The following is a 71,766-nucleotide window of genomic DNA, read 5'->3' as shown; positions in this document are numbered from 1 at the left end:
AATTCCAAAGAATTATTGAGATCAAAATGACAGCCAGCCTCTATTTTCTTGTGATAGGCGACTTTAATACCATCTCCGCCTATCATGAGAAAGAGGGAGGAAGAATGAAGTCGGCCTCATCAATAGAGGCTTTCAATAAATTCATTAGTGATGGTGAGCTGGTGGACTTGGGTTACGAAGGGAGAAAATTCACTTGGAGCAATAGACGATACGATGACAACCTAATTATGGAACGACTGGATAGACGCCTCTATACACATCATTTCAGAGCAAATTATTCGCAAGCAACAATACTACATTTAGATGATACAGGCTCTGACCATTGCCCTTTGATGCTACTGGCGGACAGGGAGGAGCACAAGGCAAAAAGAAGATTTCGATTTCAGGAAAGATGGTGTGACAATGAGGAAGTTCTTAATATGGTGAAAGAAACATGGAGGACTGAATTTAATGGCTCTCCAATGTTCAAGCTGTTTTCTAAACTGAAAAAATGCAGGCATGTATTGGTAGAATGGCAGAAATCTGGCTCTAGCAATTCGCAACACCTAATTTCTGATTTGGAAAATCAATTGAAGCTGGAAAAATTAAAGGGGACAGAAGCAACAAGATCAACTATTTTACAGCTGGAGGAAGAATTAGCTAAAGCCTACTTACAGGAGGAGAGATATTGGAAGGAAAAAGCTAGAATTCAATGGCTGAAATGGGGTGACCAAAACACAAAATTCTTTCATGCTAAATTCCAAAGTAGAAATCGAAAAAACAAGATTTTCAGACTACAAGACAGCTCGGGTAATTTCAGCACAGATCCTGGAGGTATTGCTCGAATTGCCACTGAATACTTTAAGGAGTTGTTCACTTCCTATAACCCCTGTACTGCCTTGGCAGAACTGCAATCTTTGGAGAGGAAAATTGATGATGCTACTAATAGAAAACTTACTAGAAGCGTTTTCGAGGAAGAGATCAAGAAAGCTACATTTTCCATTAATCCGTTCTCAGCCCCAGGAGATGATGGATTCACTGGAAAGTTTTATCAACATTATTGGGAGATTATTAAAGGTGATCTATATAGTGCTATTAAAAGCTTTTTCTCTGGAGGTCGGATGTTAAGGGCATTCAATCATACCCATATTTGCCTAATTCCGAAGACGCAAGGCACAAAAACCATGAGCCAGGTTCGCCCCATTAGCCTCAGCACGGTCCTCTATAAGATTATATCTAAGATTCTTGTCCACAGAATACAGGATATTTTGGATAAAATCATAAGTGCTAATCAGAGTGCATTTATTAAAGGTCGCCTGATCAGTGATAATATACTAATAGCTCATGAACTTATGCATTTTTTGAAAAACAAGAACCATGGGGATCATGAGATGGCAGTGAAGCTTGACATGAGTAAGGCTTATGATCAGGTTGAATGGTGCTTTATTTGGGAAGTCATGGAGAAGTTGGGCTTTTGTTCTAAATGGATTGACTGGATCAAGGAATGTGTTACCACTGTGTCATACTCTATTACTGTGGATGGTCAAGCTCATGGTTACTTTAAACCATGCAGGGGATTGAGGCAAGGCGATCCCCTTTCCCCCTATCTTTTCATTCTTTGTGCAGAAGGGCTTTCCCATCTGCTCCACAGAGGAGAACAGAGGAGAGAGATCTCAGGTCTACGACTCAACGGTAGATGTCCTACGATTAGTCATTTATTCTTTGCAGATGATTCAATCCTATTTTGCAAAGCTAATAAGCAGGAATGCCAGAGACTACTAAAGATTTTGGAAGATTATAAGAACGCTAGTGGAAAACTTATTAACTTCTTTAAGTCTTCAGTATTCTTTAGCAAAATACCCCAATACAGATTAGAGATGCCCTAGATGAATCTCTACAAATTCCACATATGGGCAGACAGAATAACTACTTGGGACTCCCAGCAGTAGTACATAGATCTAAGAGGCAGACGTTCAATTCATTAAGGAAAAGGTGAAAAGGAAGCTGCAAACATGGAAGAGATCTCTCCTATCCGTTAGTGGTAGAGAAGTTTTGGTGAAGGCGGTAGCTACAGCTGTACCTATGTATACATTGAGCTGCTTCAAGTTCCCTGATTCATTGCTTGAGGAAATACAAAAGAAGATTCTGAGTTTCTACTGGGGTCAGAGAGGCTCTGAAAGGAGGCTACAGTGGGTGGGATGGGATATAATTTGTAGGGAGAAGAAGTATAGAGGGCTAGGTTTTAAGGATCTTAAAGCGTTCAATTTAGCTATGCTAGCCAAGCAAAGTTGGAGGATTCTTACTAAGCCTGAGTCCCTAATAAGAAAAATTTACAAAAGCAGATATTTCAAATATTCTTCCTTTTTACAAGCCCCAACAGGTCAGCAGCCATCATGGGCCTGGAAAAGTCTACTAGACGGAAGGAGAATTCTGGAGGAAGGGATCGAATGGAGGGTAGGAAGAGGCAATCGGATTAGGATATTTGAAGACCCATGGCTAAGGAAGTTTAATCCTATTTCAGACTACCAGCAAAACAATCACAATCCAGACATGGTATGGGTAAACCAACTCATCAACAATTCCAGATAGTGGCAAGAAGAACTAGTTAAAATCATATTCAGAGCCGATATTGCTACTGAGATTCTACAAACAACTATCTCAGAAGATGGGGAAGATAGCATTACCTGGAAGTGGGAACAAAACGGATACTACTCGGTGGCTTATGGGTACCGTATTGCTTTTAGACTTTCTCACCCTCCAATTCAACAGCTCCCGGAAGTGTGCAGAGAAAATTAATTAAAAGAATTAGAATTGATTAAAGGACTAATTTATTTTTCTTTTTTATCATCTTTATTTTTTTCTTATTTTTCTCTTGCACCCTCTCTATGTTTTTGTTCTTGGTTAAAATTTTCTGGACATTTTAAAAAATATATTAAATTATTTAAAAATTATTAATTATTAATTTTACATAAAAATATTTAGTGCAACAGATTATTATTCAATATTATGGCAATCCTTTTGCTTAGTGCATATCACACCTTATTTGATGAATGTTATAATACTTCTCTATTATTTAGAATTTTAAAACTCTTTTTTATTATCAATATTGTAATCTATGTTAGCATAGTATTTTAAGAAGCATTCTATTAATGGAATTTTTATTATATATTGATAATATTATTAAATAATTAATGTCAAAAAATTATATTTTTTTAAAAAGTTAGTATTTAAAAAATTAATACTAATTTAAAATTGTACATTTAAATAAAAAATATAAAATAATCATAAAATATTAATCTCTCATCTTTATTTATTTATTAAGCAATGTTTTTTTAAATTTTAGTGTTTTATTCGTGTTAATTTTTTTATTGAAATAAAATAAAAAATTATTGTTTTCCATAACAATTTTTTTATTTTTATCTTTTAAAATTTATTTTGTTTTAAAATTTCATAAATTCATTACAGTACGATCTAAATCGTACTGGTATATTTTTATTTTTAATTAATCTAATTTTATTAACATAATTTAAAATTTTAAATTATAAAATTTTTAAACTAAAATTAAAATAAATATAATTTAATTAGTAACTTAATTTAGTTTGATAAAAATAAACGTATTCGTATTATTATACTTATACTTATATGATTAATTATATTTATTCAGTTTAAAAAAAAGTAACTATTTAAAACTGTTAATTATAAATTAAAAAATTAATATACTTATATTATTTTTAATATGACTACGTTTACAATACTCCCTGTTAATAATTTTGTGAATCGACCATCTATAAAGTCTTTAATTATTTAATGAATCGATATTCCATATATTTCTATTTTAAAGTATTTTTAAATTAGTGTTTTACTGTTAAAATTTTTATTGTTTTCTTTATATTTATTTTACCGTTTTAAATTAAAAAATCCTTTATATTTATTTTACCTCATAGTTCTCTTTCTTAAATCTCACTTCTAACCAAATCTATCACCGTTATTCATCACTGTCACTGCGTCTCGTTCATCCTTGCATCTCCTTCATTGTTTCTATTATCGCGTCGCCACTGTCTCGGAGGGACTTCGCTTCACTGGCTTAGTGTCCCGCAGGCCGTTACCGTACTCGCATCATAGCTGTCTTTTCTTCACCGTGATTACTTGTCGCATACTTCTCCCATGTGATGTGAGTGGCCAATGATGCTGTTGTGCTCCTCTGTTCTCGACACTTTCGACATCCTCCATTTTTGTGCTGTCGTGCTTTTCTATTACTTTCCTGCTTCTATTTTTCTGTCGTCATTCCATTCACCTGAGTCATGTTCCCTTCTTGCTTGAGTCATGTTCCCTTTTTTTGATTGCTTTGTTTAGTCTATCTTAAATTTATTTCTGTATTCTAGATCTGTTCTTTTATTTTGAATATGTTTTTTTATGCTATTCTTCAAATTTTTATTTCAAATAGAATGGTTTTAGGATATTTTAAAATTTTACCCCTTATTTTAATTTTTTTGTTTTTCTATTTTAGATATGTTCCTAAACCGTTCTCCAATTTTTGTCTCTATTTTAATTATTTTGATCTTCTATTTTTGTTTTTTATTTTAGTGTTTTAAATTAAAATTTTACTTTCTAATCATTTAAGTAGACTAACCCTAAAATAATATCTTAATATTTAAATTTAATACTAAATAATATATTTGGTTCTATTCATTAAATTTAAATTTACATTTCTGTGTTGTTTCTTTTAGTTATTAAAAAAAATTCAAATTTAAATTTTTATTTTTTAATTTAATAAAATAAATTTAATTATTTAAAGAGTATTTTTATCATTTAAAATTATATAAAAAGTGCATTTTAGTCTTTTAAAATTAAATTTAAATTTTAACATTATAAATTTATTACATGATATCAATCCAAATTAGACTTAAATTTTTAAATAAAAGAAAAAAGAAAAAAATTGCAACAAAAAAATATGAATAAAAAAAAGTGAATGATAATTGAAGTGAAATTAGAATTAGGTAAAAGTTATATAATTTATTGTTGAATTAGTTGTTCGAGCTTATAAGTCTGTCCTTAATTTTTATAAGGGTATTTTTGTCTTTATAAAATTATCTATAAGAGTATTTGATAAATTAAAATTTAAAATTATGTTTTCTAATTCATTTAAACAAATTTAATTCTAAAATAATTTTTATTGTTTAAATTTTTAGTTTTTTTATGCATTTAAATAACATCAATACCAAAAAGATGATTTTGCCTTTTTATTAATATTTAAATAAATATTTTATAATTTTAAAATTAATCTTTAATTAAATTTAAATATAATTTTTTAGTTTTGCTCTTTTTAAAATTAAATTGAATTTTTAATTCAAATTAAATAAATTTAATCTTAAAAAATATTTTAATCTTTTAAAATTAATACAAAAAAATATGTTTGACTTTTCAGTTTTTAAAACCTTTTATAATAATATTATAATATATTATTATAATATTATTATAATAATTTAATATGAGTAATATTAACCCAAAAATATAACAGATTTAAAATGGTCCAAATTAAAATAATAATCTTAGTCTAAACAAATTTTAAATAAAAAAAGACAAAAAAATAAATATAAACGTTAACTTTTATTTAACTCTTTAAAAGGAGATTTAATACTCTAAAGCTTCAAAGAGCATTAAATCAGGCGCCAACAAACTTGCGTCAATTTTGTTAGTCCCAATTTAGATATTTAGAATATGTATCATCTTCGCAAAAGAAAAAATAGAGAACCAAGAAGCAGTCAAATGAGATGCAGAACAATGTTTTTTTTTTTTATCCAACGTGTATAATTAGAATATGCTTACATGATTGAATGTTCATCTTTATGATGATTGTGGTGTTGTTGTTGATAGGTTTGTAAATTGTTGTATATACGTTACTTCCCAGTTCCTTGGGTGCAAAATATTGTCATATGTTACTAGGTACTAACAATTAATTTACTCTTAGTTAATATTTATTCTGATTAAGTTTATCTCTATCCTACATTTAATTGTTTTTGGAAGGAATTTGCTGATTACTTTTTCGGTGTTACACCAATTATCTATTTAGGAGTATTTTGCCTTAATATAATGCTTTTTGATGAATTAAGGATAAGATTCATAAAATTCGTTAGTTTTTATGTTAGAGGCTGAACATTATATACTTAAGAATCTGATTAATGGAGTGCAAAAACAAATTATGTCACCTCAAGCTAAAAAATGCAACGCATGTTCAAATTTTAGCAATTGCAGTTTGCGGAGGGATTTGGCCAGGTGAAGCTATCAAGTCTTATCAAGTCGTTGATGTTAAGGTCTCTTGACTAATAAGGTTTAAAGTGTATCAATCGTGTCTCTTATTCTTTAAATTTCGACTATGAAATTTGCGCAAGGTCTTAGATGCCCCAAAAAAACAGAAACTTGTTTCAATAAATACTAATATAGTTGAAACCTTTTTTTCGTATATTATTTTATCAAGTCCTTCTAAAAAAACAGAAACTCGGTAAGTCATACACTAAGATAATTTAATAGTCACCAAAAATAGTATAAATTTAAGAGTAATACTAGTGGCAGCAATTTTTGTGAATGTTAGCCATCAATTAGCCATCAATAATGATTTGATGGTGTATGATTGGTATGAAATTTCATCCAATGGCTCACTTTCTTCTGCTGGTTACATGCTGGCCAACATTCAATAAAACTGCTGGCCCCCTAGACTTTTCCTAAATTTAAAGTGGAGTGCTAGATAAATAATGATTATCTTGAACAATATGAATAATCACCAATCAAATAAAAATATATTACACCTCCAAATTAATCATCTAAATTTTAATGTTAAAATAATTATTCATACACCTAGTAAAATAAACATCTAATATATTTATTGTTCACATTATTTAGTATTTTTATTGTCTAACTTACTTTTTCAAATTGAAATCATGGTCTAAGCCATTATGATAGATCAGAATCCAAATTTAAACTATTAGATTACCTTAACATATCCTTTCTTTCTCCCCCACATAGCTTCCCCTCAACTGCACACACACACTAGTTGAATTGAAGCTCTTTCAAACACATCCTCCACCAAATACAACCACAATCCTTCTATCTAATTCTCTCCACTTAGAGAACCAGCCCGCACTACCACCGAAGCCAAGTTCTCTATCGCCGCCGGTGTTCAGTTTGGATGGGCTTACAGCGCATCTTGCTGACACGCTACGTCCAGCTGCTTGGTATCCCACACACTTGGGCTGCTTACATCTTGTTCTGTTCTGTGGACCAATAAGTGGAATGCTCTGTGCTCGTCCAGCCTATCGTAGGGTACCATAGTGACCGCTGCACGTCGCGGTTTGGACACCGACTGCCTTTCAAAAGCTTTTTTTTTATTTAATTTTAATGAAATTTGATTTTAAATTTTAAATTTAATTTATTGGTTGTATTATTTGACTCCCACACCATTCATTTTGTTTCACATTATTTTAGTTTTTCTTTCCAATCCATAAACATCATTATTAAATGTGGGTAAACATCACTCTATTGTTAATGTGTTTCTTTTACCACGTAAGAAAAAATAAATAAAGACTAAAGAGAGGAACATGCAACATCATCTTCATGCTATGCGATCGATCTAATAAAGCATGAAATTGATCTAATTAATAGCTGTATTTTCCAACATATCAGATGGAGACAGACATTGAAATGAAGGCTACCTATATTACCACCTATATCTAATCAAAGGCCGTTTTTATGATAGAAATACATTACTAAATGTATATTATTCATTTATCGGAAGACTGAGTTGTAATTATTAAGCACTTCGGTGGATGAAATTTGAAGTTGTTGTAGAACACACTATGTATGCCATGTTTCAACTTTAAAGTTGGTCCAATCTCTTTTGATTGGGTATGATTTAAGAATATAAAAGGTTAAGCTTTGCCAGCAACAGTCTCGATTCAACAATTGAAATTGCATCACGATTGATTAAAAAAATTAAATACGCATTACCTCAAGCCCTCAACTTATAGAAAATTAAAAGTAGTCTACGAATGCTTATAAATTCATAAATAAGATGCATAGACAATGTACATAAAACGTGTATGGTCCAATGCCACAACAAAAATTACCAAAAAATATACGAATCTGTTTTGGATGCTAATGACAATACTGGCAACTGCTACAACAAAAGCAAATCTAGGTGGTTCAAATCTCAATTCAATAATGGTGCTTGAGCTGTCAATTTTTTACCACATATATAATATCCTAACTTTAAAATATTAAACACGTGTCTCTCATTTTATACATTCAATAGAAGGTAATGCCATAGCAGAGTCCTTGATGTTCTTAATTTCATTATCAGTGAGCCTACCTTAAAAGATATACAATACCCAACATATAACAAGGTTAGCTTATATGAATTTCAATTATATCATAAACTTACTCACCTTTTAAATAATTTTTTTTTTATTTCAGCAAAAAATCCCGAGTTCACCCGTTCACGTGGAAAAAAGAAGGAGACAGATATTGAAATGAAGAGTACCTATATTGCTACTATACCTAGCTACATCTAATCAAAGAACGTGGAAGCATGTGGTGATGGGCCTAAGGGTGATGCAGAAGAACCACCTTCATTTAATCATTTCACGCTTTCTGACTGCAATCAGAAAACAAAACATACAATTTTATCAATTATCCAATTCCTTCTTCAACATTTTTGAGCTAATAAATAGAAGAAAAACAAAAATTGACACTAATCATATTACTTAATCAAATTAAAATTAGTAGACACTAATTAAATCACAAAATTCAATAAAAATAAATATTCAAAACCTAAAAAGAGATAACTAAAATTATTTAAAAAAAATCAAAATCTAACAAATCGGGATATCTAAAATTATTTAAAAGAAAATATCTAAACACTGAAAAAAACCAGAAATTATTTTTAATATGGAAATGGAGATGGTGTTTTAGTTGAATATTGATATTTGAAGTGTATTACAGTATTGTGGAACTCATTCAACACGCCCCCCACGTGTTGCACAATACGCTGCCACGTGTCCAACACGCCCCCCACGTGTTGGCCAGGATGCTGCCACGTGTCCACCACGCCCCCTACGTGTTGACTTTTTACCTATAAAATCCACCCATCTGTAATTACACCAAATAATCCCATTTTCCAAAAAAACACCAATATCTCTTCCATATAAAAAAAAATCAGCCGAAAAAAACAATCTAACACTATCTAACACTAAAATATAAATATACATTATTAAAAATAAATTAAACCACACATGTATTTACATATAAATACATTGGTCACTAATTTTAAAAACTAATTTTAGTTCACAAATAGCATTTTTGATAAATAATATACATTTAATTAGTAATGTATTTCTATCATGATAAATACATACTATGTATTTTATTTAAGTACATTCAACTTACAGGTTACTGTTGAGCGTTGAGGTAAGTGATCCAAAAGACACAAGTTGAGATTTCAATTATCAGTTTATCACTACTTTTTATTTTTGTTGTGGAAATAATATTTTTTGAAACACATAATAATTAAAAAAATTTCTAAGCACAACATACATGTTGGATAAAAAAACACTGTTCTCTGCATCTTATTTGACTGCTGTTTTGTTCTCTATTTTTTCTTTTACGAAGATGATACATAAAACTAAAAATATCCACCAACTACTTAGAACAATATAATATTATTGTAATGTTTATATTTATCTTTTTTATACTATAGATGAAATATGTATTACGATTTAAAGATCTAAATACTCTCTAAAATACACATGTCCGTAAATAAAATTTTTAGTTAATTAATTTATTAATAAAACCCATGATTTTTATCATTTTATGATAAAATATGATCAGTATCTCCCTTTTTCTTTTAGCTGGAAAGTAAACATTATCCTCGGCCAGGTAAGTTCCAACAAATGATCCTGTTTTTTGTTGCTGTAAATTATCTTTTCACCTTGAATTTGTTGCTAATTATCGGTGATAGTTGAATTTGTTGTTGTCTTACTAAAATAATAATTTAGTTAAATTTTTTATTATTGTAAATCATACTTGGAGCTAAAGATTTTATTGCTGAAAATTATCATAGTGAATTTAAAAAGAGAATTTAAGAGGAGACTTAAATTTTACTTTTCATAATCTTTCATAATTCTTCTAACTACTATTTAAATTATTTTTACTTATAACTAATTACTCTACTAATTATGTTAGGACCAAATTATACATGTTACATACATAAATTTTAATAATAAATGATAATTTATAAGGGTTCAAATGTCTTTATTCTCAAGATAAAAAGACTGAACTTATTAAATTAAAAACATACAATAAAAGATATTAATATTTAATTTTTGTATTCTTCTGTGTTCCTTTCAACTAATTTATAATATATAGTAAGAAGAAAAGAAGAAGTTAGTTTGATATATACTAAAAGTGGTGAGAAAAAAATTTGCCTAAAATTCACCTAATTCTTATTCAATGCAGTAAAGAATCTTGTGATTTAATTGTCCATTATTTTTAATTTAATTAAGTAATATGATTAGTGTCCATTTTGTTTTTTTTTTTTTTTCTTCTGTCTATTAGCTTAAAAATGTTGAACAAGTGATAAAAATGGTATGTTTTGTTTTCTGATTAACCATCAGAAGCGTGAAATGAAGGTGGTTCTTCTGCATCACCCACTACCATAATTATTTTCTCCAAATCCCACTCTACCTATATTGGTACAAAACCGTCCTTTGATTAGATATAGATAGCAATATAGGTAGTAGCCTTCATTTCAATGTTTGTGGAAAATATATATGGGATCGATGTACTTGATCTAAGAGCCATGTGAATGTCATATATATAAATAATATTTGAAAAAGAACATTCAACACTAAAAAAAGAAATATTTAACACAATTAAAAAATATATCCAAAACTTAAAAAAAAAATTCCAAAATATATAAGAGTAAGGAGAAAGTAGTTGTAGCAGTAGCAGTGATGAAAGAAATAATGAATTTGTGTGTTAACTAAAGATGAAATACATGTGAATATATATGTGTAATTTAGAAGAAAAAAAATTTTGAAAAGAGAATTTAAGAGAGAGACTTAAATTTTATTTCTCATAATCTATTATAATTATTTTAACTATTATTTAAATTATTTCTAATTATAGTTAATTATTCTATTAATTATGGACCAAATTATACATGTTTCTATTAATTATTCTTGTAAAAGTTTATTTGTAGAATCATAAATTTGATCAATTTTAAATTTAACCTTATAATCTCAAAAGTTGTTATAACTTCTGTATGAGATTATTTCTATTGAAAAATTTTATATATATAATAAAAGATAGTTATTTGTATAATTTTTAAAGTTATCTTTATTAATTTATGTTACAAAAGTTAAAATCTTTTATATTTATATTATCAACTATTTTAATAAATATAAATAAATTGTATTTTTTATTGAATAGGATTAAAACATAAATATTAAAACAAAATAACATTGAATAACTAACTACCTTAGCTTGAATCAATTTAAAAGTAAACGTTACAAAGACCAAACACAAGTTATAATTTTATCTAACATTATTATAGTTATTTGTGTATTTTATAGTACTATTAAAGTAAATACAAAAATGTATTGAATGATAAGGCATAAAGTTAATTGCAGTCGTCTAAAATTAAGAATGAGCAATAGTATTTCTTTTTATGTAAAACAAACTATATAAAAGTAAGAGAAAAGAACAAATTAGTCCCTGACCTTTTAATCCGAGGACATTTTCGTCCCTGAGCATTGGAAAATACATTTAAATCCCTGACGTTCCTAAAAACCAGACCGATCAGTCTCTTCGTCCGTGAGCCACCGTCAGACCAGACGGAAAATGCTGACTTGGCTCCCCATAAGCTTACGTGGCTCAACGGCGTTCCAGCGTGGCACGTTAGTGGGTTGGAGGATTTGAAAACAGGACACATAAGTCCCTCTAACTCAAAACGACGTCGTTTTGAGTGCTGCCCCTTATATACAGTCTCGTCCCTTTCCTTGTGTACAATCTCTATTACACCCACAATCCTTTGACAGAATTACATAAAACCCTAAAGAAGACCAAAGATCAAAGACAGGAATTGCTCTGTTTCTCCCTCCAAAAAAAACCACCATCCAGACTGAGAAGGTTCCGACGTGCATTAGGTGTGAATCCAGTCTGATTTGCCGTCTTCGTCACTGAAGGTAAGAATCAGTTCCATTGCTTATTGAGTCGATTGTGTAGTTCAATAGTAAAGAAAGAATGAACTGTTGTACATGCATGGTGATAGCAATGGTAAAAACTGTATGTGCGTTGTAACAGTGAATTTGATTCAATGTTAGGGCAAAGGAAAGTTCTTGGTTGTTTTCTGTTTCTATTTTTTGTAGGAGATTGATGTATGAGTGTAGAGGTAGTTGATCGTTGATTTCTGTTCTTATTTTTTTCTCCAGATGGTAGATGTGTTTGTGGTGCCAGTGTTCCACCATGGAGGTAGTTTTGTTAGAAACAGTAATGGTTCCCTTGTTTATCAGAATGGAAAGGTAGAGAAATTCCCTGAAATGGACCTGGATTTTGTGAATTTTGGGGATTTGATCACACTTTTTAAAGGCTTGGGGTACCAGTCGTATAAGGCAGTTTATTGGTATGATCCATTGAGTGAAGATGTTGAGTCGGGGCTGCACAGTTTGACAGGGGATGCAGGGATCAATGCCATGCGAGAGAACAAAATGAAGAATACAAAGACGAATGAGTTTTACGTGTACTTTGACCACCCAGTTGATGAGCCTGAGATTGTGGAGGATGGTGGAAACAAAGGCAAGAGTCCTGTGTTAGAAGAGATTCAGAGTTCATCTTCAGATGATGGATATGAGAGCACCGAGGATGAGCCATATAAACCGCCACCACCCGGATATGAAAGTGAAAGTGATGATGATGATAATAGTCCTGAGGACAGAGCACGCAAGAGGAAGAGAGTAAGTAAGGGAAAGGAAAAAATTGTGTCTCCAAGAAAGCCATCTGCAAAGAAGCCATGTGCCAAGAAGCCAGCTGCAAAGAAGACAGGTGTGAATAGGAATAGGAGAAGTTGGTTAAAGAAGGGACAAAGCAGTAGAATGGGGACATCTGAGGTGAATAGAAGGCAGCAGGCCAGTATGGAACCCAATATGCAGGAGCAGGCCAATTCTGGGCCCAATGATTAACAGCCCAACAGAGGTCCAACTGTGAGGTTCTATGTCAGTGCAGTCCCAGAGGATGATGATGATGACCCCATATATGATTACCATTCTGAGGATTTACACACTCCTAACTCCACTGATGATGAGTCCAGCAAGCACACATTTCCTGAATTTGATGATCATTATGCTTTTGGAGAGGGCAGGTTTGAGTTGGGGACAAGGTTTGCAACTATAGAGAGATTTAAAAAAGTTGTAAAAGACTCTTTCATTTCTGAGGGTAGAGAGCTTAGGTGGATTAAAAATGATAGGGAGAGAGTTAGGGTGGGATGCATGGATGATGACTGCCCGTGGTTAGTTCATTTATCATACAATAAATCACTGCAATGCTACCAAGTGAAGACTTACAAAAACGATCACACTTGTGCAAGGGACCTAGGAAGTAACGCTGTTGATCAACATTGGATTAGTAAGAAGGTGGAGAAGAGAATGAGTTCACAACCTCACATGAGAACAAATGAAGCAATTGACTTTCTGAGAGAGGAGTTCTCACTCACTGCACATCCAAAAATGGTCTATAGAGCAGTTAAGGAAGCAAGGGAGAAGATAATGGGAAATGAGAGGGAGCAGTACAATAATGTGAGGGATTACTTGTTTGAAATTCTAAGAAGCAACCCTGGCTCCAGGGCAGAGGTGTGTGTAACTCCAATTCCTCAAGCCCCTCCAGTATTTGATAAGCTGTATATAGGGTTAGAGGCATGCAAACAGGGGTTTAAGAGTGGATGTAGGCCTCTAATCCACCTTGATGGTTGCTTCCTGAAAACATACTATGGTGGACAACTCCTAACTGCAGTGGCACAGGATGCGAATAATCAATTTTATGTTGTTGCTTACGGAGTTGCAAGGTCTGAAACCAAAGAGTCTTGAAAATGGTTTCTTACCCTACTTCAGGAGGAGCTGGGGATGTGCAGACTCATGGTTGGAATTTCATGTCCGACCAACAAAAGGTAACACTAACAACTACTTATAATATTGATAATTGTTCAATTATTTCAATATGAATTCTACTGCAGTTAGACATTTATTCACTGAGGTGCCTAGTTTAATAATGCAATTGTTCAGAATTTACTAGTTATGTTTAATTGTGAAAACCTTTGTGTACTGTGTTAGGGATTACTGCCAGCTTTGAAGGAAGTGATGCCAAATGCACATCACCGAAACTGTGTGATGCACATTTGGAAAAACTTCATAAACCGATTTAAGGATTTGTACATTCGGGAGGTGGTTTGGGATTGTGCTAGGTGCACCACCATACCCGAGTTCAAAGAACAAATGGAGAAGCTCAAAGGTATTAATCAGGGGGCATGGGAATATCTTTCCAGGTTTGAGCCAGCAACTTGGGTGAAGGCGTATTTCTCCCATGGGCCAAAAGTGGACAACCTCACAAATAACATGTGTGAGGTGTTCAACTCGAAGATAGTCAACTACAGAAGCAAGCCTATCCTCACAATGTGTGAGGAAATTAGGTGCTACCTAATGCGGAGAATGGTTAAGCATAAGGAGCTACTTAGTGATTACACAGGAAAGCTTGCACCAGTTCAGCAAAAGAGGATGGAGCGTCTAATAAGGCCTAGCAACAAATGGCGTGCTGACTGGACAGGTGATGATGCACGCAAGCGTTTCGAAGTAACTCGTAAAGCTACAAAGGTGGATGTTGATCTAATGAGGCAGACCTGCTCCTGCAACAAATGGCAGCTGACTGGTTAGTTCTAATAAATGGCATTCAATATTTTAATTTGTTGGCTGTATATGTTAACTTGCTGGCTGAATTTACTTTAATATATCGTTTTTCTTGCTGTTAAGTTGTTGGCTGAATGATGGACTTATATATGGTTTTCATGCTGTCAAGTTGTTGGCTGAATGATGAATTTAGTGTTATATATGGTTTTCATGCTTGCTGAATGAATGCTTGGGTCAAGTCTAGTTCATGCTATTATATTTTGTGTTAGGCATGCCATGTATCCATGCCATAGCAGCCATAAGGAAGAGGCATGATAATCCAGAGGATTATGTGCATCCATGGTTATGCATGGAGTCAATACACAAGACATATGCTCATTGTATTCAGCCAGTGCCAAGTGAGGAGTTCTGGACAAGGACTGAATATTCTAGGCCGGATCCTCCTATCATAAAGAGACCAATTGGCAGGCCAAAAGTACATAATAGACAGAAGGATCCGGCTGAGCCAATGATGGAACAGGGAGATAAGTTGAAGAGGTCATTCAAAGTCACTTGTAGTAAGTGTGGTTCAACGGGACATAACTACAAGACATGCAAGGACGCTCCATCTGATCCCAATTGGAAACCTAAGACAAAGAAGCCCAAGAAAGGGTCCACATCTCAGTCAATGGCAGTCATCCCACTGTCACAATCAGCTCCAAATGATAGTGTAAGTAATTTGCTTTAGGAGTTATATGGTTTGATTTCTTAACTATGATAGGAGTTTATGTGCTTACTTGAATATGTATTTACTAGTTCTGTTTTATATGTTTAGGAGTAATCTACTTGATTTGTTGTCTATTTTGGTCAGGATGCTCCACCTAGTCAGGATACTCCATCTGTTCAGGATCATAACATAACTACTCAGCAATCCACACCTGATGTAAGTTACAATCTGTTCAATGTGCATGATTGATTATTGGGTGACTACCTTGTATAATTTGTATGACTAATTACAATGCTTGTCAACCCAGCTCTCAACACAGGTTTCAAGTGGTGTCATCCCAGGTCCTTCCAACCCTGTGGCAGCAACACCATCAGTACCCCAAGTCAGGCCCGCACCAGTGACCAGAAGGACACCTTTTCGGCCTCCACTCCAAGTTCCATCTACAACGGCCCAAAAAACTCAAGCAGCTCCAGCGAGGATGAGGCCCAAGCAGAAGATATTCAGGCCACCAGCTCCACTGTGCCCCACTCCACAACCCCCTCAAAGTCAGCCAAACTCCACTGGCCCACAACCACCTCAAGTCGTACCAGGAACAAGTGGATCAGCTACCCAGGAGACATTAGCGGCAGCAAGCCCGGCCACAACCAGATTGTTCAAATTCATCCCTAATCCACCTACCATTGTGCCTAAGAAGTGAAGATCTGTGTAGCTTTTAGTTATGTTTTTTTGTAGTTTGGCTTATGCCTTGTATTTTGTGTTTCAGGCTTACTTTTGACATGTTAAGCTTCATCAAACTGTTCAGTTTAGGAGACTATTTCATTTTGGGAATATTTAGTAAACAGTGGCTATGAAAAACTTGAAATCTTGTTTAGCAATATAACATCTTCTTTCTAAATTATGTATGCAACTACTGCCACTAATTCCTCAATGTTTCCAAGTTTATTTACATATTCAAAATATAAGTTTAACACACTAATATTATAACTAGAGTTCCATTTAGATTACAGGACCCATGACTTACCAAAATGGCATGTTTCAATACACAACATAAACCTACAAAATGCCATTCTCTATCATGATTGCTATAGTTCATCTCTCAAGCACTAACTACATAAAAGGCAACAACAACAGCAAATATAATTACAGAAAACCACAAGGCTAATGGATTTTTCTTCTTCTCCAAAGCAATAATTTTCTCCTCCAAAACAGCCATTCTTGCATCCAGTTCATCTTCGTTTTCCTCTTCCTCTTCTACAACTTCAACATGTTTCTCAACCAAATCTCTGCTGTCACAGATGCAACAATTGCTTCCTATTCTGGCAAGATGCTCATCGACCCAAACAAAAAATTTGCAATGAGGTTCCTTTCTCTGTCAAAATCACCAACATCATCTACTGCCCGCATCCATCTCAGATCAAACCAAAGCAAGAATTTTTAAACTAACCTTGTAGAATGGACAACCCAAGAAGATTCTGTTAGGGTTGCTTCTGGTCCTCGACTTATACATTATTGCATAAACTCCACAAAAACACCTAGGGGCGACGGCGTCGTCTGGATGGTCAGCATGAACACCACCTGCTACTGAGTTTGAAACAGAATTTTCTTCTCTTACTCCACTAACGCTTCTTCTTGAGGTTGATGATGCCCCCTTCGTAGCCATTACTGAACTCTGAACAACTCTTCTCCTCAACACCAGCCACCACCATGAAGGAACGACCCAGACGAATTTTAGTATTAGGGCAGCACTCAAAACGACGTCGTTTTGAGTTAGAGGGACTTATGTGTCCTGTTTTCAAATCCTCCAACCCACTAACGTGCCACGCTGGAACGCCGTTGAGCCACGTAAGCTTATGGGGAGCTAAGTCAGCATTTTCCGTCTGGTCTGACGGTGGCTCACGGACGAAGGGACTGATCGGTCTGGTTTTTAGGAACGTCAGGGATTTAAATGTATTTTCCAATGCTCAGGGACGAAAATGTCCTCGGGTTAAAAGGTCAGGGACTAATTTGTCCTTTTCTCTAAAAGTAATTTTATCTCTTTAAACTATAGTATAAACTTTTCATTGATTTTAATTTTTGAAACAATCTAGCATACCCATCTTTCATAAATTATTTTTAAAAGATGCAATTGTAAAAACAAATGAATAACCAACTTATTTTATGTGCCTCTAAAAAAAATAAAAATACTTTAATCTACAATTTAAGATCCAACACATGTGATGCTTATAATAAAGAAAAATATCTTATAAATTTTAGTCTTTTCATCTTGAGAGTAAAAGGCATTTGAATCCTTATAAAAGATTAGGATACTAAATTATAGGTCTTATCGATTATGATAAAAAAATATTTTCTAAAAATAAAGATTACCTTTTTTATAATAGAAAATAAAAACATTATGAGTGATACGTACTCTTAAAAAAATTAGCTAAAATCTTCATTTTCTTTTATTTATTTTTTTAAAGGAGGAAGCTGAAAGCTTTCAGAGAAATTTACAAACTATATATCAAAAGGTGTTTCCCTTGCACTTTCACAGAGATAACTTACTGTCTTTTGACATGTTTATGTTGCATAGAATGGAGTCCTTTTATATAGTAAGCGGATCATGATGCATGTGTTTAGTGCTTTCAAAACTTTTAGCTAAATCCAAATAAAACTAATTAGAGTAATTATCCAAATCAGTTTCGAGGATTTTAGAATCGGACATTTTAGTCCCCAAGAAAAATTAATATACAAATTAATCTCCAAAGTTTTATTTTATCAGACAAATCAGTCTTCAGTTCATTTTCTGACAGTGTAATTACCCAGATCAATTCCCAAAAATTTTTAAAAAAATATGTTGTATTAAAAAAAATATGTATTTAATATAAATCTAAATTAAAATATTTTCTTTTAGTACATATTTTTTAATACAAACATATATTTTTTTTATATAAGACATCTTTTAATTATATTAAATACAAAAATATCAAATGATTTTAATCTTAAATTTTTTATAAAATAATCTCTAATAATTTTATTATTATTATTATTATTGAGTGACTATATATATATATATATATATATATATATATATATATATATAAGAATTTAATGAATAAATTTATCATTATTTTTGTCCAAAAAATATAAAAAATGTAGTATAATATTATTGTGCAAATAATAATAATATATTATTTTATTTTATTTTTGGATGGAGGACTATTATGTCTAATAAAGAGAAATGTTGGGGATTGATTTGTACATTAGTTTTTCTTGGGGACTAAAATGTCCGTTTTTAAAATCTTTGGTGACTGATCTGGGTAATTACACTGCCGAAAAATGAACTGAGGACTAATTTGTTTGTCAGAGTAAAATCTTAAGAATTAATCTGTGTATTAATTTTTTTTAGGGACTAAAATGTCTGATTCTAAAATCATCATGTACTGATTTGAGTAAGTACTCAACTAATTATTTATGCTTAATGTACGGTAATTTAATTTATTGTTAAAAAGTCGTTTATACATGGAGTTTCCATTTTGATTAAGCTGGATTTTGTTGTCACCATTTCAAATGCTTAAGTTATAAACAAAGTCTTACGTGCAGCCCTGCCTACTTAATAGATCTAGAAGTTACACCCTTTTGCATGATGATAAACTTGTGATGCATAATATAAAATTTTTTGTTGAAATTAATTTATTAGATTTTTTTTTTCATTTTATTATTAAAGCATTGAACTTGTATTAGATAGTGATATATCAGTATCACACAAACACACCTATATGGCCTTGCCTATTTTACTAGGATTTGTGTTGTAACGGGGAACAAATTATTTGTCAAGATGTGATAATCTATTTTAAATTAAAAAAAATAAAAATAAAAATAAATTTAATACGTATTCGATCATCATATGAAATTGAGTTTAAGATGAATTTTTTTAATATCTATATAATATATTTATAGGATAATAGACTCTATTAAATATAAAAATAAAATAACATTTTACTAATTTCTAACTAATTATTCTATAAAAGTGTTGATATTTTTCAAATAATTTAAACTTGTTTATGCTATTTATAATCTTAAATTATTTGTTAAGTAGCTAAAAGCTCTTAAATTAATTTATTAACATACCCTTTCTCTCTCCCTCTTCTGTTATAAAAACCTCCAACATAGCCTCTCCTCAACTCTACTAAAAAGTACTACTATTTTTTAATTAGATATCTCTCTCCAACATAGCCTCTCCTCAACTCTACTAAAAAGTACTACTATTTTTTAATTAGATATCTCTAAAAGTGTGTGTGGTTGAAGGAATTATAAATAATTTTTAAGAATTTAAAATAGGAATATCATATTTTTATGTTTGGTTTAAAGTTTAAAAAATTATTTATAAACAAATTTAATTTTCGAAAATCAAAATATCATCATTTTAATTCCCATCTTCTTTTTGAATATCTTTAATTTTCATGAGAATAAAATATTTATAATAAAATAATATTTAAACTACACACACCCTAAAATTCAAGCATCTATCAATATGTGTTAATTTTGATGTGGTCTATTCCTTTATGAGAATATTGAAAAGGAGCATCCTACAATTCAAAAAAGTATTTTTTTTTCAAGTAGCTAAATTTGTTACTTAATTTTAGTTTTACAAAAGTATTCCGTTTTTAAGGTGAGTATAATTATTTGAGATCTAACATCTCTTGGCAGATTTTTTACCTTTTTTCTATCAATTTTAAAGATGCTAAATTCATATTTTTATAATATTCATAATTTTAATTAAGAATAATTTTTTTATTCATCTGAACTTTTGAATTTGATGTACATTCTGACAACTTAAATTCTTGATATTTTTATCCAAATATGCAACAGTATTGATTTTACTTAGCTGAATATAGCAATAATTCTTTATTCACTTGCTGGATGATAAATTTATTACAGAAAAATACATATTGATCACTACAAGAAAATTTTAAAATAGCAACCAATTTTAGCGACTAACAAAATCGATCACTATTAGTGATGGATTTTGCGACCAATCAAATTTTTTTTAGATTTAAAAAAAAAAATCAGTTGCTAAATCGGTTGCTAAATTTCAATTAGAGATCGATTTAGTGACCACCCACTATTGGTTGCTAAAACAAAAATTAGTAACCGACAAAGCCAATCTAGTCGGTAGCTAAAATTAGTCGCTACTTTTTAAACGTAGCGACTGAATTAGCAACAAAAAAAAAAGCTTTTAGGGTATGTTGGTGGCGCTACTTTTAATTTAGCGACTAATTTTGCAACCAATATAAAAACAAGCTTAATGGTAGTTACTCGCTAAATCGGTTGCTAAGTGTAAAGATAGCGACCGATTTAACAACCAACTATAAAATGCTGATTTTAAAGCATTTTGTCGCTAAATTAGTTGCTATTTTATAATTTAGCGACCGACTTAAAAATATGTTGATAAAATAATTGGTCGCTAATTCGGTTGCTAAAGTAGCAGTCATTAAATCAGTTGTTAAGAGTTAATATAGTGACCAAATTTAGCCACCAACTCTGAAAACTTAATATTAGAGCAGTTGGTCATTAAATCAGTCGTTATTAAGGACCGAATTTACGACCCAAAAAAATATAAAAAGTTACAAATTAAAAAATTATCTAATTTTGTTTTTAAAAATAAAAAATTAAATATTTAAAATTTATTAAATATTATTTATTTATAGTTTTTTAAATAAATTAAACACAATATTAAAGAGACCATCACATTCACCATAATGAAAATGAAAACCTTGCCTATTTTACTAGGATTTGTGTTCTAATCTCGGAAACAAATTATTTGTCAAGGTGTGATAATCTACTTTAACTTTAAAAGGAAAGAAAAAAGAGAATTTAACTCTAAAATATTATTAATAATATTTATTTATCTTTATTTGTTTTCCTTTTTCACTTTTTGGTAATTGTCACTTTACCATATTGTTACATGAAATGTGACAATAACGGACTAAAAAATATTCGACACCCAATCCTTTCTTTTCTTTTTCCTGGTCCAACCCCTCTTGTAGTTTCTTTTGATGGTGGGCTACGCAGAGCCCAAAAGTTCAACATTTGAAGCCCAATAACCCTCTCCAACAGCTATAGGTGCAAATAGGGGTGTCAGGCGGGGAAGCCCGCCCCGCCGGAAGCCCGCTCTCTGGCGGGCTGACCCGCCCCGCCCCGCCTATTCAGGCGGTCCCAAAATCCTAGCCCGCCCCGCCTAATGGCGGACTGGCGGGCTGGCGGGCTTAGCCCGCCTAATTAGTTTTTTTTTTTTTTTGAAATAAGAAAAAGTATCTTCTATTTAAATCAATATAAATCGGACTAAGCCCGCCTAATTAATTGTTTTTTTTAGAAGAACATATCTAATATCTTCTATTTAAATCAATATAAATACAAATATTAAATATAAATAGTCTTCAAAGGATATAAATAGTCTTCAAAGTAAATAAACATAATCCAATATTCCAATTATCCAAAATACTCAAGTCATAGTTATAAATAGTCCCATAGACAATAAATATATAATCCAAAGTCCAAAAACATAATTATAAATAGTCTTCAAAGCAAATTAAACTTAATTCAATACACTTAATTTTCATCTTCATCTTCATATAAGTCAATAACATCATTGGAACCAACTCCTGAAGAATAGCCTTCTCCTTTTGCAATATCTTCCTGATCTTTATCTTCCTCTAGAAAAAAGTAAATAAATATATTAGCAAAATAGTACATAATAATGTTCAAAATCACTCAAGTATGTATGTCATAAATATAATATACCAAAATCATCATATCCACGAATCCAATTTCTAGTGCAAATCACCGCTTCAACATTATCTGACAACAAACGACTTCTATACTTATTCAAAACATGAGAACCCATGCTAAATGCAGATTCTGAAGCCACAGTAGTAATAGGAATGCTCAACAAATCTCGTGCCATTAGTGATAGGGTTGGAAAACGATGATGGTTGTCTTTCCACCATTGCAAAACATCAATGATTGCATCGTTGCAAAATAATGTTGCCTCACTCAAATAAATATCCAGTTGGTTCTTTCCACTTTTCACTTCAGCTTCTTGATTACGGGACATCAAATCCTTTGCATTACAAACAATATATGAATCAAAAAGCATGAAAAATAAAAAACACATATAATCAAGTAGATAAAAATACTTACACCAACAACTTTAATAAGTTGAGTTCCAATTGCAGAAGATGTTGCTTGAGAAAAATGACTTGAAAGTTGGGAAGAACTCTCTACAGTTGTAGAGGAATTTTGATCATAAACTTCAAACAGCTTGTATAACTTACTCTTCACAAGCTCCACTTTGTCTTTAGCACTAATAGGATCAATCTCATTATAGCAATGAACCAAAGTGTTGAGTTTAAATCTAGGATCAAGAACTGTCCCAAATGCAAGAACAACACTGTATTCTTCCCAATATTTATTGAACTTAATCATCATTTTTTCTCCCATGTTCCTTATAAGCACTTCATCATTCTTCAAACTATTCATTAAAATCAGCTGGATTTGCCAAACTTGTAAAAAATACAAGTTGGATGTTGGGTAAGAAGTTCCAGACATCAACTTGGTAGTTTCATAAAATAGTAACAAGAAATCACATATCTTTTCAGTTCTTCTCCACTCATCTGATGAAGGACAATACTCCCTAAACCCAGCTTCTTTTACTTTATACATTTCAAAAGCTTTCTTATAAGGAATAGCACTTGCAAGCATTGCATAAAGTGAATTCCACCTAGTAGGAACATCTAAACATAATGCAGTCGTATACTCAAGTCCCTCAATATCCTCAAAACATTCTTTAAACTTAACCATTCGACTTTCAGATTTTCTCAGAAACTTTATACCCTCTCTAATCTTAGACACTGCATCACCACATATTTTCATTCCATCTTGGACAATAAGATTTAAAATATGAGCAGAGCAACGAACATGAAAGAATTCACCACCACACAACAATGAACCATGCACATCCAAAGTACTTTTCAAGTGTTCAACACAAGTATCATTAGAAGAAGCATTATCCAAAGTAATGGAAAAAATCTTTTTATCAACTTTCCACTCAGTCAAAAGCGTAAAGATTTTAGAAGACAATTCAAATCCTGTGTGAGGAGGAGGCATATGACAAAAATTGAGAATTTTACTCTGTAATTTCCAGTTCTCATCAACAAAATGTGCAGTCAAACATATAAACCCCTCATTGGTACTGGAAGTCCAAAGATCAGATGTTAAGCAAATTCTATTTGGAATGGAAACTAAATTTTTTTTAAGTTTCGCAGCTTCTCTCTTGTAAACTTTCACTATGTCAGCTTTAACCGTATTCCTAGAAGGAAGTTTCAAAGTTGGACTAATATATTTCACCCAATTTCTAAATCTCCTATCATCAACCATATTAAAAGGCTTATCCCCAGCAACTACATACCCAGCAAACATATCTCTAGCCACTCCTGAATCAATCTTAAGTGAACCCATTTTAAGTTGCAATTCTGCTATAGTCTGACCAATATCTTCATGCTTAATTTGAGTACAACTATCAAGATACCGTTTTATAGTAAAAGTGTCATATCGCTTACCTCCAGCTTTAAACACTTTCTTGCATCCTTTACACTCAGCACGTTCTACTCCATCCTTATCTGGACCGAGCTTTTTGAAAAAATTCCAAACATCAGAGGTTGCTGGTCTCAGCCTTTTCGAACTAGGTTCATCAACCTCGACCGGAGCATTCTCAGAACCAACTCCAGTGGTAACAAGGTTACTCACTGTTTCAGAATTCATCTTTCCTGAAATAAAAGTAAAATTTAAATTGTTTAAATGAACTAGGTTTTTCAACCATTAGCAAATCATACAAAAAACAGCAAGTATTCAGTCATAATCAAAACTCAACTAGGATCAAATTCAAGCATTTAACCAACATAAGACCCGGTAGATCAAACAAAGTTTTAATAAACCTTTTCTCTCTTAACAGTTAACACTATGATCCAAAATCAGCAAGCCCAGCAAACTTATTTGAAAATATTGCCCTGTTAACTTTATAATACATTAAAGTGTCACTAATTAAAGCCATTATATTATTCTTATTTTAACTTCTTTTTTCTTAATAAAACATCATATTACTCATTTTTCCAGGTCAAAAAGCATAGTAATCTATCTCTGTTTCTTCCTCTCCTCCTCAACCACCTCATCCCCACAAAAACAAAAGAAAACAGAGAAGCTCAACAACTGTTGAAAGCATGATGATGATACATTAAATATCACATTTTCCAAACACCCCCAACAATAACAAAAAGAAAAAGCCAAACCTTTTCTAACTAGGTAACCTCTGCTACATGGATAACACTGAAATTAAATCCATCCTATAACAAAATCTGTAGAATTCTAATACATCCGTCAATTGGTACCGATTCTTAAAACTATAACATTCAAAAATCGAAACCCTAAACCCTAATAAACCTTTTCTCTGTTAACAGTTAACACTATGATCCAAAATCAGCAAGACCAGCAAAAAATTATAAAAAGCTAAATTTATCAAATCAAAGCTATAATAATAAATATTATATCCAATCAAAGCTAAATTTATTGGGAACTAAATTTCAAAGACTCTATATTCTAACAACAATCATAAAGGATTAAGTACCTTGGAGCCAAGTTTGGATCTGCAAGTGTTGAATAGCAAGTGTTGAACCCAGAGAAGTGACCTATTCAACAAGAATATGCAAGTGTTGAGTAGCCGTGACCGAGACCAGGACCGAGACCAGCAGGCAGCAGCGACGAAGGCCAGACAGAGGTGAGGACGTAACTCTGAAGTTCGCTGGACGATGGAATTGAGAGACTGAGAGTGACGGTGAGGAGCTTATGATGACCGAGTGAGAGACTGAGAGTGGCGGTGAGGAACTGAGGAACTGAGACTGAGGAACCGAGTGAGAGGCTGAGATGAGTGAGATCCGTCGAGGAGACTGGAGAGTGGAGACGAGACGATTGAGATCCTGGGTGGCGCTGCCGTCTGCCGAGGAACTGAGAGAGTGAGAGGAGAGGACCGAGGAGTGAGACTGTGACTGTGAGAGTGATGTAGCCATTTAGGTGGGTGACCGAGGAACTGAGAGGAGAGTGACCGAGGAGAGGGGATTAGGGATTGGGGAATGGCCGTTTAGGGTTTCAGGCTTTCAGCCATTTAGGTGGGTCATGGGTGGGGAATGGGGATTGGGTCGGGTCAGGTCGGTTGGGGTGGGTTCATGGGTTCTGGGTTTGGGTTCATGGGAATGGGGTGATGGCAGCCCAAAAAAAAAAAAAAACCTTCAGCCCGCCGGGCCAGCCCGCCCCGCCCCGCCAAAGCCCACGGTTTAAACGGTTTGGGTTAGGCGGGCTTTTGTCTTACGGCGGTCCAAAATTTCCAGCCCAGCCCGCCTTTTTTGGCGGGTTACGCGGGCCGGCCCGGCGGATTAAGGCCCGTTTGTCACCCCTAGGTGCAATGATCACATATATTGACTACATGCATTATTAAATATTAATCCGTTATTAAATATTTAATATTATCATCTAGTAAGTATTGGATCCTCATCTGAAATTGGGTTCAAGATTAAATTTTTTAGATATCTAAAAAATATATTTATAGGATAACAATATCTATTAAATATAAAAATAAAATGACATTTTGCTAATTTCTAACTAATTATTCTATAAAAATGTTTATCATTTTTCAAATAATCTAAACATGTTTATATTATTTATATTATAATCTTAAATTTAATTTGTTAAGTAGCTAAAGGCTCTTAAATTAATTTAATATACTCTTTTTTTTTTGAAGTGAGGTGTAATAATCTACTTCAAATTTAAAAAAAAAAAAACAAAAATGAATTTAATATCATCACTTAAAATTAGGCAAGATAAACCTTTTTTAAATACTTAAAGAATACATTTATAGGATAGTAGGCTTTATTAAATATAGAAATAAAATGACATGTTGCTAATTTTTAACTAATTATTTTATAAAAGTGTTCAAATGATCTAACCTTGTTTATACTATTTATAAACTCAAATTAATTTGTCTAAAAGCTCTTAAATTAATTTGACATATTTTTTTTTAGAAGTGAGGTGTAATAATCTACTTCAAATAAAAAAAAAACAAAAATAAATTTAATATCATCACCTAAAATTAGGTAAGATTAGCTTTTTTTAAATACTTAAAGAATACATCTATAGGATAGTAGGTTTTATTAAATATAGAAATAAGAATGACATTTTACTAATTTTTAACTAATTATTCTATAAAAATATAAATCATTTTTCAAATTATCTAACATTGTTTATACTATTTATAATCTCAAATTAATTTGTGTAATTAAATTAATTTAACATACCCTTTCTCACTCCCTCTGCTATTATAAAACCCCATCACACACACTACTTTTGGTTCCAGATACTTTTCCTTTAATTAAACACACAATGTAATCCCTTTCAGTTTCCTCCACCAAACACAACCACAATTCTCTCCACTTAAGAACCAAGTCCTCTACGTAAGATCATCGTCGTCGCCGGTGTTCAATTTGGATGAGGTTTACAACTCTCCTTGCTAACACCCTACATCCAGCTGCTTGGTATCCTACACTTGGGCCACTTACATCTTGTTCTGTGGACCAATAAGTGGGATGCTCTCCTGCTGGGTACCATAGTGACCGTTGCACATCGTGGTTTGGACGCCGACGGCCTTTCATTGCTGTCGCCATCGCAGTGTTCCTTATAGGCTACGCTGCTGACATGGGACACATGTTTGGTGACTCACTCGAGAAGAAGGCCCGCCTGCACGCCATAGCCACCTTCGTGGTCGGGTTCTGGATCCTCAGCGTTGCCAACAACATGCTTCAAGGTCTATGCTGGGCACTCCTCGTCAGGCTGTTGGCGTCCAAACAGCGACGGGTAGCGGTCACTATGGTACCCAACTATAGGCTGGACGAGCATCCCACTTATTGGTCCACAGAACAAGATGTAAGTGGTCCAAGTGTGTGGGATACCTAGCAGTTGGATGTAAGGTATGAGCAAGGAGAGCTGTAAAGCCCATCCAAACCAAACACCGGCGGCGACCATGATCTGACTTAGAAGATTTGGTTCTCTAAATGGAGAGAATTGTGGTTGTGTTTGGTGGAGGAAACTGAAAGGGACTCCATTGTGTGTTTAAAACAGCTTCAATTCTGTGTTTGTGAACTTTGTGTGTTACGGTGTGGTGTGGAGTTGAGGGGAAGCTGTGTTGGGGGGAGGGGGTGAGTTCTCTGGTGGCTAATGATGGCTAGTTGTTGACCATCCAATCTAAAATTGACACTTGACATAGGTATTTGAAAGAGAATTTTTTAACCAATTCTGTAATCAATGGTTATGTTACAGCAATGTGAGGTAAGTTTGATCAAGTTACTGTGATCGCGAGATTGAAAGTGCATCAGTTAGAGTTTTGGAGTTTCTCGCCGGCGATTTTCAATCCAAGCAGTGGATCGCAGAAACGCATGGCTTATCGTCACAGTTCGTGAAGCTTCTGAACGAAGGAATGCTAATTGGGAATGCAGGGGATTCAAGAGCGGTTTTAGGAAAAAGAGGCAGAGCCATTGAACTCTCCAAAGACCATAAACCAAATTGCACATTAGAAAGACTAAGAATTGACAAACTTGGTGGTGTGATCTACGACGGATACCTCAACGGCCAACTGTCAGTGGCTCGAGCCCTCGGAGACTGGCACATCAAAGGGTCTAAAGGGTCCAAGAGTCCTCTGAGCGCAGAGCCAGAGCTAGAGGAGATTGTGTTGACCGAAGAAGATGAGCTTATATCTACCATGAAAGTTTAGTTTCACCAAATGATTTTCAAAGCAATTCATCCAAAATGCTGCTGCAAAAACTCAAGTCTATTGTCTCTCAATAGCCTGTATGCACCTTCTGTGAATTTTTTCTAGCATTAGTAGTACACCACCAACTTTGTTATTAATAATGTTATCAAATTTATTTATGTCCAATGTCAACATGCATGGTCACCGTCATGTCCCTCCTGTGGTGATGGCCACCATGACTGTTTGGTATGAGAGGCAACTTGAAAGGAAGAAAGGTGGAAATTTACGTGTAATTGTTTTTATTTAAAGTTGATAGTTTTTAACTGAAAATAAGTGTAGGTACAACTCTAAATCTTCTATGATGGACTCACTCATGTTTCTAGAACTTTATTGAATTCCTCAGTTGGAGGTTCCATGCACATGATTGAGATAGTGGTACTCCTTTGAAAGAGTAATAAAGATAATACCAACTTGATACATTTCTGGCAAAATGTTAAACTGATGAAGAATTGCAACAGAAACGCTAAGTGGATATTGAGATGCAACATTTTCAAGAAGAAAACCATATCTGATACACCATTCCCAAGTCAACAAGAAACGGGTTAGAATCATGCAAAAATCATCCTATGGGTAAGGGGGTGTGGTGTGAGATTTGGGAAGGGGGAAATAATAGTCATTAGAATTTTGATATATTGGCAACTCCTATTCCATATGTAAAACATGCATTTATAAGGTTGCATTTCACATCTCAGATTGTGATGAAAATTAGGTGGCATTGAGGATCTGCTGCCACCAAGGTGTATAGCTAGTGTTTGGGATGGTTATTCTTGGCTAGCTAAGCAGCGTTTTCACTAGAGAGATGATCTGAATTGGAATTGGGTGTGGAAATTTAATATTTTAGAGAAGACCAAATTCTTCATTGGCTTTGTCTCCATGATGCTCTTCCAACTCAAAGCTTTTGACAATTAATGAGATTTGTCCTAGGTGTCATAATGGGGCTTCACGGGGCCATGTTGTGTGATTCAATTGGCAAAACCCGAGCATGTCCATTCGCAAATTGCCAAAGCAGTTTCGAAGACGCTGCAGAGCACCGCCTCCAGCAGTTCCATGGTAGAGAAGTGCCTAAGATTTCTGGCGCTGGCGCTGGCGGCGACATGTGCTGATGGTATAGGACAGCGATGGGCGGAGATATTTCATGCACTGCGAAAGTGGTGGAGAGACTGGCTAAGGCAAGAAAGGCGATGGCGGAGGATGCGGTGGTGGTGCTGTGGAGCATGTGCTGCCTTCGCAAGCGAAACGATGTGGTGATGGTGCTTTTGTTTCATGTGCTTTTGTTTTTACAAATATATGGTTTGATTTTGATGTGTTATAAAAGTGTTATCTTTTTTTTTGAAGTGTGGCTAAACAAATAAAATATACTTTTAACACAAGAATCTTCATAACAAAATATTTTAATTTGAGTAGTTGTCTTTGATTAAGCCTTGTCAAATACTCATTCTTAAGTAACATAAAAAAGAAAAATATGCCGTGTTTATACTGGATTACAAATTAAATCCAATTTATTTTTAGGTATAATATTCATTGAAAATCTATTTGTTCTTCCCAAAATTTTGAATAATCATTTTTTTTTTGCTTTTTGGTGAACCCAATGTCCCAATTACAGCCCACATGATATCATCATAGTAACTGACTAAAACTTACCGCACATTATCATAACCTAACTATTGATTAGAGTTGGTTAAAAGAGAGGGAGGGAGAAAGGGTATGTTATGTAGTTGCACGTAATGGAGAGAAATTTGAGGCTTCTTACCGCAGTTTTTAAATTTCTGTGCATATATTGCACAAAAATAAAGTTTTGAATAATTTTGTTTGTAGAAGAATTTAACACTTTATTTGACTAGAAACTTGTTTTTAAGAGATATACATTTCAAGTCATTATCATGCATTAAGGTAATCTAATAGTTGCATTATATTCAGGCAAAATATTCCTAAATAGATAATTGGTGTAACACCAAAGAAGTAATCAGCAAATTCCTTCCAAAAACAATTAAATGTAGGATAAAGATAAACTTAATCAGAATAAATATTAACAAAAGTAAATTAATTGTTAGTAGCTAGTAACATATGACACAATATTTTGCATCCAAGGAACTGGGAAGTAACGTATATACAACAATTCAACAACACCACATTCATTGTAAAGATGAACATTCAATCATGTTGTGAGCTTCCTTGCAACTTTTTTCCATGAAAGCGTTGCTCCTTAAGCTCATTCAACAATGCCTTATGCAAAATCTTGTCACCTTTGGTCAAACCAGTTACACCAACACCATCAGGGTCCTGAAGAAAAGGATTATGAAGGGGATTCAACCCTTCCAAATTAGACCTAAGCATCTTATCCTTCCTCAAAAAGTCACCCTTTTTATCAAACCAATCACCCCAACCTTCCCTCAAAGGCGAATACTTTCTTCCCAATTTCAAAAGAAGAGTGTCTTCCACACCCTTTTTTGGGTGAGTGACACCGAAGAAGCCCATCAATTCCTTTAATAATCAGTAAATTCCTTCCAAAAACAATTAGTAGGATAAACACAAACCAGAATGCATATTAACAAAATTAAATTCAATTCAATAAAGAAGAACACACTACAATTTTACATGCCTTATATTAGTCCTAATTGTTAGTAATTAGTAACATGACACTATTTTGTATCCAAGGAACTTGGAAGTAATTAAATACAACAATTTACAAACCTATCCACCACTATATGCTATTGCAGCAGCTTGTGAAGAGAAAGCATATTAAAAAAAAAAAACAATCTCCTGCATAATATGTACCTACACAATCCTGCATTGACATAGAGCACCTAATTCAACAACAACACATTCATCATAAAGATGAACATTCAATCATGTTGTGAGCTTCCTGGCAACTTTTCTCCACGAAAGGGTTGCCGCTTAAGTTCATTCAACAATGCCTTATGCAAAATCTTATCACCTTTGGTCAAACCAGTTACACCAACACCATCAGGGTCCTGAAGAAAAGGATTATGAAGGGGATTCAACCCTTCTAAATTTGACCTAAGCATCTTATCCTTCCTCAAAAAGTCACCCTTTTTATCAAACCAATCACCCCAACCTTCCCTCAAAGGCGAATCCTTTCTTCCCAGTTTCAAAAGAAGAGCGTCTTCCACACCCTTTACCTCAACAACCTTCCTCCGAACACGTTCATCAACCGGAATATCATCAGAGCCAAACGTGGCCTTGCTTCGATCTTCATTACCCATTACCGGAGACCCCAAAAAGATTCCAACTTGGCGAGACCCATCTTCCCGATCACCCGGGGAACTCTTGGTGAAGGCCTTTCTAATGGCGCCACCGACATGGTAGAAAAAGTAGCCGGAAACATTAAGTTGGATGAGGGAGGGTTCTTCGCCGGCGTCAGCAGTGTCGTCATCGTCGGATGTGTCACCGAGAGTGGATTGTTCGTCGACGATGTCAAGGGCGTCGATGGCGTCCTCGCTGGAAGATGCGGCGTCGACGACGGAATCGGAGAGGATGGTGTCGTAGTTGACCAAATGGTGGAAGGGATGGATTCTTCTGAGAAAACGACGATGATGGTGGTGACGGTGATGATGGTGGCGGTGGTGGTGGGGGTTGTTGGTTTGGGGTGTGTGGTGGAAAGAGAAGAGGAAGAGGGTTGAAACGAGGGCACATAGCAACAACCCATAGCGAGGGCGCCGCTGTGATCGGAGCCGGGATCGGAGAGTTCGAAACATTTTTTTTTCGGTGATTGGGGAAAATTTTTTCCGTTTTGTATGCAGCAGTTTATTTTTTTTTTTTTGGGGGGGGGGGGGAGGGGTGTTAAGTTGTATGCAGCAGTTTCACTTTAACAATACTTTTGTTTGGCCAATTGAAATTGAGTTGTGAAAGATAATCTTTTTTATTGCTTGGAGAGTTGGAGTATTTCTATGGTGGGCCCATTTAGAAAAACCCAAGTCAGTGGTTTGGGCTCTAGGACCAACTTAAACAAATCACTGCGAATAAGGAAATCGCCTGTGGTTGGAGGCTTGGTTGAGTGGCATAGCATATGATTCCTTAACAATTACAGCCGAGTTCAAGTTTTATGAGAGAAAAAATAAACTCATATAGTGTATGTGAATGTGTTGTATGGGTGTGTAATACATGTCTAATGCCTGGGATTAGGCGATGTCTAATTTATCTGACTAAAAAAAAGAAATCGCCTTATTTAACCAATTTAGAGTTAGTTCACTTGTCCGTTTAAATAAGTGTCGGGAATTCGAATATAGCTATTCATTGGCCAACAGCAGACCCTTAAATAGAATTCATATCTGTGACAGATTATGGACAAAAAAAAAAAAGTGAACTACCTTGTGTATACAACAACTCATTAGTTAAGAACAAACCTTTAAATAGAGTTTAGATCTACGACATATTAATCACTGTCTTGCCAAGACAGGTGTTGTAGTGGCAAAGTTGTTTTTACTATGAAAGTGCAAGCCTTTTTGCTTTTGAGGGAGTTTAAGAGTGCCTATTTCAAATTAGATGTAATTAGAGCTGAAAATCTAATCCCAACCTCTTCCCAACAACCACAAACCAGTAACACAATCTCCATGAAGGACTTGCTTTCCAACTAATCCAAATTTTATATGATTATAGTAAAACTCTTATACTACATGTCCTACCCATTACAAACTTGTCATGGACATTAAAGCATAGGATATTATTATATAAATATGATATTACAAGTCCTGCATAACATTCACTGCCAAGGAAATTAATTGCATTCATCTTATCTATCAACGAAAGAAATTATGGGAGATGAAGGTATCATGAGAGGTGTCACAAAGCAAGCCAACCCTGGAAAGGCTACCATATTAGCTCTTGGCAAGGCATTCCCACACCAACTTGTCATGCAAGAATACTTGGTTGATGGATATTTTAGGGACACTAACTGTGACAATCTTGAGCTCAAACAGAAGCTTAGCAGACTTTGTAAGCGCATATATATATATATATATATATATATATATATATATATATATGTATAGTCATTCTAGTATGACTATATTATCATGCTATAACAGTTTTAAAAAGTGTTGTTAAAATTAAAATAATATTTTTATTATTATTATTAAACAATACTTTTTAAAAAATGTTGCTCTAAACAAATGTTACCAAAATGTGAAAAAGAATGAAACTTTAATTTTAGCAATATTTACATAATCACTGTAGCATAATCATACTATAGGTAGCATTTTAGTTCCAGTTTAGGACAGAGAGTACAAAAACAGTGACATGGTTTAGAAGTATCTCTTTTATCTCTTCTTGTGTGCACAAATTAGCTTAAAATTATCCTAAAAATATATCTTTAAGCCCTATATTTTGGAAGTATATGAATAATATTAAAAATTGTTCTCAACATTTCTGCTACTTTGTCATAGGATAGTAACTGAACGCACTTTTATTATATGTATTTACATAGGGACAATTGCGATTCCTATGTAAATAATATTGCAATGCAATGTCACTTTTGGTACTAATGTGACATTGGCTTTATAATGGTGTATATAAACAGGCAAGACAACAACAGTGAAAACAAGGTACGTGGTCATGTCTGAGGAGATACTAAAGAAGTACCCAGAACTTGCGCTTGAAGGCCTTCCAACGGTGAAGCAAAGGCTAGAGATATGTAACAAGGCAGTGACACAAATGGCAATTGAAGCCTCCCAGGTTTGCATCAAGAACTGGGGTAGATCCTTATCTGACATAACACACTTGGTTTATGTCTCATCAAGTGAAGCTAGACTACCTGGTGGTGACCTTTATCTAGCCAGAGGACTAGGACTCAGCCCTGCGACTCAACGAGTCTTGCTCTATTTCGTGGGGTGCTCAGGGGGTGTGGCCGGCCTACGTGTTGCAAAAGACATAGCCGAGAACAACCCTGGTAGCAGAGTGCTTCTAGCTACTTCTGAGACTACAATCATTGGGTTCAAACCACCAAGTGCAGATAGACCCTATGATCTTGTTGGGGTGGCTCTCTTTGGTGATGGCGCTGGTGCAATGATAATTGGCTCAGACCCAATAGAGGGTACTGAGAAGCCTCTCTTTGAGCTTAACACAGCAATTCAAGAGTTTCTGCCAGACACTGAGAAGAAGATTGATGGAAGATTGACTGAAGAGGGGATAAGCTTCAAGTTAGCAAGAGAACTTCCTCAGATAATTGAGGACAATGTGGAAGATTTCTGTGACAAGTTAATGAGTGTTGCTGGATTCCAGAACAAGGAGTATAATAAGCTGTTCTGGGCAGTGCATCCAGGTGGCCCTGCAATCTTAAACCGCATAGAGAAGAGGCTCGACTTGCTGCCAGAGAAGTTGAATGCAAGTAGAAAGGCTTTGATGGATTATGGAAATGCTAGCAGCAACACCATTGTGTATGTGCTGGAATACATGCTAGAAGAGGCCATTAAGATTAGAAAGGATGGTGGAGATGATCCTGAATGGGGCATGTTGCTTGCTTTTGGACCTGGGATCACTTTTGAAGGGATTCTAGCAAGGAACCTGTGTAATTAACCTTTGAAACAACATGTGATGCAATGTTGTTATTGTTGTCATAGAGGTGTGTTGTGTGATACTGATATATCACTATCCAATACAAATTCAATGCTTTAACGATAAAATGAAAAAAAAAAAATCTAATAATTTCGTTTCAACAAAACCCTTGTCAAGGAATTTTATATTATGCATCACAAGTTTATCATCGTGCTAGAGGGCAACATTCACAATTGTGTAACTTCTAGATCTGTTAAGTAGGCAGAGCTCCACGTAAGATTGTGTTTATAACTTTAGCATTTGAAATGGTGACAACAAAAATCCAGTTTAATCAAAATGGAGACTCCATGTATAAACGACTTTTCAACTATAAATAACCGTACATTAAGCATAAATAATTAGTTTTCTTTCATCTCCAAATTTTACAGAACCAGCTTCCACCAAGGAACCAAATAAGTGTGTAAACACACAGTGTACTCTAACAAGGGTAACCCACCATATTGCCTGATTAAGTTAAATGTGTATCCATTGAAACAGATCCTTCACTCACACCACTCCAGAGGGAAGACGAAGAACAAGCTGACCTCCAAAAACACTGCAACAAAATAAATATTATAAGAAGTCATGCTAGAAGGACCTCAAGATTCTATGCCAAAGCTGCCAGATAAAGAACTGTACAATATGCTAAACCAACCTTTTGACATAGTAGTAACAGAAATCTGCTAGGATGAAGGTCTGGACAATTTCTGATATAAGAACCATCGGTGGTCATAAACCATACCCCAAGGCAACCAACAAATGTCCACGGGTATCTAACACCTGTTACAAGAAATAGAATGTTAGTATCCTGTGAACTATACCAGTAAGAAATGTGTTAATAATGGCAGCAATACTCTATTATCTAACATGCTATCTATCAAAATTGATGTAACTTAAATTTATAAAGTCAGCGAAAAAAAATTTGACAGGAAAATCACATACAGCAAAGCACAAGCTCTCTAACAGATCTTCTTGAGGAATGACGTCAGGATTGTACCATTGAAAACGAAAGAGATAAACTTATAATAATGTTAATTTACACCCTTGGTCAAAGACATTGCCATTCTAGTGGAAAAAAGACATTAAGTATCATCACAGTGATAGGTATCAACATGATATGCCAGCAAGCAAGCCATAACCAAATTTGCAAATGAATCAAATTCTTGACTAATATAACTAGTAATTTTTAAGAACATATGATACCTGAAGAACCCAATGAGCACAGCTAAGGAATCTTGCAACACCCAGCACAAATACATAATGAGCAGTGAATGGCTCAACAATCTGGAGGTTAAAATTAAAAAAAAAGGTTAGAAAGGAAAATAACCAGATCAGATCCCAAACATAAAATTTAAAATGGCAATTCTTGGAGTTAAGTAACAACTAGCCATCATTAGCCATGAGAGACTTAGCCACCAGAGAACTCACCCCCCTCCCCGCAACACAGCTTCCCCTCAACTCTACACCACACCGTAGCACACAAAGTTCACAAACACAGAATTGAAGCTGTTTTAAACACACAATGGAGTCCCTTTCAGTTTCCTCCACCAAACACAACCACAATTCTCTCCATTTAGAGAACCAAGTCCTCTACCTAAGATCATCGTCGCCGCAGGTGTTCGGTTTGGATGGGCTTTACAGCTCTCCTTGCTGACACCCTACATCCAACTGCTTGCTATCCCACACACTTGCACCACTTACATCTTATTTTGCGGACCAATAAGTGGGATGCTCGTCCAGCCTATAGTTGGGTACCATAGTGACCTCTGCCCGTAGCGGTTTGGACGTCGACAGCCTTTCATTGCTTCTCGGCGAGGAGTGCCTAGCATAGACCTTGAAGCATGTTGTTTGCAACGCCGAGGATCCAGAACCCGACCACGAAGGTGGCTATGGCGTGCAGGCGGGCCTTCTTCTCTAGCGAGTCACCAAACATTTGTCCCATGTCAGCAGCATAGCCTATAATAAGGATCACTGCGATGGCGACAGCAATGAAAGGCCGTCGGCGTCCAAGCCACGACGTGCAACGGTCACTATGGTACCCAACTATAGGCGGGAGAGCATCCCACTTATTGGTCCACAGAATAAGACGTAAGTGGCCCAAGTGTAGGATACCAAGCAGCTGGACGTAGGGTGTCAGCAAGATGAACTAGTGTGTGTGTGTTTGTGAACTTTGTGTGGGGGTTTTATAATAGAGAGGGAATGAGAAAGGGTATGTTAATTAATTTAAGTATCCTTAGACAAATTAATTTGAGATTATAAATAGTATAAACAATGTTACATAATTTAAAAAATGATTTATATTTTTATAGAATAATTAGTTAAAAATTAGTAAAATGTCATTTTATTTCTATATTTAATAAAACCTACTATTCTATAAATGTATTCTTTAGGTATTAAAAAAAAAAGCTAATCTTACCTAATTTTAGGGAATGATATTAATTTTTTTTATTTGAAGTAGATTATCACACCTCACTTCTGAAAAAAAAAATATGTCAAATTAATTTAAGAGCCTTTAGACAAATTAATTTGAGATTATAAATAGTATAAACAATATTATATTATTTGAAAAATAATCTACACTTTTATAGAATAATTAGTTAAAAATTAACAAAATGTCATTTTATTTCTATATTTAATAAAACCTACTATTCTATAAATGTATTTTTAGGTATTTAAAAAAAGCTAATCTTACCTAATTTTAGGTGATGATATGAAATTCATTTTTGTTTTTTGTTTTTTTTAATTTGAAGTAGATTATCACACCTCACTTCTAAACAAAAGGTATGTTAAATTAATTTAAGAGCCTTTAGACAAATTAATTTGAAATTATAAATAGTATAAACAAGGTTAAATTATTTGAAAAAAGATCTACACTTTTATAAAATAATTAGTTAAAAATTAGCAAAATGTCATTTTATTTCTATATTTAATAAAACCTATTATCCTATAAATGTATTCTTTAGGTATTTAAAAAAAGTTTATCTTGCCTAATTTTAGGTGATGATATTAAATTCATTTTTTTTTAATTTGAAGTAGATTATCACACCTCACTTCAAAAAAGAAAAAAAGAGTATGTTAAATTAATTTAAGAGCTTTAGCTACTTAACAAATTAAATTTAAGATTATAAATAATATAAACAAATTTAGATTATTTAAAAAATGATCAACACTTTTATAAAATAATTAGTTAGAAATTAACAAAATATCATTTTATTTTTATATTTAATAGAGTTTGCTATCCTATAAATATATCATTTAGATATCTAAAAAAGTTAATCTTGAACCCAATTTCAGATGATGATCCAATACTTACTAGATGGTAATATTAAATATTTAATAACTGATTAATATTTAAAAATGCATGTAGTCAATATATGTGATCATTTTTTTTTTTTTTTTGGTCAAGATATATGTGATCATTGCACCTATAGCTGTTGGAGAGGGTTACTGGGCTTCAAATGTTGAACTTTTGGGCTCTGCGTAGCCCACCATCAAAAGAAACTACAGGAGGGGTTGGACCAGGAAAAAGAAAAAAAAAAGATTGGGTATCGAGTATTTTTTTTTTCCCATTAGGCACATTTCACGTAACAATATGGTAAAGTGAGAATTACCAAAAATAGTGAAAAAGGAAAACAAATAAAGACAAATAAAATATTATTAATAATATTTTAGGGTTAATTTTTTTCTTTTAAAGTTGAAGTAGGTTATCACATCTTGACAAATAGTTTGTTTCCAATTAGAACACAAATCTTAATAAAATAGACAAGGCTCTCCATTTTCATTATTGTGAATGTGATGGTTTCTTTAATATTGTGTTTAATTTATTTAAAAAATATAAATAAATAATATTTAATAAATTTTAAATATTTAATTTTTTTTATTTTTAAAAACAAATTTAGATAATTGAGATATCAAAATAAAAGCACCATAAAATTATTTTATAAGGAGGGTTTATAGCAATAGAAATCCTCTTGATACGAATTTAAAGCGAAGAAATACCAAGAAAGAAAAAATAATATATTTGTAGGTTTTTTTTTAATGAGAAATATATATTTCTTATATATTATATAAATATGAATGTGAACACATTTTATAGCAAATGGATTGGTTAAAATAGAACAACCGAACTTTATGATGCCTTTTGAACAATGCTATCAAATCTCTCACCAAAGAGTATCGACCGCTAACATAATCGATTGCTAAATGATGACCAACTTTTCCGTCATTAAATCAGTCGCCGAGTAAATCGATCGCTAAATAGCGACTGACTTTTTGGTCGCTAAATCAGTCGCCGATGCCTAATTTAAAATCTAAAATCGAGTGCTACATTGGTCGTTAATTCCTTAACTAAAAAACTGAATTGGTCGCTAAAGCGATCACTTTTCCTAATCTTATAATTATAGATTTTTACTAATTTCACATTTGCCACTATTAAAACTTAATTTCATAAATAATAATATTTTCACAAAATATAAAAAGAATTAAACATAAATTAATTTTTTAAATAAATACCAAAAACATTCACAATGTTTACATAGAAATATAGAGTTTAAAATATTAAAAATTTCTAAATACATCAAATTTATGATCCACAATCTAGACTAAAAGTAAAAATAATTCATGAATAACATTACTCTATTCATGAACAATCAGTATGGTTCAACAATTTTTGCACTAGTTTTGTCTCTTTGATTTTTTCAAAGCTCTTGGAGTTGCAACCAATACAAACTACAACAGGCACAACTTTGTTCTTCACCAAGGTTGCCAAAACACAGTCACAAGAAAAAAAAATGAAAAATGAATGAAACTCAATTAAACCAATTCAATTCAAGTCTCAAAACGTGTTCAAAACTCAAAAATTTCACAAGGAAGCAGGTTTCAATAGAGAACTCTGTTCCTAATAACTAAAAGATCAAAGCCATGTCACTGATCACTATAGCAATTTAAAACTTTTAAAGTTTGATAACAATATTTTTATGAGTACACTAAAGAATTTTATAAGAATATTTTTTAGTTGATAAGTTTATAGTTAATTGAAAAAATGATACCATGTGGTCATCTTGTATACCATCTTTTAAAGATAATTCTAAAGGAATTTCACTCGCGAAAGCTTTAAGCAAAACAAAAAGATGGTATTATTGTAATTATCAAATATAACAAGAAATGAAAAAAGGAGACAACCGAAATAGATTGTAGCCCATTATCATTGTACTATAAGCTTATACTATCCTTCTTATAGATCGTTATTCCCCATAATCTACATCACTAGCAAAACTAGTATAAATATCTAAATAAGTATTAAATGCTACACCTTAATGCAACATTTACACTGGCATTACATCAAATATCCTATGAAGAAACAAAGAAAGATGATGCAAATAAGTTAAAATTTGTAAATTCACAATAGTATGTAAATTTGTTATAGGTTACAAATGCATGGGCTTCTTTCTCTAAAAATATAATTTTAAATTGGAAAACATGTGTACAAAGTAAATGTAATATATGATCAGCACATACAAACTTAGATGCTAAAATAGTCAATGTAGAATATTATCCACATACAAACTTTAACCATGAATTCAGATTTATATATGATCAGCCATAACAAAGAAAGCAATCTCTAACGAATATATCCACCTGCATTGTTTAGCATAATAAAAGTTGATCAAATTAATTCAAAATGAAGGGGATTTATGAATACCTTCTAAATAGTCAGGATTTCAAAATCTGCATGTTGAGAGCAATCGCAGAAGTAGGCCGTTATATTGCCAAGGTTGCTAATGAAGATTTTGTATGTTAAACCCACCCCAAAGTTCAACGAATTCAATTTACTACAGGAGTAAAACTCTGGCTTTAGAAAAACAGCAGTACCACAGTTAACCTGGAAAAAAGCACAAAAATAAATAAATAAAATAAAAATCAGGCAAACCGTACAATATTTCACTTGAAAATGCAAAACAGTAAAACCAAACTGTCTATGTCTCTGAGATACTAACCGCTACTGTACAGAATGATAGTTTAACTGCTTCAGATTTACAATGTCCCCATATTATATTGATCAAACCTGCTTGGTTTTTAGTCTTTTAGATTTCGTTTTGATTTGGAAATTGGAACCATTCCAAGGACATTTTAGAATTCACCAATTGTTGCCTTTTGTATACAGTACCAAATCGGATTTAGAACTCAGATATCTTCTACAAAGGCATATGAAAGCTACAACTATTCAGGGCAACAAATAGATAAGTAAAAAGGTAGGTTGAGGACAATATGACACTATCCAATTTGGTATGAAAGATTGAAAGCATTCAGCAATGACACCAACTTCAACTACCAGATACTCAGCAATTTTATGGAAATTAATCAAGACAAGAAAGCGCAACCTGCATCACAACACGCCTTGTAGTAGCATTGCTCCAGTCACTACAATCTTCAAGGCACAATATAATAAACTCCTTGTGCCGCATTTTGGCTTGCACCAGAGACTCCATGGCACGCGCATGGGCCTGTTGGTCAAGCAGAGCACAAAGTCCACCACGAGCAAAAACAAAGACAATGTCCATGGAGAAACTCAAAACCTTACCTGCAATGCCCTATTTTTACCCACAGAAATAGTTACCTAATTAGGTTAGATTCTCGAAATGTGTTAATCAGAAACATAATAACAAAAATGTAATAATCACATAAAAATCAAGATCCAAATGGAGAAATTGACGTACCTAACATCTGAATCAGACAAGGAGAAGGCGAGATATCAGAAAGAAACAAAGAATTACAGGATCAGTTGCATCTAGAATTCGAAGCCGAGATTGCTCATTTGCGAGAAGGTGGACTATATGCTTGCACTGATTAGATTCATTATCCTTCTGCCAGCAACAAATGATCATTATCTGAGGCTTCAGAATATCAAGTATTTTATCTTTATTAGTTGTTATTACTACTACTACTACTAACTTTCTGTCACAGGCAGACAGCAGTCACCGCACATATTAATTAATTATTAATAGTGACCAAAATTAATTTTAGCCATCAATTAGGCTTAATATTTTAGGTATAAATTAAATTTCACAGTATACTCATTTATTCATGCCAGTCCATCCGGAAAATGCAAAATTTCACTCGTAGATAGAAAGATAACAATAAACTCTCATAATAAGAGCATAGGTAGGTATTCATTTTGATTATTTTCTGTTAAATTAAAAGTTTATGACCAAACAGAAACTAATAATCACAAATATAAAATTGTGCTTCACTCTCTAAAACAGATTCATCATTGATTTATTGGATTATTCATCAACGGAGAAAATTAAAGAGTCTGCATAACAAGAGGTACACATATAACACAGAACTTCAATTGCAATTCCAGTATAAACACCTCATACAGTCCAAAACATATTTGACATATATATTCATCAGTAGCACCACAGAGAAAATAAATGTCACTATCTTCTTTCACCGACACATCTATTCAATAATGATATACATGATCTAATAAACTTGCTGGAAAAAAAATTATGCTTAATAGCAGAAGAAAATGGATGGAAAAAGAAGGCATATATATAGGGTGAGAGAGAGAGAATGAGTATAATTTACTGCGTGATTACCTGTGTGAATATACCCTTTGCCTTAGATATGTGCAGGCGAGTTGCGGTTTCTTTTGGTGCAAAGCTATCAGCTATTACACCAAAGTATTATTACTTAACTAAGAATTGCCATTTTAAATTTAATGTTTGGGATCTGATTTGATTATTTTTCTTTCTAACCTTTTTTTAATTTTAACCTCCAGATTGTTGAGCCATTCACTGCTTATTATGTATTTGCGCTTGGTGTTATAAGATTCCTTAACTGTGCTCATTGGGTTCTTCAGGTATGATATGTTCTTAAAAATTACTAGTTATATTAGTCAAGAATTTGATTCATTTGCAAATTTGATTATGACTTGTTTGCTGGCATATCATGTTGATACCTATTACTGTGATGGTTAATGTCTTTTTTCTACTAGAATGGCAATGTCCTTGAGCAAGGGTGTAAATTAACATTATTATAAGTTTATCTCTTTCGTTTTTAATGGTACAATCCTAATGTCATTCTTCTGGAAGATCTGTTAGAGAGCTTGTGCTTTGCTGTATGTGATTTTTCTGTCAAATTTTTCTTCGCTGATTTTATAAATTTAAGTTACATCAATTTTGATAGATAGCAAGTTAGGGATTTGGATCCTCTAAATTTTGAATTTTTACTTTAGAGGGTAAAGTGTGATCTTCTACATTTGAATGGTTTCTTTCTCATATTTACTCTTGGCCCCACCTATAAAATAAATTGTGAGAGATCACACTTTATTCTCTAAAGTGAAATTCACCGACGAGAACGGCGCTGACCAGGACTCGACGGAAAGTGACTTCTCTCTCCACTCCACCGGAGAGTGAGGGAGGCTGCAAGACGCTGTGTGAGGAGAGAGCTTAGGGTTAGGTTTGAAAAGGGATGTTTTTTTATTTATTTTAAAATTTAGTTCGTTCCTATTATCTAAAATTAGAAACTAATTAATTTATATCTATATTTTTTATTTGATTGCAAATTATTAGCTACCGATTTATTGACCAACTGCTTTAACACTAAGATTTTATAGTTGGTCGTTAACATCGGTCGCTATATTAACCCTTAGCAACCGATTTAGTGACCGTTTTGTTAGCGATCAAATTAGCGGACAACTATTTATCGACATATTTTTAAAACGGTCACTAAATTATAAAATAGCAACCAGTTTAGCGACCGAATTTAAAACCAGCATTTTATAGTTGGTCGTTAAATCGGTAGCTATTTTAACACTTAACAACCGATTTAGTAACCAACCACCATTAAGTTTGTTTTTTATATTAGTCGCAGAATCGGTCGTTAAATTAAAAATAGCGACTGATTTAGCCACTAACATATCTTAAAAGCTTGTTTTTTGTTTTAATTGCTAAATCGGTCGCTAAGTTAAAAAATAGCGACCGATTTTAGTCACCGACTAGATTAGCTTTGTTATTAGTAGCTAAATCGGTCACTAATTTTTATTTTAGTGACCAATTTAGCAACCAAGAGTGGGTAGTCACTAAATTGGTCGCTAATTGAAATTTAGCAACCGATTTTTTTAAATCCTAAAAAAGTTTGATTGGTCGCAAATATGTTGCTAATAGTGATCGATCATGTTGGTCGATAAAATCGGTCGCTATTTTAAAACTTTCTTGTAGTGATAGATATGTATTTTTCTTTATTTTTCTGTAATAAATTTATCATCCAACAAGTGAATAAAGAGTTATTGATATATTCAGCTAAGTAAAATTAATATTGCATACCTGAATAAAAATATAAGGAATTTTAAGTGGTCAGGATGTACATCAAATTAAAAAATTTAAATGAATAAAAAATATTCCTAATTAGAATTATGAATATCATAAAAATATGGATTTAGTATTTCTAGAATTAATAGAAGAAGAGAGAAAAAATGTGCCAAGAAATATAAGATCTCAAATAATTATACTCACCTTAAAAATTGATACTTTTGTAAAATTAAAATGAAGTAACAAATTCAGCTACTTAAAAAAACATCACTTTTTTTAATTGCAGGATGCTTCTTTTAATATCTTTAGAAATGGACCACATCAAAATTAACACATATTGATGGATGTTTGGATTTCAGATTAAAAAGTGGTGGTACTTTTTACTTTTTAGTGGTATTGGCTATTGTTAAAAATCAGTAGTGAACGAAGGATGAAGCTTTTAGAAAAAGTTTATAATATTTAATAATTGATTTGTAATTTTTGTATACTTAAGTACTTGTGTTTAATATAAGAACATGTTCTTATATTCTAAGTTTATAATGTTCAATTTATTTTTTATAGCAAGTAGATAATTGACAATAAAACTTTATATTTAATAATTTGTTAAATGATGCATGAGCATCTTCATAGTTATTTTAGTGTCTTTCTCATTAAATGAATCAAGATTTTAGCTTATAAAATAAGTGTTTTGTGGATAGTTCTCAAGTTATGCTGTTACAGAGAAGCAGTGAACAATCAATGATTTTTGTGATGAATTATGATTATTTGAACCAAATTGTGATTTCACTTGTGTTTAATAAATTTTTTAGAGAATTTGAAAGCCAAAATACTTTAAAAAGTGTGCACTTGATTGTAGGAAAGCAAGGAGATCAGAAGCAGCTAGTGGAAGAGACGTCCTTCACTCCATCCTCACGTTGGCAGCGCGAGAAGCCTCAGCATGAATGAAGCTAAGGACCGTCAAGCATGCATGAAGCTTCAGCACTCCAAGACGTCGTCCAAGGCGTCTTCACTCCTGGGACGCCCTTCACGTGCTGGACTCCTCCTGCCCCTCTCTCCAAGACGTCGATGCTGGGAATTTATGAGCATTCATAAACTATTTTTTAATCAACCATGACGCAAGTTCAATTATTGAATTAAGATTGTTGCCGGAAAAGCTCAACCCTTTATATTCTTAAATTATACCCAATCAGAAGAGATTGGACCAACTTCAAAGTTGAAACATGCATGGAATATAAAGTTTGTTCTACAGCAACTTCAAATTTCATCCACCGAATGTGGCATGTTGCTTGCTTTTGGACCTGGGATCACTTTTGAAGGGATTCTAGCAAGGAACCTGTGTAATTAACCTTTGAAACAAGCTGTGATGCAATGTTGTTATTGTTGTCATAGAGGTGTGTTGTGTGATACTGATATATCACTATCCAATACAAATTCAATGCTTTAATGATAAAATGAAAAAAAAAATCTAATAATTTCGTTTCAACAAAACCCTTATCAAGAAATTTTATATTATGCATCACAAGTTTATCATCGTGCTAGAGGGCAACATTCACAATTGTGTAACTTCTAGATCTGTTAAGTAGGCAGAGCTCCACGTAAGATTGTGTTTATAACTTTAGCATTTGAAATGGTGACAACAAAAATCCAGCTTAATCAAAATGGAGACTCCATGTATAAACGACTTTTCAACTATAAATAACCGTACATTAAGCATAAATAATTAGTTTTCTTTCATCTCCAAATTTTACAGAACCAGCTTCCACCAAGGAACCAAATAAGTGTGTAAACACAGAGTGTACTCTAACAAGGGTAACCCACCATATTGCCTGATTAAGTTAAATGTGTATCCATTGAAACAGATCCTTCACTCACACCACTCCAGAGGGAAGACGAAGAACAAGCTGACCTCCAAAAACACTGCAACAAAATAAATATTATAAGAAGCCATGCTAGAAGGACCTCAAGATTCTATGCCAAAGCTGCCAGATAAAGAGCTGTACATGCTAAACCAACCTTTTGACATAGTAGTAACAGAAATCTGCTAGGATGAAGGTCTGGACAATTTCTGATATAAGAACCATCGGTGGCCATAAACCATACCCCAAGGCAACCAACAAATGTCCACGGGTATCTAACACCTGTTACAAGAAATAGAATGTTAGTATGAGTAGGCACCCAGCAGACAGTATCCTGTGAACTATACCAGTAAGAAATGTGCTAATAATGGCAGCAATACTCTATTATCTAACATGCTATCTATCAAAATTGATGTAACTTAAATTTATAAAGTCAGCGAAGAAAAATTTGACAGGAAAATCACATACAGCAAAGCACAAGCTCTCTAACAGATCTTCCAGAGGAATGACGTCAGGATTGTACCATTGAAAACGAAAGAGATAAACTTATAATAATGTTAATTTACACCCTTGGTCAAAGACATTGCCATTCTAGTGGAAAAAAGACATTAACCATCATCACAGTGATAGGTATCAACATGATATGCCAGCAAGCAAGCCATAACCAAATTTGCAAATGAATCAAATTCTTGACTAATATAACTAGTAATTTTTAAGAACATATGATACCTGAAGAACCCAATGAGCACAGCTAAGGAATCTTGCAACACCCAGCGCAAATACATAATGAGCAGTGAATGGCTCAACAATCTGGAGGTTAAAATTAAAAAAGGTTAGAAAGGAAAATAACCAGATCAGATTCCAAACATAAAATTTAGAATAGCAATTATTGGAGTTAAGTAATAATACTTTGGTGTTCTGCATGACCCGCAGTTGAGGTAATACCGAAACTGCTTCCAGATATACACAGAATGCCCAGAAAATCCTGTTCAATAAATGATGAGAAGTTGATGGATGAATAAGCAAGGCCAACACAGCACAGGGTATCACCTGCATTCAGTTTCAAAATTAGAACAAGTCAAATTGAATCTAATAGAAGGCCAATCTATACAGAACACCCCAATCTCACACTTCAACCACATCACCTATAAGTCCTGATAAACGTGAAAAACGGATATCTAGAAGGGACTGGACTTCTAATTTTTTAGTGATAAATAAGGAAAGCTTACCACATAGTATATCGCAAAGTTGTCCTTCTCTTCCATGTAACTAGCCTTCAGTTTGAACCGAATCATGTATATGACCCACATTGTAGTTACGAAAGTAGCGAAATCGAGTAGTGTGTGTATATCATATTCCATGACAAAACTACAGTACAGCCTAACAGCTAAAAAGATAGCTGTTAATTCCTGGGACTTGAGTGACAATCCTGCACATCATTTCAAAAACCATTAGCACAACAGAACAACAATAGAACAGACATGTCACTCTTTTAATCCAATAGCTCAAGTCAATACACTTTCATATATATAGAAGAAATCAAATCAGCCAAACAATGCCATGTATAGTGCAACAAGTTTCATTCTGATTTCGGAACCTGGTATGGTCTTGATACTAAAACCGGTTGTCAAATATCTTACAAAGGTTAGTTTTAGCGAAAGAAAAATCAAAATCAAAATCAAAATCAAAATCCAGTGCAACTAATCCCAAAAAGATTGACTTTTCCTTTTCAATATCTTATACCCTAGCATTTCAACAAAGCCTTAAGCAAATTACGAGCTCAAACAGCTAAAAAGATGACATTTTTTAAGCCTACCGAGTTCACAAAACCCCAGAGAGGGTCAAAAAATCCAATCAATTAAAACAACAAAATCCAAATTAACAATCAAATTAAGCGATTAGCGAGAGTTTCCACTTTCCGAATCAATAAACAAGAAGAATTAGGGTTAGTGAGTTACCGACCGGCGCAGGTCTTCTCCTTGATGAGCTTATAGATGAGAACAGAGATGCCGAGGGAGTGAACAGCCTCGGCGGCGACGAATAGGTTGTCGTGGTCGTGGACGATGAAGCGGAGCAGAACAAGCGCCGCCATGCCGGAAATCACGGCGAGGAAAGCCTTCACCTTTGGTGGCTGCCGCTTGAGCCACGTGGTCATGGAGTGGATCGACATTCTCTGACCCCTCATTACTGAAAAAAGCTAAACTCTTTGTTCACAATCTGTGCGAAGTGAATGAAGTTCGATCGATTGGTGTGTTGGCTTTTGAGAAGTGGGAAAGTGGGAATTGAAACGAGGGATTGAGTGATTGGAGAAGGTGAGAGAAGTAATGTTAATGCGTAATTTATTAATACTTATTAGAGGTTTCAGCTACTGCTGCTACTTCTCGCCGAAACTGCAAACAATCACAACTTCCGTGTACAAACATTAAGTACTGTTTTTTTTTTATTATTGAAAAATAAGAAACCCTCTTTGTTTGAATTACATTATCTCTATTTAATATTTAAAAGAAAAATTAGAAGTTTTTTTCTCAGTATTTAATTATTTTAAAATTCAAATTATATATTTACTCAGCAAAAAAACAGTCAAATCGTACCTTTAAAATTATAGATGTAATTGCAGGAGAAATAAATTGTGCTTTTCCTTTTTTTGTAAAATATAGTGTAGCTGTACAGGTAATTTAATATAATAAATGACCAGTTATACCCATGAGAGATGAATACGCTGATATTTGTACCCATGATAGCTCGAAACTAAACTTATACCCATGATAGATGCCCTCCATGTGACAAAAGTGCCCTGACTTAGATCTGAGCTTGATTCGTGGTTTCGGAACCTACGTGTCACTCCCTTCCTTATCTTCAACCCCTCCTTTCTCTTTCACTCACACTCTCTCTCTCTTCACTCTCCAATACCCACTCTGGCCCATTCTTCCTCAACAGTCTGCTCCCTCCCGGAGGTGACATTGCCGTCACAGGCGTGAGGGCGCTTTCTCAACGGGAATCTGTTGTTGTTTCACTTATTATTCTTCATCATTGTTGTTGTTCCCTCCCTGATGCTTCTTTTGCTGGTTACTTCTTCTTCTTTCTTCTTCGTAACTGTGGCAGCGGTAGAGAAGCTTCCGCTGATGCTGCATGGTTCTTTTGAGAGTTGAGACACTACTTCTAAGACTTCACCTTCTTTTTTGTCGATGATAATGAGGTTGGGAATGTGATGTGGGTTATTTGATTCAATTTTGTCATCAGGGTTTTGAAGAGGAGTCAAAATGGTGTTTCTGATAGGACCTCTTTCACAGACTCTTCCTCTAACACTGGTGGTGGTTGCCGCTGTGGTATTTGTTGGTTAAGGTTTGAATTGGGGAGAGAGGGTGTAAAGTATTGTTATGGGGTTTGATTATTTTGGTGAACCACGTCCATTGCCAGAACCAAAACCCCTCTTTCTAAAACTCTCTTTTTTCTTAGCAGCCTCCTTAATCTTCATGCTCTCAAGCTGCTCATCAATCTTCTTCCAATCCTGCCCCTTCTCCGCTAGCACCTCCTCCCTCGGTCTCACCTCGCCGAATGGGCTTGGACCCTTTGGTTTTATCACATTACCATTACCATTACCAGCACCCTCCTAGTTCTCATTGTTCACAGGCGCTGTACGAGGTTGCAAAACAAGCCTAGGTCTCCCACCACCCCCTCACTCCTCTCACTTCCACCGTTAAATTCAACCTTTTTCTTATTCCAATTATCAGAATCTGCGCCGCCGCTAGACCCAAACCCTACCTTTCTCTCTCTTTCAAACCCAAGACCACCAGAACCGCCGTTGAAACCGAATTAAAGGAATCATCACCACCACCGGAGCTTCTGTTGGCGTGGTCACCGCCGTAGTACCTGAAGCCGCCGCCAAGACGGTTGCGGTCGCGGTCGAGCTTCTCGGCAGTGCGCTGGCGCGGACAGGTGGGGAGCACGATGGAATCTTGATAGTCGGTTTTGGCGGCAGTGAACTCAACAAGGAAAAAGATCTAGCCTTTCTTCTTCTTGGGTATTGGGGAGTGAAGAGAGAGAGTGTGTGTGTGAGTGAGAGAGAGGGGTTGAAGATAAGGGAGGGAGGGCCACGTAGATTCGAAAATTCACGAACCAAGTTCACAAAAAGGACATCTATCATGGGTATAAGTTTAATTTCGAGCTATTATGAGTACAAATGTCAGCGTATTCATCTCTCATCGTACAAATGATCATTTATTCTAATTTAATAATAAGTTTCATGAATGTTTTTTGTAACAAAAAAATCTTGTTAATTAAACCTTTTTTTTTGTTTACCGTTTATAGAAATTTTTAAGAAAAATAATTTAGTTCTTAAAGCAATGCTTGAAAGAATTAAAGTGAGGTTCAATGAAAAAGACTTGGGAATTTGAATTAGATTAAAATACTTTATAGAATTAATTTTGTGTTTGGAAAATTTATACCTGTCAATTAAAATATGGTAAAGAAAAATATTATAGAATATCGCAATAATTATACTTTACAAAAAGTGTAATATTTTATATTATTTTTATACAAATTTAATGACAAAATTATATTATTTTTTTAATAATATATTTTTTTATATTATTTAAACTATAAATTATTGGTACGTTGACTATAATCATTTTATTAAATAATATTATTATAATATAAGCTTATTAATAACAACTTCTATACCAAGTAAAAGAAAAAAATAAAGAAAAAACTTTTATTTGCTGTACCAAATATTATTATTACAAATTTCTAGCAAACCTCTTTTTGCTCAGCCTTCATGAAAAGTTGAAGACAAAGCAAAATTAAAAAAAAAAAAATTGTGATACCAAGGTGAATTGATATTGAAGACAGTTGTAGCATGCAGATGTTGTTTTACTGTTTTAGACACCACGCTTGTGATAGGAACAAGGCATTTCCTTCCTTGCACTTTAGATTCAGCCAAATTACAAAGTTAAAGAATAATTTTTGGTAATGCACTAAGCAAAAGGGTTGCCATAATATTGAATAATAATCTCTTGCATAATAATATTTTTATGTGAAATTAATAATTAATAATTTAAAATAAATTAATATATTTCTTAAAATGTTTAAAGAATTTTAACTAAGAACAAAAAAATTAGAGAGGTTGCAAGAGAAAAAGAGAAGAATAAAAATGACGGTGAAAAGAAATAAATTTGGTCTTTTAACCAGTTCTATTCTCTAACAATGAGATTCTTTTATGATAAGTGCATGTTTGGATTTCAATTTATAAATAGAAATTTGTATAAAATTGATTTTATAAATTTAATTTTAATAAAAAGTAGGTTTGTGTTAAGGTGATTTATGTTTGATAATTTTTATATTAAAATAGATTATAGATTATAGTAAAATAAATATTGTTTGGATTACACAACTCAAAATTATTTTTAGATAAAAAATTACTAAAATAAACATTAACTTAAATAATTTTTGTATATTATCTTATCGTTTTAATTTAGATATTTGAATAGATTTTATTAATTAATGTTATAATAAAATTAATATTTACTTACTAAAATAAAAATAACATAAAAATTAGTAAAATATATTTTTAACTAAAACTAAAAAATATAAATTTTAGAGAGTACTAAAAATAATAAAAATTTAAATATTTGCTTTGGTAGTGATTGAAATAAATAAAAATTTTTTATGATATTTTTTATATAGTATATTTTTAGTATTCTTAGTAATTTTTTAGTATGCTATAATTTTTTACTATTATTATTATTTACGATTAACTTTTTGTTTAATTTACTTTACCTAATGGAATTAATAAATTATATTATAAAAAGATAATAAAAAAATAATATACAAAAATTACAATTATAAAAATGTATAATGCCAAACAAATAGTTAACAAAAAAAATAAATAATAAATAATAAAAAAAGAGAGTTCGTATAAATAAAAATAATAAAAATTTTATAAATAATACAATAACATGCATAAAGGATAAAGTTAATAAAAGATAAATAAAAGTTTAGTGTTAGTGACTAAAAATCCATTAATAAAATGCAAAATCTAAAAATTATTACTTCTTGTAAACTTGATTTTAAAGCAAAATCACTTCTGATTTCATAAATAAAAAAATTTGTCAAACAAAAAATTAAAACTTTAAAAAGTTTAACCGTGCTTTCTCTTTTTAATTGCCAAAGACACCCTAACTCATCGCCTTAACTTGATTATGCACTTTTTTTTGTTATAAATTGACAATGAAAACTGAAAGAAAAATAACGTCACAAGTTAAAAGTGTCTTTTTTTTTTCCTTCAAAAATTAAGTTTATAAAAATGTTTAGAAGTCAAGTTAGATTTTCACTCGTTAAGAATAATTTCTCGTAAAGCACGCAAAAAAGTTACCATAATATTGAAGAATAATATCTTGCATAACTGAATTTTGGTTTTGATCTATACCTGGATACTTTGATTACTCACATAAAGTTGATAAGAATTTCGAAGACAAGCCTTCCCTGACTCTTGCTCCATGCTTGGACAACACCATTTTTTTTTGCAAGTTTCTTACATGACATGTACTATAGTTAATTAAATTTTAAAGGGTTTAATTAATTTGTGCTCTGAAAATTAATATTTGAGAATTTTAGATCATTTAATAAATTTTGACTAAATTATCTTCTAATAATTTTTAATTATTAATTTTATAAAAAAGACAAGTGTATATATTTTTTACCAAAATTATGAGGTAATTTTTTTAATAAAAGATATATAAATAAATTATAAATTATTTTTAATAATTCAAGGAAAAAAAAGGGGTTAAACCCCAAAAGTTTGTAAAAGGAAGAACATAGGGTTTATGATATGAACCCAAGTGAAGCACCTTCAACTTCAAGCTCAAGCACAAAGCTTTAAACTTTTCCCAATCCTCATTATGGGCGAACGCAAAGCAAATCCAAAAATGCGAAATAGAAAGCGAAAACACTCCACCGTTGCCGCCACTGCCGCCACCACCACCACCACCACCAACAAGAACGACGACGAACTCCAAAAACCTCCCAAACTTCCCCGGACTGATTCTTCAGCCAAACCCGTGGAGTTTGCGCCTCCATGGAAAAATCTCCAATTCATAAACTGCATTCAAGACAAAAGCCTTCACCTTCGCAGGTTATTCTCTCCTTCTCGCTTTTGTTATTGCTTTTTCTATTTTATTATGGCACACGCTTTCGAATGGATAGTGAGGCCTTTTTCTCTTTTTAATTAATGAGTGTGTGTGTGTGTGTTAGTGCAGTAAGGTAGAATCAGCGTTCAATTTTGTGAATTCAAGAGTTGGTGATGGTGATGGTGATGACTCTGAAACCATAAAACTACCAAGACTACTATGTTTCCTCAATGATTGGATACAATCACTGTTGTTTCCTTCAGATAAGAAGCCTCATGCTGATGGGTTTGATGCTTATATTGACATCCGTTGTTGGGAGATATTCAAGTTCTGCTTGCAGGAGTCTTTGAAGTTTCATGTAACTTTGAACATGTCAAAGAATCTCCTGCGGCCAGTAGAGCTTATTGCCAGAAATGCTCTCTCACTCCTTGAGGAGTTGTCTGATTGTTCAGGAGAAACTTTAATATCCGATGAAAGGTTGAAGCTTTATGATGCTGCTCTTGATTGTGTTTCGTTGGTGTTTTCATCCCATGGAGGGTTGTCAAATGAAAATTTGGGCTTGTGGATTTCGACAGGGAAGGCAGTGCTTGAGCTTTTATTGCGAATGTATGACAAGAACCTTGATGGAAGCAATATGGGTGATTTTGCACTACGGTTTCTGTGGTTGGTGCTTCAGCCATTCTCCAAGTTTTTGAAGGTCCATCCAGTTAGGCAAAGTAGATTTCGTGAGTTTGTGGATGAACTCCTCGAGCTGCTGTTGCATGTTTCCGGTGAGTTGCATCTTCGGGTTAATGGAAGGAGTCCCATTTGGACGGAAAGAGCAATGAAGGTGGTGGAAGAAGTTCTTTCCCATGGACTATTTCACCCGGTGCTTGTGGATGAATTTTTAAGCTTACATGGTTTACAAAACTATGTTGCTTCATGTGATGATGCATCAAATGATTCAAAACCAGCTATTCAGAGTTATCCTAGACATTTATTTGATGTACTAAACAAAATTATAACCAGAAAGAATGCTATGGCAATGGGTAGTGTAGGTTTGTTATTTCACTCATTTGTTAATTCGGCAAGAAAATTCAAAGGAACTTCAGTGATGTATGAAGCGAACAAGACAATGGAGAAAATGAATGATTCAAGGCAACCCGTACCTGGAGAAAATAGCAGCTCAAATAACATTGGTGCGGACACTCAAAATTCACTTCTTAACTTTTTTGTACTAATCATGGAGCCGTTTTTGCTTGAGATCAATACTTGTCTCAAAAGTGAAGTTGATAGGAAACTCCAGTTGGTGGATCTTCATGGTATACTCAAGTCTATCAGTAATTTGCTTGCTAGTTTTATGCAAGAGAAGGTGTATGTGAGAACAGAGGACACTTCTGGAGGAGCCTGTCTTAATTTCTTCAAGATTATATTTAATTCCCTGATGAATACTTCCACTAACATTCTCAGCCTCTCAAACTATGATACAACTAACAGGAAGGAGATGGAAATATATACTTTATCAGCTAATGAGATAATAGTTTCTATGGGATATCTTCTGGAGATTGAATATGAGGTTGTTGGAGAAGAGTTGGTGAATTTATGGTGCATTATGTTGTCATACTCTTCCATCAATTGCAACATGGTGAATGTCTTTGACCAATGTTCATTATCTTCGAGTATACCTGCTCTGGGTTGCCAAATAATTAACCTCTACAGTCAACTACGCCAGGTTTGTGTCATAACTCTGATTGCTGCCCAATCATAAATTTTTTTTTTCCCTCGGTACAGTAGCTTACAATTTTTAGGCTTTGCATGGGTTATGCTGCCCTCTTGGTTGGTGGTTTTCATTATTCAAAAGCAACTACATGAGTTCATGTATTTTACTTTGTGTGTGTCTAATTCTAAGGTTATTCTTCTGGTAGAGGGGGTGGGAATAGCTGGTTTAAATGAGGAGAAGTCTCTTAAAAAATGATATATTCAAGGTTTTAATCAGCTCATGTCTTGCTTTGTCTGCTTCTATTGTTTCCCTTAGATGGACTCGGGCTTGTATTTACATATTTGACATGATGTAGGTGAGAATTGCAATTGTAACATTGTGCAAAGCAATAAGGCTTATTATATCTGGTGAGGGTAATACTGAGGAATGTTCTTCTAGGTTGACAATTCTGTCTAATGAAGTTCATTATGAATCAGTTGAGAAGCTGTTATCTTCACAGAAGTTTGTCCATGCAGTTTATAAGGCTGTTGAAGCTATTCCAGAAGGGCAAGTGAGTGGATGTATTAGACAGATAACAGAAGATATATCAGAATCACTTAATTGGATGAAGGATTTCTCTCCATTGGTTGATGCTGAAAAATTGCAAATTTTTAATCTGCAAGTGAAACTTTTGGGTGGAGGCCTGTCCAGTTTGTATTGTTTAGTGCTTGATTCAGTGATGGTTACTGAGGGTAACAGCAATCTTGTTGGAGTGGCTGTAAAAGAATTAGTGGCAACATTGCGTTCACACTTGAGTACTCTTGTTGGACAGCAAGGAGATTCCATCTGCAATTTCCTTTCATCTGTCTTGGGAGGAACTGTTGATGGGGTGGTTGGAAAGGGAAAGTTTTTGAAGAAATTTGGTAGGTTCAGCCAATGGGCCCTTGTGTTCTTCTTTCAGTTGTTTGTGTCCTGCCGAATCTTACTTAGGCAGGCAATTAGCCTTATGCCACCTGGTTTATCAAAGAAAGTTTCTGCTGAGATGGGGGATGTCACAGCATATTCCGCCTTTGAGTTGATGGAGAGGATTGATGAGATAGACACTGGCTATTTTACTTGGATTGCTCAGCCTTCTGCTTCCCTCCTTGTTGTTTTGCAATATATTTCAGACATATATCACAAGTATGGTTCAGATGATTCTTGTCCTCTTACATATGTATTTCAATCAATGATTCTTCAGAGGCTTGTTGATTTGGATAGGAATATTGAACTGCTCAAGTATTTGCAGAAGAAACGTTACAGATCCCGAATCACAGCATTGAAGGAAGAGGCTGCTGGACTTACTGATCTTATGATGGAAAACTTATCACGTGTATATCAATCCCCAGTCTTTGAATCTGATGATGTAGCTTGTGAGGATGTAATTTTCCTGGGTACACAAAGAAACAGATGGAATCGAGGAGTTTATGTTGCCAACAAAAATTCATTGCCAACAGCCATTTGGTTGAGTCTTTGCAAAAATGTTGATATATGGGGCAATCATGCTTCCAAGAAGCATTTGAAAAAGTTCTTATCACATTTACTTCATACTTCTCTTCGCTGTGAAAGAAGCAGTTTGCAGGAGTCAGCACTGCAAAAGATCAATGAGTGTAACAAGCAGTTTTCAGGAGCCAGGCATGCAAGAGATCTTTTCTCACAAATATCGTCCCAACTTCTAAGTGATTCACTTTTATATGAACAGAAAGTAAGATGATTTGGTTATACTTCAACTCACACAAATGCACACAAGTAAACTAGTAGTTCCTATTAATCCATGGAAGTGTTTATTTCAGCTCAGTCCTGCTTTATCTAAACTGATTTGTTTTCCTGTTTTAATTCCTTAGCAACATTTACATTTCTAGGTATTCATTTCCTACTGCCTTTTTAGTTTATCCACAGGAATCTGGCCTCAAGATTTTGCCATGCCTTAGAGAAAGCTGTACAGCCGTTATTTAGTAATTTTGCAAATACTAATCTCAATCTTCAGAGATCACCTAATTGGCTTGAGTATTTGAGTGCTATTGACAAGTCGGCTGTGGTTCGTGATGAAGATATCAGCATAGAAGAAAAGACCAAATCTATTACCAACAAAAGTTTCACAGTTTGCCACCATTTGCTCAATCTATTGTGTTCAATGCCGTATATAAATGCAAGTTCATTTTCATGCCTTGTGACTTGTATTTTCAACCTTGAAAGGTACACTATCTCTCTGTTGGTTGCTTCCTTATTGTGTGTGGACATGCAAATAAAAGAAGAAAGTGTTGTAGAATGTAAAGAAATGAGAAAAAAGATGAGTAGGGCTGACAGACAGATATTGTCCAATGGTCCAATACATGGAAACTAAAGGGGAACAAAATGCCAAAGAAAAAAGGAAAAAAAGAGAGAAAAAAAAATACTTTTCTCAGTTGTAAATGGAAACTCCTAGCCTTAAAGACATAAATAGTGTATTAAATGAATATGATGTTATAGCCCTTTTCACTTTGATCACTTGATCCTATACAGATAGCGTTTCAAAACTAGAAATATTAATGTAAAAGTAGTGCACCCATATGCAAGGGAACTGTTATTTTTCCAAAACTCTCTTCTCTTTTTTACATACAAGTTTTCAAATTTGTTTGTGTTTCTGCTCCCTACTGAAGAAAAAGAAATCCAAATAGGTACGATGACTGTGATATAGTGTCTTATACATGTTCTTTTAGTTTCTTGCTGCAGGGTGTTCTCCAGTGAATAATTTGTGAAACATTTTTATATTGTTTATTTGTTTAATTCTGTTCATCTCTACTTAACTATGCAGGCTTCTTGTCAGTGCCTTAGTATATTTTTGGAGTTCAGGGCACCAGGATTATTTTTGTAAGTATTTGAGATTATTTGTAGTTTGCAGGAAGGCCTTAAGGCATGTAATAATGGGATTTTGTGAGAAGACAGACACTATCCAATCGTCAACAGACTCAATTATTTCTGAAGGTTCATTTCCTGTTTTGTGGCTTTCAAAGTCATTATCTGTGATTGTTGGAATTAAAGAAGCCTTCTCAGCAGAAAATTCTATTCTATTTAAATCTCTGATCTGTTCTTTAATGGATCACACATCATACATATTGGCGGGGATAATAAAATATCAACTTAGTCATGGAGTTTCCATTGATAAAGAAGCTGGGGATCTTTGTGAAGAGATCTCCAATGATTCTAGCAATGAAAATGATTCTTTGCTTCCATCTTCTCAGCATCTAGATTCTGCCAAGCTTGAGGCATTGAAATGCTTAACCCTTATTTGTAAGAATTTGAAAGAGCAGACACAAAGCTTGGTTGTTTTGCAGAAGGATGTTACTTGGGCCAATGAGCGAATGAATCTTCCTTATGCGGATATAAATAGATTGTCTTCTGCAATTTCTTGCTATATTGGAATTTTAGGGGGACTCACATCTGGCATGGGCCAAACAGATGCAAGTAGTAGTGAACCTAAAATATTGTTGTGGAAAGATCTTGTGGAGCTTGTTGATTTTCTTGTAAGCAGATTGCTTGTCCACAATAATCAACTCCCAGAAAGTTTTTGTGACAAAAGTCTTGAGAAACCAGTCAACAAATTTTTGTTGGGTACAAAACATTGTTCACTTGAAAGCTCAGTTTCCAAGGCTGATAACTTACCTGGTACACAAGACGAATCTAAAGGCACAACTTGTTCCACTTCATCAGCAATTGATAATGTCTCTAATATTGTTGGTGATATTGGAAAGATGTTGAACTCAGAAAGTAAAAGCTATGTTGCCAGTGTTTTGAATAAGCCTTTGTTACATAGCTTTCTAAAAGGTAGTCATCCTGAAGTAGCATTTTTACTAAGGCAACTTTTAATTGCCTCCTCATTTCTTTTGAGGCTAAATGTGATGGAAGGCAATTCTTCTTTGCTTTCAAGTTTTGTACCTACTTTCATTGAAATTTCACAAGTCCTGTTGTTAGAATTTACTGAGATGGTCGAAGTTCCACAAGAATCGGCTTTTCTATTGTTAGATGGTGTTCTGAGCTATCTGAGAGAATTAGCCAGTTTTTTCTCCTTCACAGAACCAACCTCATCTAGTAATGTTCATACAAAATTGGTACAGATTCTTATGAGGGCAATTGGGAAGACCATATTGCTGCAAGGAAAAAGGGCAACACTAACGTTTCATGAAAGACAGTCAAGCACCAAGACACTTCATAAAGCATCATCTGAAGCATATTCTTATAGTGAAATGTACTGCTTTTACTTGGATGAATTTAAAACCAGGCTTCGCACATCATTCAAATCATATATTATGAGCCCATCAGAGTTGCATCTTTTATCTACTATACAGGACATTGAGAGAGCTCTGGTTGGAGTACGAGAAGAATGTTCCATGATCTATGACTTAGAAACCAGTAAAAATGGTGGAAAATGTTCGTCACTTGTTACAGCTGGAATTGATTGCTTTGATATGATTCTTGAATTTGTTTCAGGTAATAAAAACATCCAGTGAGGGCAAAGTAAAATTTTAATTTCATTCTGTAATTAGTGTTTTGAATTATCCTTCAGTAAAAGTAAAACTTCAGGTATCGAATACTGGGTTTATCACATTGACACTGATTATACTTTGTATTTATTGCTATTCAGCATATTCTGTGCTTGCATAATTATCATTATGGTCTGACATTTTTTCCCGTTTCAAGGTCGGAAAGGCTTGAAGCTGATTAAAAGACACTGTCAGGGCTTAGTACCTGCTCTTTTCAACATTATTGTGCATTTGAAGAGCCCGCTTATTTTTTATGCGACATCTGGAACAGTTGCCAGCAACCTGGATCCAGGTCCAGCCATACTTATGTGTGTTGAAGTGCTCGTTACAGTTTCAAGGAAACATGCTGTATTTCCCATGGATGTGTGGCATGTAGGTCACTTGTTACATATTCCAGGTGTAATCTTTCAGGATTTCAATCAGCTTAAAATTTCTAAAGCTTCCGGTCAACCAGATTCCTCAGTGATTTTGGAAGACCAAATTCCTCAGCAAGTAGAGGGAGTGAACTTCTCTCATGTAGATCGGCAGTTTACAATTCACCTATTTGTTGCCTGTTGTCAGCTATTGTGTACCACAATTAGGCATCGCCTGAGGTATGTCTCATTATTTATTTTTAATTCTGTGACCAAAGTGGAACACGGATAGAGATGGCAAATTTTCCAATGGAAATCACTCATATCCATCTGATTATTTATTCATTTATTTAATAATCTTTCCAGTGAGTGCAAGCAGTGTGTTGCCCATCTTGAAGCTTCTGTTGCTGTTCTTCTTAATTGTTTGGAGACAGTAGTGGATAATGAATCAACAGTAAACAAAGGTTGCTTTTCATGGGAAATTGATGAGGGAGTGAAATGTGCTTGTTTTCTGCGGAGGGTATTTGAAGAGGTGCGTGGCATCAAATTAGTGTGTCGCCTGCTTAATAATTAACATGTCGTGTGTTTCAATACATTGAACTAGTTCATTAAGAAGATGACTGTGAATTTAGTGGTCTTTTCTGATTCTGAAATTGTTTGATTTCCTTTGTAGCTTCACATTGATCATGATATGAGAAATCTAACTAACCTACTAATTTGAATGAAATTATATTATTTTTGGTTGCAGAAGGAAAGGAATATAGAAATAATAAACTTTGGACATTAACATAATATTTTGTTTATTTCCATTATTTTAAACTGTATACTTGTTATTCTCCTTTTGCTTACCCATTTTGTTTTTATAATCATGATGCAGATAAGACAGCAAAAAGATATATTCGGCCGGCAATGTTCTCTGTTCTTATCCAACTATATATGGGTTTACACAGGTTATGGTCCAAAAAGAGGTGGCATCAGAAGGTTGTATAGAAGTTTTCATTCGTTTATCCATTTTTTAAAATATCAGATTTACTACTTGCAATAATACAATTCCTATCACAACTAATTCCCCCTTTCTATTTTTTTTTTTTTTTACTTACGTTAAACTTCATCCATATCAAAATAAAAACAGTCAGAAAGTATCAAGAGATGATAATTAGTAGGTTGAGGAGCTGATTTTCATGACTGCAGCCACTGTTCATAACCATTACATTAGCTAATGTGGGTGATTGGATCATTATTTGCAGAGAAATTGATGAAGCTCTAAGACCCGGTATCTATGCTTTGATAGATATTTGTTCAGTTGATGATCTTCAATATCTTCATACTGTTTTTGGGGGTAAGTACTCCAGAACGGACAAATTTGAGGATATGAATTAAAGAAGGATTCTAATTTCTTTTTCCCATTTGCAGAGGGACCTTGCAGAAATACCCTAGCAAGTCTACAATATGATTACAAACTCAATTTCAAATATGAGGGAAAAGTTTAACTCGGGAAATTCCTTTGGTGGTAAATTTTTGTGCCAGCTCATTCTGTTGTTCCACGTTGAAACTTTTTCCACTAAGATTGATTACTTGCTATGACAATTATGTGAAGATGATATTCATGGAAAGCCAAGTGTGCTCCACTTATTATTATTATTATTATTATTATTAATTGAACATGTTGCAAAACCGATCTTCAATACCTAACATACAGTAGAGGCCTTTTTTTCCAATCAATAGGCCATTCTTTTATAGACAATTGCATTGTCATTGTTATAATATTACCTAAAGGAACTGTACCATTGACTTCAATTCAAATGTAAAAGTTGTTTTAGTATATGGGCCATTATATATTTATATATGTCATACTTGCAATTTTTTTTGCCCTTGTTTTTTCTCATTTTATTATTAGTATGAAGGTAGCTTAAAGCCTTAAAATAAATGCTCTAAATTCTGTGCTTATGCAATCATTCTACTGAAAGCATTAACAATTTAAATGTATTGAAATCGACTTACTTTGGTTGTATATGTACTTCTTTGTTGTTCTGTTGTTTAGAGGGAGCTTACGTGTAACATTATATGTAGGGGACACCTAGCTAAATATCTTTGGCTTTTAATATCCAAACTTGTCTTGATGCTTATTTTGTCAATTCACTGAAAGCAAAGAACCCCAAAAGTCAGAATTATTTTCTTGCTATTCCAATATATAAAGTATACAGGATAATTAGACATTTTACCTACCATAAAAGGAACGAAAAAATAAGCAATCATGAGTCAAAAAATAAATGATAAGGTCGGACTGTGGAGTGTGTAGTTAGTGATTTATGACCTTTGGGTTAGTGTCAAATACAAGATGAGTTATTCTTAGTTGCACTTGTTTTTCTATGCTTCAAAACAAGTGTTGGAAATGGATTAGTTGTGGGGTGAAACACAATTGATTCATTCCAAATGCCTGCAAGATATGATGAATTGAAATTACGGTGGAAAATATGGTGTTGAAATTTCTGTATGTTATTTAATGGTGAATTGAAATTTTATTGTATCAAGTTCTAGACCCTTTTAAGACACATCTTAAATGCCATGCTTTTTTTTTTCTTTTGATGTTGACACATGCCATAATTGAGCCCACAGTTTGGTGCATTAAGTGATGATAATATCGTCATTTACAAGGCATATGATAATAGCCCAATATATAAAGTTGTGTGGTGAGCAATAATTTTTGTGTATGATAAGTTTGTTGTGGAGATTCCCATTTGTTCTATTAAAACTCAGTCGGCAGAGCCTCTTTTCCTTTCTATTGTGTAGTGTTCTTTGTTGACTTGATCATTGTGATTCTCTTATTATCTTCCACAAACCTTTTCCAATTTTCTCAGATCATCAAAGCCCCTTAATGGGTTACTATTACTGTAAACCCAGGCCTTATGATTCTCACACCTCAAATGTTGTGCTGATGTTGGTGGTGGCCTTGATTCTTCTGTGCATACCATGGCTCTTCACAAGGGAACCAGAGGTGGTTGTTGTAGAACCAATAAATTGGTCACCGGTCGTCGCAGCAATACTTGCAGTACTGATCCTAATTTTGGTGTCACTGATGGGAACTCCTAGGAGGAAGGTTTATGCCAAGCCACATTACTACTGTGGATGTAAGCATCCCTGCTACTGTTACTATTAGTGTTTATGCAAGAACTTGCAGCTTGGTGAGGGTATGAATCAAGATCAGAAGATGATGTGTTCTTGTGGTTCTATGTTCCATGGCACTGTATAAGATATTGCACATAGTATGTCATTTATGAGAATGTTTCATTGCTTCATAGGAAAAACTAAGAACAAATGTTCAATGTTATCTATCACCATTCACCACAGATAATATAGCAACTGTAAAATTTTCCTTATTTATTGTGTTGTTAATTGTTATATGGTATTTGGTCAAGTTACATTGTGTAGTATACCAATATAAATGATTCTATTTTACAAGATTGAACTTTCTTGATTCATTTAGCATTTTGGTAGTGATGATTCTGATGAGTTAAAAGAATTATGGAGATCATGCAATAATTTGAAGGGAGTGAAGTTCTCCATATGATCTCAGATATTTTTATGTAGAGTCAATCATAACAAAATTGCAACAGTGAGAGCAACACAAAGAGGTTGATGTGGAGAGCCATGTGATCAAAATGGTGTGCTGTCTTGTTTCAAAATGTTGGAAGGTTAATGTGATGAGGATAGCACATCTTTAGTGTTGTTATATTTTGTGTAGACATGCACATGAAGATGAAAAGGAGAAAAGCATTGGTTTATAAGAGTTAACATGACTTATCATCTAACAAGTGGCTCATTTGTCCCCACACTAGCTCCATTATCTTCTGCTGTAGCCATTTGAGTCATTCTAGAGCCATATAAGCATTTAATTGAAGACATTTGACAGAGATCAAAATTAGGTCAAAGAAGAAAGTAACATTGTTCTAGTGCTGTTTTATCATGTTTTAAACATGATTCTGAGTATCGGATCGAACTAGTCGATTTAATCAGATTTACCAAATCGATCTAACTCAGATAAAGAATGGTTGTTTTCAAGGTGAATTCTATGGTGCCTATAACTTGGTGTTTAACTTTTGTCTAATTTTTTATAACTTAGTGCTTAACTTTTGCCTAACTTTTTATGACAAACACAAATAGCATTTCTGGCTCCAAAGATCAGACAGTGAAGATTGGAGTATCATAGAGCACAAATTCAGCTCAAAAAGTAAGTAACCTACCAAATCACAAAACTCATATATTTGGTTCTTCTGTTGGTAAAAGATGTCAAATAAATAAATACATAAGTGCCATCAACTGCTAACATCCTCTAATATTTGATGCAGATTTTGCAAGCTGTTAACTTTTTCAAGTTCTGAATTGTAATATACTCAAAAGGGTCATAAAAATTTCAATGGCTTATGGTGATAGAAACAGAGGATCCTCTGTTTTTGATGGGTTCACTCTGAGTCCCCTGCCATATCCTGTTCTGCTGATCCTAGCACTGATCCTAATCTTCCTTGGAGTTTCATGGTACTTTTCATATGAAGAAGTTGTTGAAAGTGCTCAAGTGCAATTGGGGTGGTTACTATTTGCCACTCCAGTTCTGCTTATACTCATTGTTCGTTGGTTGTCATCAATGGAAAACACTGAGTGGTTCTCCGGTTGGGACAGACGCCGGAGAACCACCCAGGGATCCTCGGAGGGGAGCTCGCCATGGGGTGTGGCTGCCTTGATTGTTGTGTTGCTTATATTGATGCAATATCAATCCATTTTTCGTGATAACTGGTTTGTTTGATTTTAAGTCCAAACCACTTAAAGACAATTCAAGGGGAATCAAGCATACATATATTACTTGAACCAACTATCTTGGTTGGTTGGTTAGTTTGATTTGGAACTCCTACTTTAGATGCTTGTTTTTTTAGGAGATTGTATTTTGTTTTTTTATATGAATAGTGTAGAAGGTGCTTTTGTATGTATATTCTTCACTAGTTCAGTCTGAAGTTATTGGAAATTATTATGAAGAACTCTGAGTGATTGGTGATAAAGAAAATTAGAGTTTTCAATTCCCAAAATATTCATATTGTTTGTCCTTCCTAACATAGTAACATGGGTTTACTTCTTTTAAGGTGATAAAAAGATGCAATAAAATAATCTGAGATCATAGAGTGAGACTTACTTCAGTCATTCTATGAATTTGCAAAACTTCTCACTTGAACTTATTGATCCAACAAGATTACAGGAATAAAAAGCAAGAACAAAGCATTGACTTGTTAGGTAGTTAAACCTCCCTTCATATGAACAATGTTCTTTTACATGGAGTTCATTTTCCAACCTTCCACAAGTTCATGGAATAAATTAACTCAGTAGCATATATGAAAACTGCATGTAAACAAGAAGAGAAAATTCCCAACAAAAGTTGAATCCAAAGCTAGAATTCTAGTTTGTGTAGTATAGTAACATAAGAATTTTCTGGGGTCAAGAGTGGTTCAAACTTCAAAGCATTTACGATAATAAATCAACAAAAGCAACATCATGTGCAAAATGCCTGCATTCAAAGGAGACATTACTGGTTGAAAATGAAATCCCTGAAATGGGAAAGCCATAACAAGCTAATGACAATGCCAAGTAGCATGAGCAAATGGAGAGTTGGAGAAAAAGAAACAGTGCCTTGCTGCTTCCATTCTGCACTCTTGTGCTTTTTCTTCTTTGTGTAGAACCACCCCATTTTTTTCTTTTTTGTCACTCACTCATAACCACACCAGTGCATGTAATCTGAGGTTTATTATATAAGAGGTGATTGGAGTCTTTTAGTTTGCTTCTGATGGTTGGATTTGGCATATATTCTTTGAGTGTAACTTCTGTTCTGTCCTACCAACAGGGTTTTGCTTTGTACAATGGTTGCATCTTCCAAGACTAGTTTCTTGATTGAGAAGGATGAGAACAATCACACCCTTGGAGGTCAAAAAGGGGACTCTTCAGTTAATTTCAAGATTGAGGCTTTATACTCCCTAAAAATTTTGAATAGTGAATTAGAAAGGGTAACACAAAAGCACAACCACCAATACTTAGGCCTATCTTGATCTAGCTTATATATATATATATATATATATATATATATATATATATATATATATATATATATATATATATATATATATATATATATATATATATGGTCATTTAAACATGATCCAAAATTAGGCTTATTATATATGCATAATTTTTTGTATAACTAAGAGCTCACAACCCTTGCAAGAGGCCTGAAGAAGTGTGTCTTTGGCTTTATGACCCACCATTCTTTTGCTTGTTCAGTTGGTCCTTTTTATGACCATAGGCCACCATTTTACAATTATATAAATTATTCCCTTATATCATTCATCTCACTTCCATAACTAATTTTTTTAGCCCTTTTAATTTTATTCCCTCCATTTTAGATTCAATGTCCAATTCACATATTTTAAAGTTTTAAAATATTTATTCTTTTATGATAATATTTAAGTAGTATACTTTAATTTCTTTTTATCTTTATCCCTAGTAACTATGTAACTTGAAATTATAAAAGTATAATGTTAATATATACTATTAGTTGAAGTTTAATTATTTTTTAACAAATCATCTTTTTAAAAAAAATTGTGAATTAACCTTTTTTTTATAAATAATCAACTAATATGATTCTTTTTTTAAAAATTTCTTTTCTTTATATCATAACATTTTAAGCCACTAACGTAACAATTACTCATTTACCTTTATTTATTAATTTTTTGTTAAAAATATTCTTACAAAAAAGTATAAGTTTTATCTACTTTTACTTTATTATTATTATTATTATTGTTATTATTAAAGTAACTACTCACGTAAAATATTTTTATGTGAATATAATAGTTAAAAGTTATTATATAATTTAATATATTTAATCAAGAGTTTAATTTTGATGCATTAACAATGTAAAATATTTTATATGATTGTGTAATTACAACTTTTTTTTTAAACGATCTTTCATGCGGTCAATGTAAAAGCTAAAATAGTTATTTTTAGGGTTAAGTTCAATTTTGGTCCTAACGTAGAGGTCAAAAATTTGTTTCGTCCTTAAGTTTTTTTTCTAAACAAAATCGTCCCTGATGAGCGGATAATTTATACGCTTTTTGGCATTGTTTTTAGTATGTTTTTAGTATGATTTAGTTAGTTTTTAGTATATTTTTATTAGTTTTTAGTTAAAATTCACTTTTCTGGACTTTACTATGAGTTTGTGTGTTTTTCTGTGATTTCAGGTATTTTCTGACTGAAATTGAGGGTCCTGAGCAAAAATCTGATTCAGAGACTGAAAAGGACTGCAGATGCTGTTGGATTCTGACCTCCCTGCACTCGAAGTGGATTTTCTGGAGCTACAGAAGCCCAATTGGCGCGCTCTCAACGGCGTTGGAAAGTAGACATCCTGGGCTTTCCAGCAATATATGATAGTCCATACTTTGCCCAAGATTTGATGGCCCAAACCGGCGTGGCAAATCAGCATCAGAAATTCCAGCGTTTAACGCTGGAACTGGCATAAAACTTGGAGTTAAACGCCCAAACTGGCATAAAAGCTGGCGTTTAACTCCAGAAAAGGTCTCTACACGAAAATGCTTCATTGCTCAGCCCAAGCACACACCAAGTGGACCCAGAAGTGGATTTTTACGTCATTTACTCATTTCTGTATACCCTAGGTTACTAGTTTACTATTAATAGGATCTTTTGACATTGTATCTGTACCTCATGACACTTTACACGTTTTCTTTATGTACTTTCCACGGCATGAGTCTCTAAACCCCATGGTTGGGGGTGAGGAGCTCTGCTGTGTCTTGATGGATTAATGCAATTACTACTGTTTCTCATTCAATCATGCTTGCTTCCATTCTAAGATAATACTTGTTCTTAACCCGGATGAATGTGATGATCCGTGACAATCATCATCATTCTCAACTATGAACGTGTGCCTGACAACCACCTCCGTTCTACCTTAGATTAAGTAGTTATCTCTTGGATTCTTTAACCGGAATCTTCGTGGTATAAGCTAGAACTGATGGCGGCATTCAAGAGAATCCGGAAGGTCTAAACCTTGTCTGTGGTATTCTGAGTAGGATTCAATGATTGGATGACTGTGACGTGCTTCAAACTCCTAGCAGGCGGGGCGTTAGTGACAGACGCAAAAGAATCATTGGATTCTATTCCGGCCTGACCGAGAACCGACAGATGATTAGCCATGCTGTGACAGAGCATAGGAACATTTTCACTGAGAGGATGGGAGGTAGCCATTGATAACGGTGAAACCCTACATACAGCTTGCCATGGAAGGAGCCTTGCGTGTTTGAAGAAGAAGACAGTAGGAAAGCAGAGATTCAGAAGATGGAGCATCTCCAAAACCTCAACCTATTCTCCATTACTGCAAAACAAGTAATCATTTCATGTTCTTTTGTTCTTTTTCACGATCAATCCTGATAATTTCTGATATCCTTACTAAGATTTACAAGATAACCATAGCTTGCTTCAAGCCGACAATCTCCGTGGGATCGACCCTTGCTCACGCAAGGTATTACTTGGACGACCCAGTGCACTTGCTGGTTAGTTGTGCGGAGTTGCAAAAGTGTGATTGCAATTTCGTGCACCAAGTTTTTGGCGCCGTTGCCGGGGATTGTTGAGTTTGGACAACTAACGGCTTATCTTGTTGCTTAGATTAGGACTATTTTGTTTTGTTGGTTTAGAGTCTTTTAGTTGAGTCTAGTTTCATATTTTAAGTTTGGTGTCAATTGCATGCTTTTGTTTTTCTTTTAATTTTCGAATTTGCATGTTTTTAGTCTCCTTTTGATCTTTAAAAATTCTAAGTTTGGTGTCCTCTTTGTGTTTTTCCTTAAAAATTTTCGAAAATTAGTGCTTGATTTTCTAAAAATTTTAAGTTTGGTGTCATTTTGTTGTTTTTCTCTTTCCTCTTTTCAAAAATCAAATCTTTTTTCATAAAAATTTTTCAATCATATCTTTTTAATTGCTCTTTTCAAAATCTTTTTAATTAACTAATTGATTCAATTCTCAATTTGCTTTGATCTTCTTTTCTTTTTGATTTTCGAATTTTTATCTTAATTTCCTTTTATTTTATTTTATCTTTTTTCGTTTAATTCAAAAAAAATAAAAATAAAAATAAATATATCTATTTGCAATCCATTATGGATCTAAGTGGAATTGATCAGTCCAAAAGGACTTTGGGGTCATATGCTAACCCCATTACAGCTGCATATGGGAGTAGCATATGTACACCTCCCATCAAAGCAAGCAGCTTTGAGCTAAATCCTCAACTCATTATCATAGTGCAGCAAAATTGCCAGTATTTCGGTCTTCCACAGGAAGAACCTACTGAGTTTCTGGCACAATTCTTACAAATTGCTGACACAGTACATGATAAAGAGGTGGATCAGGATGTCTACAGACTATTACTGTTTCCATTTGCTGTAAAAGATCAAGCTAAAAGGTGGTTAAATAACCAACCTACAGCAAGCATAAAGACATGGAAACAGTTATCAGACAAATTCCTGAATCACTTTTACCCTCCAAAGAGGATGACACAGCTAAGGCTGGACATCCAAAGCTTTAAACAAGAGGATAATGAATTCCTTTATAATGCCTGGGAGAGGTATAGAGGTATGCTAAGAAAATGCCCCTCCGAAATGTTTTCAGAGTGGGTACAGCTAGACATCTTCTACTATGGGCTCACAGAAAAAGCTCAGATGTCTTTAGATCACTCAGCTGGTGGATCTATCCACATGAGAAAGACAATTGAAGAAGCTCAAGAGTTTATAGACACTGTTGCTAGAAATCAATATTTGTACTCTAGCAATGAGCTCTCTCCAAAAGAGGAAGTCATGACGGTAGTCACTGACCCTAATCCTCAAGAACAGATGATTGAGCTTAATCAACAATTGCTCCGGATGACAGAACAGTTAGCAGAATTTAAAGAGATGCTCTATGAAACTAAAGTTGCTAACAAGAACATAGAACTGCAGTTGAATCAAGTAAAACAGCAAATATCTAAACAGATAACAGAGGAATGTCAAGCAGTTCAACTGAGGAGTGGGAAGACACTGAATAACACTGCTCAAAGTAGCAAAAAGCCAAACAATGAACGATTGACAGGGGATAACCAAACCACTGTTCAAAATCCCTCTGAGGACAGTAAGAGCCCAGAGAGGAATGTTATTGGCGTTCAAACGCCAGAGATGGAAGGAAAGCTGGCGTTAAACGCCCATTCCTTGCCCAGTTCTGGCGTTCAAACGCCAGAAAAGGGGGAAAAGTTGGCGTTAAACGCCCATTTTCCACCCAATCCTGGCGTTCAGACGCCAAGGGAGGATCAGACACCTGAGAGTGCTGACAGTGATCCCTCTAAAAAGGCTTCTTCAACCACTTCTGTAAGGAATAAACCTGCAGCATCTAAGGTTGAAGAATATAAAGCCAAGATGCCTTATCCTCAAAAATTCCGCCAAGCGGAACAGGATAAGCAATTTGCCCGCTTTGCAGACTATCTAAGGACTCTTGAAATAAAGATTCCGTTTGCAGAGGCACTTGAGCAAATACCTTCTTATGCTAAGTTCATGAAAGAAATCTTAAGTCATAAGAAGGATTGGAGAGAAACTGAAAAAGTGTTTCTCACTGAAGAATGCAGTGCAGTCATATTAAAGAGCTTACCAGAAAAGCTTCAAGATCCAGGAAGCTTTATGATACCATGCACATTAGAGGGTGCTTGCACCAAGACAGCCCTATGTGATCTTGGAGCAAGCATCAATCTAATACCTGCATCCACTATCAGAAAGCTTGGGTTGACTGGAGAGGTCAAACCAACCCGGATATGCCTCCAACTTGCTGATGGCTCCATTAAATATCCATCAGGCATAATAGAGGATATGATTGTCAAGGTTGGGCCATTCGCCTTTCCAACTGACTTTGTGGTGTTGGAAATGGAGGAGCACAAGAGTGCAACTCTCATTCTAGGAAGACCTTTCCTAGCAACTGGACGAACTCTCATTGATGTACAAAAAGGGGAAGTAACCCTGAGAGTCAATGAGGATGAGTTCAAGTTGAATGCTGTAAAAGCTATGCAGCATCCAGACACACCAAATGACTGCATGGGCGCTGACATTATTGACTCTCTGGTAGAAGAGATCAATATGACTGAAAGCCTAGAATCAGAGCTTGAAGACATCTTCAAAGATGCTCAACCTGATCAAGAAGAACCAGAGGAAACAAAGGAATTTTCGAAAATTCCTCAGGAGGAGGATAAGCCTCCCAAACCTGAACTCAAACCACTACCACCATCCCTGAAGTATGCATTTCTGGGAAAGGGTGACACTTTTCCAGTGATTATACGCTCTGCTTTAAATGCACAGGAAGAGGAAGCACTGATTCAAGTGCTAAGGACACACAAGACAGCTCTTGGGTGGTCCATAAGTGATCTCAAGGGCATTAGCCCAGCTAGATGCATGCACAAGATCCTGTTGGAGAATAATGCCAAGCCAGTGGTCCAACCACAGAGGAGGCTAAATCCAGCCATGAAGGAGGTGGTGTAGAAAGAGGTCACTAAATTACTAGAGGCTGGGATTATTTATCCTATTTCTGATAGCCCCTGGGTGAGCCCTGTCCAAGTTGTCCCCAAAAAGGGAGGCATGACAGTGGTTCATAATGAAAAAAATGAACTGGTTCCTACAAGAACAGTCACAGGGTGGCGCATGTGTATTGACTACAGAAGGCTCAATACAGCCACCAGAAAGGATCATTTTCCTTTACCATTCATAGACCAAATGC

General features: G+C 34.0%; 6 protein-coding genes, 1 long non-coding RNA gene and 1 other non-coding gene across 13 annotated transcripts; 4 read left to right on the top strand and 4 right to left on the bottom strand.

Moving 5' to 3' along the window:
• The first annotated feature begins 14,110 nt into the window (after positions 1–14,110).
• LOC140182897 (uncharacterized) lies at positions 14,111–14,948 on the top strand. The gene is made up of 2 exons (XM_072230823.1): positions 14,111–14,188; positions 14,352–14,948. Exons 1-2 carry the CDS (start codon positions 14,111–14,113, stop codon positions 14,946–14,948), a joined length of 675 nt encoding a protein of 224 aa, XP_072086924.1.
• Positions 14,949–31,052: 16,104 nt separating this feature from the next.
• LOC112789220 (uncharacterized protein At4g19900) lies at positions 31,053–32,355 on the bottom strand. The gene has a single exon (XM_025831027.2). The coding sequence runs from the start codon at positions 32,227–32,229 to the stop codon at positions 31,357–31,359; it is 873 nt and encodes a 290-aa protein (XP_025686812.1). The 5' UTR covers positions 32,230–32,355; the 3' UTR covers positions 31,053–31,356.
• Positions 32,356–34,069: 1,714 nt separating this feature from the next.
• On the top strand, positions 34,070–35,044 carry LOC112789219 (type III polyketide synthase B). Its single transcript, XM_025831026.3, has one exon. The coding sequence runs from the start codon at positions 34,085–34,087 to the stop codon at positions 35,042–35,044; it is 960 nt and encodes a 319-aa protein (XP_025686811.2). The 5' UTR covers positions 34,070–34,084.
• A 525-nt stretch (positions 35,045–35,569) lies between these two features.
• LOC112772296 (uncharacterized) lies at positions 35,570–37,004 on the bottom strand. Its single transcript, XR_003817986.1, has 5 exons — positions 36,939–37,004; positions 36,491–36,652; positions 36,266–36,346; positions 35,718–35,842; positions 35,570–35,618 (listed from the first exon to the last, which is right to left on the bottom strand). It is a non-coding gene; the product is annotated as an uncharacterized protein (transcript).
• A 2,530-nt stretch (positions 37,005–39,534) lies between these two features.
• Positions 39,535–42,858, bottom strand: LOC112789227 (uncharacterized). 3 transcript variants are annotated; one of them, XR_011879477.1, is made up of 4 exons: positions 41,779–42,564; positions 41,443–41,652; positions 40,764–40,943; positions 39,535–39,812 (listed from the first exon to the last, which is right to left on the bottom strand). It is a non-coding gene; the product is annotated as an uncharacterized lncRNA (long non-coding RNA). The 3 variants fall into 3 exon arrangements; XR_003196192.3 differs by lacking the exon at positions 39,535–39,812 and adding an exon at positions 42,664–42,858 and having other exon boundaries at positions 40,508–40,943; positions 41,779–41,925; XR_011879476.1 differs by lacking the exon at positions 39,535–39,812 and having other exon boundaries at positions 40,508–40,943; positions 41,779–42,398.
• A 3,108-nt stretch (positions 42,859–45,966) lies between these two features.
• Positions 45,967–50,280, bottom strand: LOC112789222 (uncharacterized). The gene is made up of 6 exons (XM_025831029.2): positions 48,195–50,280; positions 47,462–47,661; positions 47,142–47,282; positions 46,962–47,042; positions 46,390–46,514; positions 45,967–46,293 (listed from the first exon to the last, which is right to left on the bottom strand). The coding sequence occupies exons 1-6, from the start codon at positions 48,415–48,417 to the stop codon at positions 46,245–46,247; spliced, it is 819 nt and encodes a 272-aa protein (XP_025686814.1). The 5' UTR covers positions 48,418–50,280; the 3' UTR covers positions 45,967–46,244.
• Positions 50,281–52,997: 2,717 nt separating this feature from the next.
• Positions 52,998–63,405, top strand: LOC112789217 (uncharacterized). Of its 4 annotated transcripts, none has more exons than XM_025831022.3 (11): positions 52,998–53,361; positions 53,486–55,067; positions 55,411–56,778; positions 56,962–57,269; positions 57,868–59,540; positions 59,751–60,186; positions 60,313–60,478; positions 60,824–60,927; positions 61,194–61,285; positions 61,360–61,456; positions 62,848–63,405. In XM_025831022.3, the coding sequence occupies exons 1-10, from the start codon at positions 53,129–53,131 to the stop codon at positions 61,434–61,436; spliced, it is 6,039 nt and encodes a 2,012-aa protein (XP_025686807.1). In that variant the 5' UTR covers positions 52,998–53,128; the 3' UTR covers positions 61,437–61,456; positions 62,848–63,405. The 4 variants fall into 4 exon arrangements, with proteins under 4 accessions (XP_025686807.1, XP_025686806.1, XP_072082709.1 ...); XM_025831021.3 differs by having other exon boundaries at positions 62,805–63,405; XM_072226608.1 differs by having other exon boundaries at positions 53,045–53,361; positions 53,481–55,067.
• A 427-nt stretch (positions 63,406–63,832) lies between these two features.
• LOC112789218 (uncharacterized) lies at positions 63,833–64,973 on the top strand. The gene is made up of 3 exons (XM_072226610.1): positions 63,833–64,006; positions 64,108–64,174; positions 64,293–64,973. Exon 3 carries the CDS (start codon positions 64,361–64,363, stop codon positions 64,742–64,744), a length of 384 nt encoding a protein of 127 aa, XP_072082711.1. The 5' UTR covers positions 63,833–64,006; positions 64,108–64,174; positions 64,293–64,360; the 3' UTR covers positions 64,745–64,973.
• The last annotated feature ends 6,793 nt before the right edge of the window (positions 64,974–71,766 follow it).

Source organism: Arachis hypogaea, chromosome 3 (genome assembly GCF_003086295.3).
Source record: "Arachis hypogaea cultivar Tifrunner chromosome 3, arahy.Tifrunner.gnm2.J5K5, whole genome shotgun sequence".
Taxonomy (NCBI): Eukaryota; Viridiplantae; Streptophyta; class Magnoliopsida; order Fabales; family Fabaceae; genus Arachis; species Arachis hypogaea.
This window is presented reverse-complemented; position numbering and strand designations above follow the sequence as displayed.

Coding starts and splice junctions, on each gene's coding strand:
- LOC112789218 (XM_072226610.1), top strand. CDS start 64,361: ATGGCTTATGGTGATAGAAACAGAGGATCCTCTGTTTTTGATGGGTTC.
- LOC112789217 (XM_025831022.3), top strand. CDS start 53,129: ATGGGCGAACGCAAAGCAAATCCAAAAATGCGAAATAGAAAGCGAAAA. Junction 60,187..60,312: donor ACAATTAGGCATCGCCTGAG/GTATGTCTCATT, acceptor TAATCTTTCCAG/TGAGTGCAAGCAGTGTGTTG. Junction 60,479..60,823: donor TGCGGAGGGTATTTGAAGAG/GTGCGTGGCATC, acceptor ATCATGATGCAG/ATAAGACAGCAAAAAGATAT.
- LOC112789220 (XM_025831027.2), bottom strand. CDS start 32,229: ATGTTTCGAACTCTCCGATCCCGGCTCCGATCACAGCGGCGCCCTCGC.
- LOC140182897 (XM_072230823.1), top strand. CDS start 14,111: ATGGTTTCTTACCCTACTTCAGGAGGAGCTGGGGATGTGCAGACTCAT. Junction 14,189..14,351: donor TCATGTCCGACCAACAAAAG/GTAACACTAACA, acceptor GTACTGTGTTAG/GGATTACTGCCAGCTTTGAA.
- LOC112789222 (XM_025831029.2), bottom strand. CDS start 48,417: ATGAGGGGTCAGAGAATGTCGATCCACTCCATGACCACGTGGCTCAAG. Junction 47,043..47,141: donor GGGTCATGCAGAACACCAAA/GTATTATTACTT, acceptor TTTAACCTCCAG/ATTGTTGAGCCATTCACTGC. Junction 46,515..46,961: donor GTGCTCATTGGGTTCTTCAG/GTATCATATGTT, acceptor TTCTTGTAACAG/GTGTTAGATACCCGTGGACA.
- LOC112789219 (XM_025831026.3), top strand. CDS start 34,085: ATGTCTGAGGAGATACTAAAGAAGTACCCAGAACTTGCGCTTGAAGGC.